The 72089-nt window shown below is 36.9% G+C and overlaps 3 protein-coding genes, 2 long non-coding RNA genes and 1 pseudogene across 8 annotated transcripts; 3 read left to right on the top strand and 3 right to left on the bottom strand.

Moving 5' to 3' along the window:
• The first annotated feature begins 18460 nt into the window (after nucleotides 1–18460).
• On the top strand, nucleotides 18461–22036 carry LOC147504822 (uncharacterized). Of its 2 annotated transcripts, XR_015220463.1 has the most exons (5): nucleotides 18461–18567; nucleotides 18642–18775; nucleotides 18893–19012; nucleotides 21079–21258; nucleotides 21994–22036. It is a non-coding gene; the product is annotated as an uncharacterized LOC147504822 (long non-coding RNA). The 2 variants fall into 2 exon arrangements; XR_015220464.1 differs by lacking the exon at nucleotides 18893–19012.
• Nucleotides 22037–26384: 4348 nt separating this feature from the next.
• Nucleotides 26385–36336, top strand: LOC147504820 (uncharacterized). Its single transcript, XR_015193140.1, has 3 exons — nucleotides 26385–26475; nucleotides 26591–26731; nucleotides 35822–36336. It is a non-coding gene; the product is annotated as an uncharacterized LOC147504820 (long non-coding RNA).
• On the bottom strand, nucleotides 29148–32184 carry LOC147504821 (F-box/kelch-repeat protein At1g22040-like; annotated as a pseudogene). Its single transcript, XR_015219738.1, has 5 exons — nucleotides 32121–32184; nucleotides 31774–32008; nucleotides 31537–31726; nucleotides 31394–31483; nucleotides 29148–31303 (listed from the first exon to the last, which is right to left on the bottom strand). The product of XR_015219738.1 is annotated as an F-box/kelch-repeat protein At1g22040-like (transcript).
• Nucleotides 36337–59310: 22974 nt separating the features above from the next.
• Nucleotides 59311–65178, top strand: LOC147504819 (uncharacterized). Of its 2 annotated transcripts, XM_086557541.1 has the most exons (6): nucleotides 59433–59448; nucleotides 60630–60730; nucleotides 61661–61958; nucleotides 62053–62175; nucleotides 62857–63147; nucleotides 64708–65178. In XM_086557541.1, the coding sequence occupies exons 3-6, from the start codon at nucleotides 61695–61697 to the stop codon at nucleotides 64909–64911; spliced, it is 882 nt and encodes a 293-aa protein (XP_086413667.1). In that variant the 5' UTR covers nucleotides 59433–59448; nucleotides 60630–60730; nucleotides 61661–61694; the 3' UTR covers nucleotides 64912–65178. The 2 variants fall into 2 exon arrangements, with proteins under 2 accessions (XP_086413668.1, XP_086413667.1); XM_086557542.1 differs by lacking the exon at nucleotides 60630–60730 and having other exon boundaries at nucleotides 59311–59448.
• A 3433-nt stretch (nucleotides 65179–68611) lies between these two features.
• LOC147504818 (uncharacterized) lies at nucleotides 68612–69322 on the bottom strand. Its single transcript, XM_086605372.1, has one exon. The coding sequence runs from the start codon at nucleotides 69320–69322 to the stop codon at nucleotides 68612–68614; it is 711 nt and encodes a 236-aa protein (XP_086461498.1).
• A 1794-nt stretch (nucleotides 69323–71116) lies between these two features.
• LOC147504817 (uncharacterized) lies at nucleotides 71117–71818 on the bottom strand. The gene has a single exon (XM_086605371.1). The coding sequence runs from the start codon at nucleotides 71816–71818 to the stop codon at nucleotides 71117–71119; it is 702 nt and encodes a 233-aa protein (XP_086461497.1).
• Nucleotides 71819–72089: the final 271 nt, after the last annotated feature.

Raw genomic sequence — 72089 nt, 5'->3', positions numbered from 1 at the left:
CATTAATAAAGGTTTGTTCCCTTAATTAATCTTTGATATCTAGACATCTCATTAGCGGGGAACGAGGATTAATTCCTTTAAAACTCAAGTTAATATGCATACAATAATTAAAACATCTATATATGAACATGCTTACAGTGAACTTTACATTGAAATGTACAAGCAGGGCCGTTTCTGGATCCTTTGGAGAGCGTCCCTAAATAGGTTCTCACCGGTATGTGTCGAAACACAAATTCACTCGTAATTTTTCCACTTGGGTTTTGCTAACTCCAGTGTGCAATGGACACACATTTCCTCTCATCTCAATGACAGTCAGAGGAGCCGAGGTCGATCAATCACGTATACTATTTATTATCACACCATCCTACTCCTGATTGAGCTAGAGGTTTTTATTAGATATTATGGGGCTTAGGTGGTAGTGTAGAAGAAAATGGAATAGAAAATAAAAAACGACAAGTATGAGAGAATAAGGCCTTCAAGATATTTACACTAGAGAAAATCCTTATTTTCTTTTCCTACTTCTCACATGGGTTTCCATATATACTTGGAACTTTTAAGCTTTTGGACTCCTTTTGATTTGATTTTTGGGAGTTTGATTTTTCTTTTGATTTTTTTTTTAAGCAAGTAATTGATTTTGATTTGGGACAAGTCTTTCTCTTTATTTTTCCACATTTCATCCTATTTCTCATATTTATCGTTTATGTGAGTTATTTTATTTGGGGTTTAATATATAGGTAAGAAATTTTTGGTGAAAGTGAAAGGTTTGATGAAAGGTTCAGTGGGGCGACTAGCGGTAAAATTTGTAATAGGTATGAATTTTTGGCTATGTCGATCCAAAGAAAGCCTAAATTCTCACCTAGGATTCGGATAATGATCAAGTAAGTAGATGCATGATTTTTTCTACTCGGAAAAACTACTCCTCTGTGTCATTACTCATAATTCACACATATCGAGGCTTTTTGGTTAGATTCTCACAGGATTGGTAATTTAAGTAAACTAATCGTAGGTTCCAGAAACTTACTGCTATATACATTCAATGATACTCAGTGCATGAATGCTCATGAAAAGATGTAAAAACTATTGCGTACGTATTATCTTCAGTTTCTTAAGAATAAATCCTAATTTGAATGTTAATATGAGATTTCTAGACAATTTTTCATCACAGAAAAGGAAACAAGACTTTGTTACAAAGTACATTTATTTAGAATAAAAACTATATACAACCCACAAGTTACCTAATTTTTGCTACAGGTTTAAAGCACCCCCAAACAAAATGATGTTTAATCTTCGAAGTATCAAGAGATGAAAAAGAAATTACCTGAGAACCATGAGCAAAATTAGGTTTGGACATCTGTAACAGAAAGTTATTATAACCAAATATATTATACAAAAAGGAAAAATGATAACACACCAAACACAACTATATACAGTTACATACATACACATTATCCTACTCCAATTTTTACCATCCCCTGAATTCTGATATTCTCTCATCAACATGGGTGAAATGCATTTCCTTAGCATCACGCCAATAGATAATGGTTTGCCAAATGGTGCTCCATTGTGGTGCCTCTTCATTTATATGTGCCAACATTTTTTTGTCGTCAGGCCAGGAAACAGCAGACGTACCTCAGGTCCCATGACGGTCTCCGTCATGCCCAAAATCTTAAAGAACGAATTATTCTGTTTGCAGGGCACATAGAATATACTTGAACCTAGTCGTTAAAAGTAGCAGAAAACTGTGGAAAATGTGTCCTCATAATTCGGCAAGCGGTTACAAGTAAAAGTAGATACTGATGCTGAAAAGTGCGAGCTCTTTTCAAATTGGTGATAACACATTTTATGATATCAAAAAATGTATGATCTTGGGCAAAAGCATTGAAGACGACTATACATACATTGTCATTGGCAGTAGGAAAATGTCAATCTCCCATGATATTTAGAAGTACAAACAACATCGCATTTTCCACGTTCATGGTCATGCTTGCTAGGGAAATGGTGGTCTCTGGCCATCTGCCAGGTGCAGCTCCTTCGTCTGTAAACGAACTAGTTTTCTATGGAGAATGTTGTCTAGATTGGCATACAAATTACAATGTAGTATGCAGAGACTTCTATGCATACTATTTGGGTATGTACAAAAGTCCATGCATTATCGTCCTTATCAATAATTAAATGTCGAAAACAGGCTTGTTTAATAGATGGACCATTCAATTTCAAAGTAAAGAGAGCCTACGCGCTACGACTGCACTGCCTACAACAACTGCCATGTTTTATTTTCCCGTTACATAATGTTGGTCAACTGCTCATGATTCATGAACAAGGGGGCTCTATCTTCGTTTAGAATTAAGTTCTTAATAGTGAAGGCAATGCGGAATTGCGGATTATACAATTTGATTATCATGGGTGTAAAGGGGTGTTTTGGTTTTCCTTTAGATATTGTGAAGAGAGGGGAATGGGTTGAGGTTTTCTGGGGAGACCGAGTTCGCTGATGAGCGAGCTGCCTACGTATCCTCTCCTGGTTTTTCTTTTTAGGGTAGAGAGGAATCAGGTCTCACGTAATTCAAGTAGGTGGTATTTATAGGCTTGTGGAAGTGTTAATCCTAGATACACGTGTGTCTCTTGCACACATGTAAGGTGGAGATTGTGAATGAGTGTTGGGCTGGTTTTAGTATAAGTCGTGTGTTGATTGGGAGTTGGCGTGGTATTCCCTATTTCCCGGTGGTTGGAAGTACAAGTAAGATTTTGGTAATGATTACCCCTGGTGGTGACTTTATCTGAGGCGTTCTGTCTCTGGCCGTTTGTTCATACTGAGACATCCTTGTTCGTACCACCTACATGAAAGGAGCTGCTCACAGATCGGTCTTGGAGGTCTATGTCTTGGGTTCACCTATGCTGCGCACGTATGTCTTCACAAGGGAGCTGCTCACAGATTGGTCTTGGAGGTCGATGTCCTGAGTTCGCTTATGATTCACGCATGCGTGATATTCCTTAATAAGGATATTACTCCCCCACACAGCCCCCTCTCAGTAGATTGTTTATGTCCCTGGAAACGATCTGCTGAGAGAAAAATGGAAGAACGTGTGGAGCATGAGCGAGTTGTGGTGGACGATCCGACTGGGATGCCGTAAATTTTGAATCATGTGGCATGTTGATTTGGCAGGAAAGGGAAGGTAGTCCATGATTGCACGCGACGTAATCGTGAAGATTGGTAAAAGAGCGTGTCGCATGCGTTATTCGGAACTCTTGAAAAGACAGGTCCTTGGAACACGTGTGCGGACTAAGGCATAGGCTGTAATCATAACTTATTGGTAACTGAATGGGCGGTTTGTACAAAATCAAATTTGGGACAATCAAAAAGGTATTTCCTGTTTCCTTCTCCGCAAAAACGCAAGATAGGGTTTCTCAAGTGAGTGCTTCTGCTGCTGTTACTTTTGCATTTTCAATTTGCTTTCCTCTCGTTCAAGTGCGATTTGTTAAGTAGGTGGGCCAGTGTTAGGTTGTAGGGTTTAAGCTTGAGTAATTGATAAAAAAAGAAATGTTATAATGTCTGATTCTGATGACACTCGATCGGAAGAGGTTCGTGAGGTTTCATTAAGTTGTGGAAAGTATGAGGATGATAATGAAGAATCGGTGAGTGTTGGCATTCAGACTGAGTTGGATAAGGAAGTTAGGGTATATGAGGGTAAGACTCGATCTGGGTCAGAAGGTGCCGTGGCCAGTACGTCAGGTCGAGGGGAGATGTCGTTATCAAGTGAAATGCCCCTTAGAGCGGTAGATCGTCGTGCTGTGAGCTCGTTCCCCGAACTGAGGGTAGCTTATGAGATCAACATTCCCGACCTGGAGATACACGAGCCACAGTTGAGTGAAAATGTACGTAGTGAAGAGTAAAACCCACCGAATGGGAGGGTAATCATCTGTGAGGGCCAACTGAGAGCGCATATGCAAATACCGTTCTCAAAACTGGTGTGTGACTTCTTGGCTCATTGTTGGAAGTCTCCTTGTCAATTCGTTGGTAACACCTGGCAATTGTTTAAGGTGTTTGACCTGTTGAATGCGAGTGGGGAATACGACATAGGGGTATCCGACATAGTTGAGCATTATGTTATGAGGTGATCTAGTAATTTGAACTTTAGCTTGCAAACGATGACGACGCTGCTTCGGCTGCGGATCGGCGGTGTAAGCAACAAGGCCTCGACAAAGAGGTCGTTCTTTGCTAGTTGGCAACCATCGCGGCTAACGGATGTAGGTTGCAAACTAGGATTTGTAACATATCCGGTGGGTAGGAATATTTTTCTTTTGTCGTTTTACTTAACGATTGACAGTTATTCTAACAGGCCCATGTTTTTGCTTTGTCTGTAGATTTTTCTGTGAAGACGCGAACTGATCGTGGGGAGATAGAGAGGTTCGCGCGACTGACTCGAGCAGAAAAACAAGCAAAGTTGCCCGAGGTTGCTCATTTCTTTGTGGAAAGGGGTAGGCCTATGATCCGGGAAAAAAGAAAAGCTCAAAAAGACCGAGCTCGAGGTCAGACAAGGCGAGAGGTGATGGAGACGCGTACGAGTGATTTGGTAACGCGGGAAGATAGGAATCGGGATCATGGCGGCACGAGACGACCTGCTAGAGGTGGTGCCTCAGGGGCTGCTGGGTCAAGCTCCCGACCTAAAGGGGGGTCGATCGATGCTCCTGTAGAGTTGGAGACGGTGGTCTTCAACCCTCGTGCAAGGAGCAGGTCGGAGAAGAGACGACATGACGCCTCTGAGCAAGACATTGCCCGAGTTGCCAAAGTAGTGCGGCACGCTCTTGGGGAAAGCTCCAGTGCCGGGGGCGGTTCTGATGGTGGTCCGGCCGGTGCTTCTGATTGCTTTCGAGTCGGAGTAGGTCATGGAGGTCATGGACTTGGCCACTTTTGGGGGGGGGGGGTCTAGTCCGTCTCGATGGGGGCGTGAACCCAGTCCGCTGGCGAAAGCGAAGGCTCCCCGCAAAGTGAGTGGAAAAGCTGTTGTGGTTACTGATGACCTAGAGGCACAGTTTGTGTATCTGGACGACAATGGGGCGCAACGAACTGTGAAGCAAAGTGATTGTAGCTTTAGGTCGAGTAAGGTATCGGCCTGTCTGTTAGAACAGATAGCTCTGGACGACAACCGTAAGGAGCTGGATGAGAGAGGGTTGACTGATAACCTGAAGCGAATGGAAGTTGCGCATTGTCTGGTACGTGGGTTTGTCTTCTTTTGAGGTAATTGTTCACCTACGCACGCTGTTGTGACTTGGTTATTAATCATATGTGTGTAATTGCAGCTGGAAAGTGGGTTTCAGAAGTTGAAGGAGATTGCTCAGTTCGCGGAGGCAGATAGAGAAGCTGTGGTGAAGCTGTCTGACGAGCTGAAAAATGTTCAGGAGGCCGCGAAGATGGAGCGTGAGGAGCTGGAAGACCTGAAGAAAGCACATCAAGCTCTGAGTCTGGCCAAGATGCTGAAAGATACCGGGCGTAAGAGCCGAGGCAAAAAGCTGTGGAGTGAAGAGAATGTTCCGCAATGATCGTGGAAATTGGTAGGCTGAACGAGTATACCTTACACTACAAGAAGGTTGCTCAGGACGCTACCAAGGCCTATAACGTTTTGGATGTTGATTTTGTTGAATTGGAAGCAAACTATAACGCTTTGAAGGAGGAACATGCACGCTGTACATCTCGCACCGTGGTGGAACAGGTGCAGGGAGATGTCGGTAGTGTGCTCGCTTCTTCAGTGATCATTCCAGAAGCCGTGGTACCGCGAGCTGATTGTTGCGTCTGATGTGCTCATGAGTTTGAACTTTGATGGAGTGTCTGTTGTGGTGGATGGGAGAGATGCTGAAATTGATGAATCGCTCATGCCTGGAGAATTAACTGTTGTGCCTAGAGAGGGCGAGCTGTAAATTTGTTTTGTTATGTTGTCAGCTTATAAGCTGTGATACAATAGAGCTGGTTTCCTAGGGTAACCTGGGCAGTTCGTCTTCTTGTGTTTATGTGCTATTACTGTGAACGAGCTGGTACCCCGTACTGGTTTGGGGTAACCATGTGATAACGAATATTGTTTAGCCGGGTTGGATTTCTTGAGTAGTCTCAGCAACTCGGCTGGAACGAATGGTAGTTTAGGTCTGTTAGAACAGGTCGTTGTATGCTTATATGCCATGTTTATTGTTTGTTTCTCAACTGTGTGTGTGTCGCTTACTTGATTATGTTTACGAATGATGAGACTGCTATAACTATGCATGGCGGTTGTGCTGCGGTGATAACTGCCCTACAGATGATCGGTAAGCTTGCATGAGCGTCCTGTCGTTAACTGCCCTGTTTGGTGTCGTGCGTAATAATGCCATCAGATCGCTGAACTCTTGCACCTGGAGCAGGATGAATTGTGTTGTGTTCAGTGTCGCGAACGACAGTAATCCCTCATGTGTGTGACACGTGTAGGAAATCGAGCGGTTCAGGGAACATAATGATGGTGGGCAGATGGCGTTTGGCGTCTCAAGGTAATTATGTAGCGCTTAGGGAAAAGACGTTACCTATTAAATAAACTGTTCGCAGAATACCAAAAGGCATTTGCTTGGCTTCTTGTCTTAGCTCTTCTCTGCCCTATCGCTCTGCCCTATCGCTGTGCACTACCTTCCTCGCTGCTTCTACAGGTACGTTGATTTTCATTTGTGAGTGCTACTCCGTTGAGAAGGATTTGGTGTATAACTGTAACTCACGCAATAGTATCTCTGTTCATAGGTTTGAACATGGCAAGGTGTCGCCCATATGTGAGAGGAGAAGGGAGTATGAGGGAGATGTCGCCACTGATCATGGAGGAGATGGAATTCGATCCTCATGTGCATGGTGATCGCGGTAAGAGGAAGGCTGCTGCTGTAGGAACCAAGGGTCACAAACGGTCTAGGAGAGCTGGTCGTCTGGCTGGCGGCATTGTGTTTAGGTCGCCACAGCGGGTAGGCGAGAGTGCTCGTCATGCTGCAGAGCGTAGCGACCTGGGGCAAGGTCGCCAAGTCGCTGGTGAGAGTTCGTCCCCGCGATGTGGGGATGTGGGGAGCGAATTCTACTACATGGGGAAGACGGGGAAGAAGCGTATGGTGAAACGCTCGAACTGTAGCTTCCACTCGGCACCCATAGCGACTAGCATTCTGAAGGGGATCGTGTTGGATGGTGACAAGGCAGAGATGAAAGATGAGGACATGGAGACACTGTTGGGGACGATGGACATGGCTCCTTGTTTGGTGAGTTTAGGACACGCTAAGTTGTTATATCTGTTTCCAGGGGAGTCTGGTTCTTTAACTTCGTTCTTGCAATTTCTTGTAGGGTATGATAAATTGAAAGATGTTGTGCAAAACACCGAGATTGATGATAACCCTCACGTCGAGCTGGGGTGTATACGAGCTGCGTGGGGGGCTGACAAGAGGAAGCTAGAAGTGATGACCACCAAGTACCAGAATGTTGCTGCCGAGAATGCTGCATTAGTGACTGATATGACTGAGCTAGAAAGGGAATTAGCTGAAGTGACTGCTTATGCTAAAAAATGCCAAAAGGTGGCGTGCAAAGCACAGGAGGCGTATACCAAAGCCTATGTCGTATATGCTGCTCTGGAAGAGAAGTATGACACCCTGAAGAAAGCGACTGAAGGCGAGGAACATGGGCAAGGTATGCACGTGATGCTAAGATCTGCGCGGCACACTGCTTCTACCAGCGCGGCACCAGAAGATAAGCATATCTTGACTGATATTTGATGATGCGATCTACCTTAGTCCATTTTAGCAAAATATTGTAAGTGTTGTTTACGTTCTCCTCTCTTATATGAGAGTTAACAATAGAGCTGTGTCTTCAGGCTTGCCTAAGCAGTTCGCCATTTTGGTACAGAGAACTGGTTTCCACGGAAGTGGTAGTTCGATACTTGGTTAACTTTGTAATAGACACCGATCTGGATTTTCTGGGTAATCCCAGCAGATTGGTGGATGTAATTGTTGTGGCTGTTGGTCAAGTATTGCTACTGGTTGTGCTCAGAATGCATGTTTCTGCTTAATTGTTTATAGCTAGCATCCTGCTTATTATGCTTGTGGCTTGAAATAACTGAGGAGCTTGAGAGTTAGGTTAGAGACATGATTTGCATGTGATTGGCGTTTTCTTCCTTGCTTATCATGTTATAAGAGAAGAAACATTAGGAGTATGCTAGATAATATAAGTTTAGAATTAAGAGTTCTCCACTAAGTGCATTGCGCTGAGCTTAGAAGTAAGACTCAAAGGAATGCTCTGTTCAGGCAGAGCGTGTGGGCTTATATAAGCGTGACGCTCATGGAGAACGCTCTCGTATGGTCGACGCTAGGAGTATAGGGTCGTCGATTTAACGAGGCTCGGGTTATAGAGCTGCGAGCTCCAGAGAGTCGTCGCTCCGAGAGAGCGTTCTCGTTTGGTCGATCCTAGAAATATAGGTCCTCGAAGTGACAAGAATTGGAGAGGCTATGGAGCCTGTAAGCTCCAGAAAGCTGTCTGCTCACGGAGAGCGTTCTCGTTTGGTCGATCCTAGAAATATAGGTCCTCGACGTGACAAGAATTGGAGAGGCTATGGAGCATGTAAGCTCCAGAGAGCTGTCTGCTCACGGAGAGCGTTCTCGTTTGTGAGAGCGTATGGCTCGCTGAGCGTGTTGGATCAGGTAAGTATACTGGTCGTGCTTTTGATGCGAACTGTATGACTTTTGGATGCAAGTAAATGGAATACCTTGTACTAGGTAACATAAGAAATTTAACCTTGAACTTACAGTTCTTGAAAAACGGAATATATAACAACAATGGTTTTATTGATAAAATCTTTTTAGCAGATAAGTATTCCAAGGGCGAGGTAACAATTTCCCTCTTGAGTTTTTATCCAGTATGCTCCGTTGCCTACAACGCGTTCTACCATGTATGGGCCTTCCTATGTAGGGGCTAATTTGGAGTCGTCTTGCGTCTTTTTTAGCACTAGATCACCAGGTTGGAAAGATCGAGGATGCACTCGTTTATTGTAGGAGTTATTCAGAGTTTGCTGATAAGATGCGACTCTGATGGCGGCTAAGTCACGCCGTTCTTCAAGCAAATCGACCTCTCGTGCTAAAACAGAATCATTGTCTCCCGTCTCGATGAGCTCGGACCGAGTCGTAGTGACTGTCAGCTCGGTGGGAATGACAGCTTCTGTACCATAACACAAGGAGAATGGAGATTCCTGTATTGGACCGAGCTGTGGTGCGATGAGCCCACAAGATGTTCTCCAACTGGTTCGGCCATTGGCTCTTGTTCTTTTCAATCTTTTTCTTCAAATTTTCTAAGATGGCCTTGTTGCTGGCTTTTGCTTGACCATTACTCTGAGCGTATTGTGGAGTAGAAAATGCATGAATTATCTTCCACTTGGCTAGAAATTCTTTAACTGTTCTGCCTTTGAATTAGGGTCCATTGTCCATCACTAGTGTATGTGGCAAACCAAATCTGGTGATGATGTGAGTCCAGATGAAGTTTCTGACATGTGATTCTTTGACATGTGCTAAAGGAATGGCCTCGACCCACTTAGTGAAATAGTCGGTTGCAACTAAGACAAAGTGAAAACCAGTCCTTTTCTGTGGGACGAATGGTCCCATGATGTCCATACCCCACATGTGAAATGGCCATGGGCTCGCTATATTGATCAGCTCGTGAGCGGGCTGGATGATGTTGTGGCCGAATGTTTGACATTTTACGCACTTGAGGGCGTATGCTTTGGCATCGATCTGCATACGGGGCCAAAAGTATCCTTGGGAAATTGCCTTGTGGGCTAAAGAGTGACCTCCGGCATGGTTTCTGCATTCTCCTTCATGGATTTCCGCAAATATCAATTGGCCCTGCTCTGGAGTAATGCATCGCAAGTGTGGTCCACTAGCAGATTTCTTGAATAACTTATTATGCAATAAGCAATAACGACGTGCTTGATATGGGATTTGTCTTGCTTTGGCATGTTCTGTAGGGAGCGTGCCATGGTGGATGTAGTCCATGATGGGCTGCATCCGTGTTTGGCTCAACTGGTCTTCAGAGAGAGGGAACAGATCGGTTATAACTAAGGCATGCTCGACCTGATACGCAGGTCGGTTGACCACTTCAATGAGGACTGTCTTGGAACGCAACTCGGTGTTTGAGTGGCTAAATAAGCTAAACTGTCTGCGTGACGGTTCTCATCACGCAAAAAATGATGTATGGTAGCTTTCTTAAAAGAAGGCAATAAATGATGAACGACCTGAAGATATTTCGAAAGGTTACCTTCATGGGTAGTGTACTCTTTTGCAATCTGGCGAACGACCAGTTGCGAGTCACTAAAGACTTGAAGTTCTTGCACACCGAGCTGTAGCGCCATACGAAGTCCCATGATCAACGCTTCGTACTCCGCTTCATTGTTGGAAGATGCGAAGTCGAGTCGAACTGACTTTTCGATCATAGCTCCATCGGGTGACACTAAGACGACCCCGATGGCACTCCCTCCAGGGTTGTTAGAGTCATCTACAAAGAGAGACCAGATTGATTTGGTACATTCCTTTGTGTCAGCGAGCTCTATTTCTGGTTCCCAATGTGGGTCATCGACAGGGAAATCTGCTAGGAAATCGGCGACGACCTGACCTTTCTGAGAAGTGCGAGGTACAAACTCCATGTGGTGTTCGCCGAGCTCTTCGGCCCATACTGCCATACGAGTAGTCTTGTTTTCTTTGTGGAAGATCTTCTTCAAGGGGAGGTCGGTCAGTACTTTGATCGGATGTGCTTGAAAATACGGCCTGAATTTTCTTGCCGAATACAACAAAGCCAGTACGGCTCTTTCAAGGAAAGAATAATTTCTTTCAGCTGGCGTGAGCGTCTTACTTGTAAAGTAGATCGGTTTTTCTGAGTTGTTCTCCTCTTTGAAGAGAACTGAGCTGATGGCGAAGTCTGATACTGCCAGATATAGCCCCAGTGTCTCTCCATCTATTGGTTTGGCTAAGACGGGAGGCGTGGTGAGGTATTCTTTGAGAGTGGCGAATGCTTGGTGGCATTGATCGTTCCATGAGAACTGCTCGCCTTTTTTGGGGAGTTGTAGGAATGGGCGACACTTGTCTGACGCCCTGGATATGAATCGGTTGAGTGCAGCGACCATGCCTGACAACTTCTATATCTGCTTCTTTGTCTGTGGATCAGGCATGTCTAAGAACGTTTGGATTTGGTCTGGATTTGCTTCGATCCCTCGATGTGACACCTGATATCCTAGAAACTTTTCGGAGGACACTCCAAAGAGGCATTTCTCTGGGTTCAACTGCATTCGAGTGCGGCGCAATCTGGAGAATGCTTGGTCAAGGTGACTGAGGTGGTCGCCTGCTTTCTTGCTTTTGAGGACCATGTCATCTATGTAAACCTCCATGGTCTCTCCTAACATGTCCTGGAACATGTCAGTTACCAGACGCTGATATGTCGCTGCAGCGTTCTTAAGGCCGAACGGGAGGACGTTGTAGCAATAAATTTCTTGCTCGGTAATGAACGAGGTCTTCTCTTGATCTGCCTCAGCGAGTGGGATTTGGTTGTATCCGCTGTACGCGTCCATGAAGGAAAGAAGTTCATGCCCACAGGTTTGGTTGACAAGTCGGTCAATGCGAGGTAGGGGAAAACTATCTTTCGGTGTCTCTTGATTGACATTCGTGAAATCGACGCATATGCGAACTGTTCCATTCTTTTTGGGGACCGCGACAATGTTGGCGATCCAATCTGGATAGTCCATCTTTCTGATGAAACCGACTTGCTTGAGTTTGTCGACCTCGTCAATAATGGCTTTCTGAAATCGCAGGGATAACCGGCAAGGTCGCTGACGAACTGGTCTAGCATTGGGATTTACATTTAATCTATGACATGCTATGTTAGGATCTATTCCGAGCACATCGATATACGACCAGGCGAAAATATCTTTGTTCATAGCCAAAAAGTTTACAAGTTAGGCCTTGAGTGTGGGGTCAAGGTTAGCCCCTACATATACGAACTTGGGATCATCATCAGTTCCTAGGTTCACCCGCTCTCTGTCTGCATGTTGAGGTTTGGCCTTTGGCGCTGATACTTCCTCAGATGGTGATACTTTATCGATCTGAGGGAGAGTGAAATTGGCCGCAGGAACTGAAGCGATATCTGTGGCGACGACCACAGGGGCTGGAATGGCTGCTGTGGTCATGACAATAGAGTCTGGGGTGACCTCCGGAATTGATAGTTGTTGTGCGACACATGGCAACGCCACTGTTGGGATGCTAACTGGTGGGGCAACAACAGTGGAGGTGACTTCTGGGGTCTTGACTACTGTCTTGATAACAACTGACACGACTTCTGGGATCCGTCCTGGTGGATCAACAATGGTTGGGCTGACTTCTGGAGTTGAAACAGACGACTGAATCTTCTTGCTGGATCCCCCAGCGTGCTGTTTGGATGCGTTGGCTCTGACCTCGGCAATCAGGTCTTTGGCCATTGTATAACTGGTAGGTTCGTTGCTTGTGTGGATTGGTCCACTATTCGTCCTACTTGCTGACAGGATTTGGTTACAATGATACGCTTCCAGTTGATTGCTTCGCAGCTCCATCATTCCTCTGGGGCTTGGGAAACGGAGAACTTGATGCAATGTTGACGGTACAGCTTGCATTTGGTGAATCCATCGTCGACCGAGTATGGCATTATAGGACGACTTGATGTCCAGAACGCTGAAGCGGGTATTGCAGCTGACTTTGTCCTCTTTAGACCCTACTGATACTGGGAGTATGATGTCACCGATAGGGTCGGCCCTAGAGCCATTGAACCCATAAAGGGGAGCAATCGGATCTATAAGAACTGACTTGGGTAAACTCATTTCTTGGACGGTGTGATAGAATAAAATGTCGCACGAACTCCCCGGGTCGATTAGGACGCGCTTTACTGTTGAGTCACTAATCTTGACATGGATGACCAGTGCTTTGTTGTGAGGAAGGCAGACCTTGTTGAGGTCGGCCGGCCGCGGAAAATGATATCTCCCCGAATTGCGACTGACTGAGTTCGCGGAGCGTGTCTTTGCTTGGGAAGTAAAATGATATCAAGAGCCGACCACGACGTCTTTTTCTCTCTGGATGAGGTGACGAAATCATCGGGGAAGATAATCATGTGAATGGTTCTAGCATTGTCACGATCTGAGGAGTGTTGTCTTCACTAGTGGCGAGAACGGTCTCTGGGACGTCCTCTGCTGTGAGGGCGAGCTTGAAACTCTTGGTGGTTATGGCGAGGTGGAGATCGACTGCGTACTCGGCGAGCCATGAGTTTATGGCGCAAATCACCGTCAGGAATATTGGTGTACTGTTTAATATGACCAGCTTCCACGAGGTCTTGGAGATAGTGCTTAAGCCCCCAGCACGCATTGGTTTCATGGCATTTTGCTTTGTGGAATGCACAGTATGGCTTGGCAGGTCGATCTATTGGCTGCCTCGCATCTGGTCGGAAGTATGAGGCTCGCTGGATCTTGTCCAGTATGTAACTGGGGGAGCGTGTCAAGACAGCGAACTCTCGGCTGTTGTCTGACGGGTACATGCCTTTGGTGCCAGGGACCTGGATCGCTTTTTGGCACGCGGGGTATGATCAGAGATCGCTGCCACCTCTTGGTCCTCGGCTAAACCACTGGACTTCAAACTTTCTTGCAACTTGATATATTTGTCGACCCGAGCATACAATTCGGATAGCATTTCTGGGCGCTCTTTCATCAGTGATCTGGAGAGGTCGGTATTACGCACTCGACAGGCGTTAGAAAATGCCAATGTGGCAAAAGACTCTTTCAGTCCGCTTTCCATACATAACAGTTCAGCCTTGAACCGTCCTAAGAATTGGCGAATGGTTTCATATTCCCTGAACGAGAGCTGGAACAGCGAATCAAGATTCGCCTTCTTTCGTTTGTTATGCACGTATTGGCTAGCAAACAGATCAGTAAGCTATTCAAAAGTTTTAATAGAATCAGGTTCAAGAGAGAAGAACCAATCAAGTGCGCCATCCTTGAGACTGGCTGGAAATAGTCGACAGTGAAGATGATCAAACTCAGGAGAACTGTAGAGGGCCAGACTTTGAATGTATGGAGCCACATGCTGACCGGGGCATGTGCTGCCATCATACATTGGGAAACGTGGCTGGATAAAATTTTGAGGAAAGGGTTTATTGAGAACCTCAGCACTGAACGGAGACGCGCGGTATGTCTTGAGCATCTTTTGAACAATCTAGGTCGCATCCTTTCTGACTGCACTCTGGCCTATCTGGTGTGATAATTCGTTAATCTGTTGATTAACCTCGTTGATGCCGTTCTCAGCAACGTTACCGACTGGTTGCTGTTGGTAAGCGTCTACTTGTGCTCGTAAAGCAGCATTTTCTGTTAAACCCAGCTGGTCTGCGGGTTTTGAACTTAAGCTTCGAGGCTGACCATGCTTCGTGGGCTTGAGAATTGTAGGTTTTTGAGTTGGGTTAAGGTGATTTCTCAAGTAATCGAAACCATAGACGGCACCAATGTAAAAGGGTGTTTTGGTTTTCCTTTAGATATTGTGAAGAGAGGGGAATGGGTTGAGGTTTTCTGGAGAGACCGAGTTTGCTGATGAGCGAGCTGCCTACATATCCTCTCCTGGTTTTTCTTTTTAGGGTAGAGAGGAATCAGGTCTCACGTAGTTCAAGTAGGTGGTATTTATAGGCTTGTGGAAGTGTTAATCCTAGAGACACACGTGTAAGGTGGAGATTGTGAATGAGTGTTGGGCTGGTTTTAGTATAAGTCGTGTGCTGATTGGGAGTTGGCGCGGTAGTCCTTATTTCCCGGTGGTTCGAAGTACAAGTAAGATTTTGGTAATGATTACCCCTGGTGGTGACTTTATATGAGGCGTTCGCCTCCTCGGCCGTTTGTTAAATCTTGAGATATCCTTGTTCGTACCACCTACATGAAAGGAGCTGCTCACAGATCGGTCTTGGAGGTCGATGTCTTGGGTTCGCCTATGCTGCGCACGTATGCCTTCACAAGGGAGCTGCTCACAGATCGGTCTTGGAGGTCGATGTCCTGAGTTCGCTTATGCTTCACGCGTGCGTGATATTCCTTAATGAGGATATTACTCCCCTACAATGGGTACATCAGTACATGGTCTCGGGTCTTCATTCTTCAACTATCCGTCTTCCATGAATATCGGTTCATGCTGCTCCTTCCATTTGATATCTTTGATCTCAGTGACTGACAAGACAGTTTTCACAAAAAGATCCATTCAGAGCTTACCGAAAACAGTTGCATATATAAACGTTTTCACCTACGTTAGTAATTAACAGATATCCAAATCCCATAATAAGAATCACAAGGTATATAATTATAGAAAAAGAGAGAACTACCGCATTATTCATCTACGAATGAACGAGAACAGAGCAAATCGAAAAATCATTGTGTCAAGATTAAGATACTCAACCAATTCAAAAGAAAATCTGAACCAAATAGCTAGCATAAACATTAATCCCAAACATACACTGTCAAAAAAAGTTTATGTGAAGCTATAACTTAAATAAACCATGGGCAGTGTGACCGTTTCAGGCATCTAACTAAAACACAACCCACCATGCCTCCACCTAAGAAGCAACCTTCTGTTTCTTGTTGGGATCGCAATATATAGACACCAGCAACACAAGCACAACCTCTTTCCCTGGGCGCAAGTGTAGAGATCGCTAGATTCTTACTGACAGTTGAATTGATAGATTTGTTAATATTATATTGGTTTGCTAACTATTTTTCATTTTCAGGCCAGTATCTTAACACTAAATGCCTTCTTCTTTTTCCTTAAAAAAGGGGGCAATTTTCTCATATCAATTGACGTTTGTGCTGTAGTAGTTTGGTATCTTTTTCCATTATATTATTGTGTTATTTCCTGACCGTTTTGTGAAAGACTGACTAGAACATTCTATTTTGACTCAGGCAAATTGCATTGACTCCACTGTTCCTGCTCCGCTTGTGTTCATGCGTGAACTGGATAAATTACTGGTAGAGCAGTTTAAGCCTAAAGTGACGTCTGAAAACTAATTCTGAACACAAGATTTAACTATCTTTTGAACATCAGAACTAGAGAAGAAGTAGACATGGACTTCTGTCGGATATTCAAACATAGTCTGCAATGATGCATGTCCAAGATTTAGTTACAAATAGGCTTAAGAAAGCTGTGGCCAATGGTACTAACTACTAAGAACAATATATTCACGACTGAAGAGGCCAAGTTTTGAAAAAATACTCAAGGCCCGTTGCCAATTTCCCAGCAACTAAAGGGCATCATTCCTTTCTGTGATAACAGATGGAGCAATCACATAAATCACCCGCCTCCACTATACACACCATGACATCAACAACCACAAAGCCTTCAGTCGCACAAAAATAATGTCCATACAAGTTTTTATAACATTACATATAAGAATCAATAGATCTATATATGGACAAACGTTTCATTCTCCAACATCGACTTGGTTGGATTACAAGTAACAACGTTAACAAAAAGTGGAAACAAGACAACTTTTTTATTAGAAAACATCTATAAACAACCTTTAGGCCATATAGAAACCAAAAATTTCAATTCGACAAAACAAAATACCCCATTTGTTCAAAAGTTACAATAAAATGGACTGAATAATTATGCTGCACGGCAGAAGAAGCTAATAACCATATTAGTACAAAAAGCTAACACGTGGTTAATTAAAGAACAACTAGAACGCCCAAGTAAGGAAAGAGATATGTATACCTGATCGATCAGGTTGAGCAACATCACAATAAATAACATCAACCACGTCAGCCAATGTCTGGTACGTACTTTGAAGGATGTCTAGCATCTTCAATAATTGGAATGATATTGGTACGCTTCTTTGTATTAGAATATTCAACGCTTCGTTCCAGAAGAAGAGCATCTTCTTTACCTGTAACAATAAACGTACACCATATGGTTCAACTTCAACAACAACCTTACTTCCACCACGTCCTGCATGAAAAACAAATGCATGAGATAGTTTTTATTCTCAAATGAGACGTTATAATAATAATAAAAAAACTAGCCATGCAGCCCGACCTGTGGTCGGGCCTGCTATTTTTCAAATCTATTAAGTGGGTCTGTTATTCAATTTTAATTTAACTTTAACGGGCTGGTCGTTTTTCATTTTGGGCTTTAGGCCTTAGTCCAATTTTTTTTTTTTTATGTTATTACGGTTATTACCAATCTTACATCTGTAAGAGAAGATACAGATAAGATAACACGTGTCCACATTTTGGACAAATGTGATAAGATAGCACGTGTCCACATTTTGGACAAATGTGATAAGATAGCAATGTTTTGAGTAAAACACCTTTAGTTACTCTTATCCCCCATTTTTTATCTCTTTAATGGTGGTTGAACTATTGGAATTTGGAAATCGATGATGAAAGTTTAACTTTGAAGAACCATATCTCGCGTTGTTGATGTTAATCCATGTTTGTTACTACTTGATCTAGGGTGGTTTTAATATTGTTGTTGTTGTGAGTTTGATTGGTGATTAATTAAGAAAGAGTAGTTATGGAAGACGAGAGCATTCGAATCAGAAAATCCTTTCTGCACCATTACTCAAATGACCCCGTATAATGCGTGAACCTTTCATTACGGTGAGCTCCTATGTATTACAAAAATTACCAAATCTTTGGTATATGTGAGAGTTATAAAATCGGACTTCGAAGTTCAACAGTTTTCTCCCACCTTTTCCCTCTATGAAGTCCAGGGAGTATATATATTATAAGTGAATTTTGATTTGAGGCTCTCTCCTTTATATTTCTCCTTCATAGCAAATCTTGAATAAGATTTCAATATGATGTGTTTCTTTCTTCTTATTTCTGCAGAGTAAAAAAGTTCAAATTTCAATCGAACAATCAAAGCCGCAACTTTGGTTGTCTGTCGTAAAACAAAGAATTACAAAATGAAGATACTTGGAATGAAAAGAAGTTTAATTATTTGATCCGAAAGAAAAGATTGGACTCAAAGCAGGATAGGAAATGAAGTTGATTTGTCGAAGTCGATTGTGAAACTTTTATGTTTCATTGTCTTTTTAGGAAAGGAGAGGAAAATAAAGATCTTTTGGAAAGGAAAGAAGATTATTTAATTCCATGGAAAAGAATGGATTTGAACAAATTGGAAACGGCGAGATTCACTTTGTAGCTGATAAGAAGATTAATTTACCGAGTTTTGGTTGTCTTAGCATCAGTGACCCTATCATATCTACTTCCCCGGAGTTCACATTTGATTGGATTGATAATGAAAACTGGAATATGACCAGCATTTCCGGCAATGACCAAGAAGGGGCCCTTGGCTTTTGTTGTCATGGTCAAACCATGTCTTTAATTAGGCCTCATCCATTTGAGAAGTCGAAATATCATTGGAGTCATCTTCATCATTTCTCTACTCGGTGTTCTACGGTCGAGGAAAATGACATTATAATATCTGAAACAGCTGAGGATGAGTCACATTGTATCAATCAAGAACCTAGTGGAAAAGAATCATCAATTGTTGTGAAACTACAAAATGATGCCTGTAAGTACTATAATTTTTTCTTCATTTCAGCCATGAGCCTTATCGTGCTTGTATTAAGTTGTTGCGTCTTATAGGTTCTGCATTCAGGAGGACTGTGCCAACTCGGGAGATGGAAAGATCAATTATAGCAGCTAGGTTCTCCACATACAACAATCCCGTTTGCGTTGATACTATGAGACCCTCATATGTGCTTGGGAAGTTTAAACTGGTAAGCCCTTGGTCTCCAAACTACAGAAATTTTAACAAAGTTACACTGTGATTTCAATATGAACAAACCACCAATTCGTCAAATAGCTTAATATATGAAACTACTACTTGTTTTCAGACAGGGAAGGGGTAGAACATGAGCCCATTCAGAAAACAGATGGGGCATTGAATGGAAATGTTACTTCTTCTGGTGACTCAACCTCGCACTTCAGTTTATCCGTTAAATCATCTTCCATAGGTATGCCAGTGTGACATAGAGCCATGACTCTGAAGAATATAGTTATGTCAAATATATGGGATCTGTTTATCCATTTTTCTTTTAGGTATTGTTTTAGAAGTTGAGTGAAACACAAATTGCTAAGGGTTATCTAAAAGGAATTACAGTACAAAATAGCAAAATGAAAATTTGATAGGTTTTCTTTTAGGTATTGTTTTAGAATTTGAGTGTAACACAAATTGTTAAGAGTTATCTAACAAATTGTTAAGAGTTATCTAGTTTTTGAATTAATAATTGGTAGTGAACGTATTTGTTGTTGAAAAGTTTGTTATTGGATAAGTTGGAGTGTTACAAATAAATTAGTGTTAAAGGGAAATAAGCAAACACATTTGAAAATTTAATCAAATTTGATTGGACAAATAAATGAAAATTACTCTTAAAATAATTTGAGTAAACAAATGAACTAACAACTTATTCTAAAATCATTGAATTGAATGAATTGTCTCTTCAAATAACTATTAAACTAACAAATAAATGAAAATTACTCTTAAAATAATTTGAGTAAACAAACGAACTAACAACTTATTCTGTAATCATAGTAAACATCGATGATTTGTCTGATTTATTCATCGACGTTGTCGATTATGCATATCGGATTGTCAATACAAAATTTAATCAAACTTGATTGGACAAATAAATGAAAATTACTCTTAAAATAATTTGAGTAAACAAATGAACTAACAACTTATTCTAAAATCATTGAATTGAATGAATTGTCTATTCAAATAACTATTAAACGAACAAATAAATGAAAATTACTCTTAAAATAATTTGAGTAAACAAACGAACTAACAACTTATTCTGTAATCATAGTAAACATAGATGATTTGTCTGATTTATTCATCGACGTTGTCGATTATGCATATCGGATTGTCAATACTACCATATGGCATTGCTAATTTTCTTTCCAAACTCTTTTTTGTTTCAATCAAACTACATATTATTTTTTCTTGATCTTTATTAATCCCAATGTAGTGTTGTAGAAGATCAAAATTGCTGTCATATATCTGTAATTTGTTGTAGACATCTTGTAAGTACTTTATTGCATGTTTTGCTGCTAACTGTTTTGAATCAATCCTCGTGCATTTTCTTTCTCCGAGAATTTTTGAGTATAACTTTTGTATGTAGTGATCTCAATTTCGACCCATGCTTCAAATTGATTGTTTTCATTAAGCTTTACTCCATAGACTGCTTCAAGTGTGTTAATTTTCTTGAGTGTTCTTTTCAGTACACTTTTGAATGAAATTGGAACAATTGTCATTGTCTGCAAAACAAATCAATTTGTAATTTAAATAAATGTAACAATACAATTGTTTTTTGAAAAGCCTAAGAAAAAAATAAGAGAATTTATAGGTGGTAAGTAGAAGAGATGATATTTTTTTTCTTTGGCTAAAGCAGGAAAAAAACTGAAAGAAGATATATGTGTGAAGTAAAAGATACGACCTTTTTTCTTTGGCTTGAAAGTAGAGATTGATGAGCAAAATTTTATAAATATAATTCTGTATTTATAGGATTTCTTTTAGATGTTGACTTAAACTGAAATTGTTTAGTTATTGTTTTGGTAGTTATCTAGGACTTGCTTTTTATGTATTTGATGTGGAAAAGAAGTTGTAAACAATTATCTAGTTATTTGGGCCCATTTTTAGTTGAATTTGAATGGTTTTGGATCATTGTTATTGTTATTGGACTTTATAATTTTTTTTTTCTATTTGAATCTGCCCCCACATGTGCGTAAGGTATAAATAAGATATTTTCCAGAATATGGAGTTATGTTCTAGGAGGTGTGAACGGCTATATGAAAATGTAAGACATATTGCATATCAGACATCGTTTGTTCCAGCCGTAATCTTGAATCTGAGAATATCGTACTGTTAATTCCCCCCTGTATGACCAAGTTTTGTATATTATAATGAAGCAGTATGCACACTAAATATAGTAAGCATTTGTAAGAGGTGCAATTTCGTAGTCACCTTGATTTTCTCGCATTAGAGTTCTCAGGTTATGTCTCATTTAACTCATCCATGCAGATGGTAAGTGTGACGGGGATGGTTTGTCCGAGGATGATCAAGACAATAGTGGGGGAGAAACTGAACTTCCTGAAATTGATCCAGGTGCTGAAGACAGAGAACTAAAGAATCACCTCTTGAAGAAATATAGTGGTTACCTGGGCAGCCTCAAGCAAGAACTTTCAAAGAAAAAGAAGAAAGGTAAATTGCCAAAGGAAGGCAGGCAAAAGTTACTCACCTCCATCTTTGTCCCCCTTCATAGTATGTCAATGTCTTGTTTAGTTGTTTGTAGAAAATTGCTATTTCGAGCCAATATAGGTAGAAATCTGAATCGCCTTTCGCCTATATACAAAACCAATTCTCCAAATCATTCACAGAGTGTACCGAAAGTCATTGTTCATCCTCGTTCACAGTTTCTTACCTTGAAAAGTCATGTGGTCTCTCAATCGGGCGACTCTTAAAGTCGCTAAAAAGTTCACTTTGAGAGCACAACTAATCGACTCGGTTTTGAAGCTCTTCCAAAAATATGAATTTACCAATACTCAAATCACAATTATGATCGATTAGATTCCCCGTGGTTCATTTTGTCCGATCCGGACCAAACCCTTGAACCTAAACTTCAATATCTCAAAACAGCTTGGTTTTTCCGACACCGACATATGTCAATTCGTTTACAAAATGCTCTAACCTTTTACATTCCGGTTTAGAATACACGATCATCCGTGTTTCCAACCGCCAAGACGTTTCATCGCCAAGAGAAGGGAATGTCGTTTCAAAGAATAATCAAAGGGGGTAGTGTTGCGTTTCTTCGTTTGGATCCTCAGAAACATTTGGAGCCCAAAGTTGAGAAATTGAGTTGGAAATTCTTAAATCTAAGGATTCATTAACTATAGCTCTTTTATGTTGTAACATATTATATTCTGGTCATTGAAACAGGAGACAGAGAAGGTTGCTTTATCGAATCAACCTGGTTTGGATCGAGAAAATGATAAATAACCGGTGCATAAACCAAAGGAGACGACATTGGAAACCTTCAGAGGATATGCAGTTTGTAGTGATGGATGGGCTTCATGCCCAAAATGCAGCTGTATACATGGAAGGCCACTTTATGGCAGATGGTAATTATAGGTTGGGACCATGATGCTACACGCAAGTGGGAAATGGAAGACCTGGTATCTTTTGGTTGTGCGCTTCTTCAACTACTACTAATAATAACAATAACAATATTAGTCTTCCACCCCTTTCACAATCACCACTTCCAACAAGGTTACTCTTCGCTTCCTTCACCACCTCCATCAATTTCTTTCGCCGGATTTTGATTCGGGTGAGTTGGGTTCGGTATGAATGGTGATGAACCAGCTCATACCTTGAAAAGGCCCAGATTAGTTTGGACACCTACCTTCATAAAAGGTTTATTGATCGTAGCTCATTTGGGAATTAAGAATGCGGTGCCGAAAACTATAATGCAGTTGATGAGTGTAGATGGGTTGACTCGAGAAAATGTTGCTAGTCATCTTCAAAAATATAGGCTTTATTTGAAGAGAATGTGGTCTTCTTTCTTCGGTGGTGGTAATGGTAATGGTGGAGGTGCTATATCTGGCTGGCGATCTTTGCGACCGATCATTTGTTTGCTAGCTACGGGCCGCTCATCATTTTTTGCATCCGTAGGCCTAATTCGATCAAAGATTTCATGCCCTTTTGTTATTCATGGGTGCATTGCAAAGATCATCATAAACCAATGGGATATTTCTTTGTGGTGGTGGCTTCAGCCAGCCGATTATCATCGAGGCAAGTTGGGCAATTTGGGTCTCCACCTAGTGGGCAATTTGAGAATGGTTTTACCTCGACCGCCGCAGCCTATGCATAGGATTGCGGTGCTCGTTCTGCTCATCCTCCGAAGTTATGTGGAGGATTTGGATTTGCCAATTGGAGGAGGAGGAGGTGGTGGTGGTGGTGGTGGTGGTGGTGGTGGAGGAGGGAGGAAGGTTCCGACTTTTTCCCATCGGGGACGATTGAATTGGGTAATCGCTGCATTTTCTTACATGTTTTGTAGTCCTTGTTGTGCTCTTATGCATTTCTTGTTTGCTAGATATTTGACGCCGTTTGGAGTCGTGTTCCTTTTGTTGTGTTTTAGGATTCCGTTTGTTGTGTTTTAGGATTCGAGGTATTATTGTTGTTGTTCCTGTTGATGTCCTTGTATCGTTGTTATTACTGTTTATGTCGGTAGTGTTACTGGGGGTTGGTCTCATGTTTGATAGTACTCTTTGGTGTCCCGGGTTTTCATCTTGAGTAGTTAGGAGTGTCAGTGAAAGTCTGTGCCACTCTTTGCTTCTGGTGACTGATATTGGTCGTGATGTTACCTATGGTGAAAGTAGTGGTTCTAGACCTTGTAAGGATCAGATGTGGTGGAGGTATTTCTTGGTTCGTCGAGATATAGGAGGGTCTTTTTCAGAGTTTGGTAGTGCCAGAGTGGAATCCAGTTCCTTGCAGAACTCCTTGCTATTGGAGTGATGTTGCTCTTTAGTGCTGATAATAGTGGCGGGAACAATGATCCTTTCATTAAGCTTTTGGAAGGGTAGAAGGTGAATGTGAGTTTTCCTTTCTTTTCGACTTCATAATGGTTTTAATAGCGGCACCATTTCCATTTCTGGACTACATAGAGGCATAGAGCTCGTTAATGTAAAGAAGAGGAACTTACATCGTGATATTGTTTCTACTTGAAATTTGTAAATTGTGTTATTTAGATTTCGCGGAGAGGGATGGTGGAAGTGGCCAATAGTAGGGGTGATTGTCAATAACTTGTTGGAACTTAAATGTATTTCTATACTTTAAGAATCTTTGAGATGTCCGAAACTTGTTCGAGTGGATCGTTTATTCCTTACTTCCATCAATAACTCTTGTTTATTATCTATCAATCCCTCTTATGTGAATTAAATCATTTTCTTATTTATCATCCATGAATAAGAATCTTTGAGATGTACCAAAACTTGTTAATCCTTACTGCATCTATAACTCTTGTTTATTATCGACAATTCTTCTTATGAGTTATGTGAACTAAACCTTTGTCTTATTTGTCTTCATGAATTTGGGATGAGATTTTTACTTGATTGATCATATATCGATTATCTTGCTTGTTGTGTGTGTTTTGTGTTTGTGAAATCCACAACTTAAAGTCATGATTGGCTATATCTTTTATTATTTCCGCCGGGCACATAGCATAACTAACGTGACCCGGCTCTTTTCTATCTCTTAGCATTGCGGTCCATCTTTTCTAGTCACAATTGGCTGCTATATACATCTTCAATTTTGGTCCGAACTAAATCCGTTAATCCTACAGATTTCTTAGTATTTTGATGTTCCTTAGTACTACTTGATCCATATGTTTGATACCAAAGCAAACATTCTCTTCCAATTGGTGATGTTGTGTTAAGGGGCAGGGCATGGAATTGAAGTATTTGATTTTACTTTTTGAAGCATCTAGGACTCTGATTTTGGGACCATACGTTTAATTGCGTTACTTCCTAAAGTGAATTCAAATTCGAAGTTTACACAAAGGGCTCATCTGTTTTGGGTGTCTTCTGAATATTTCAAGTCAGGAAGCCTTAGCAGTGAAGAATTGGAGGTGGGTCTGCTCAAAGTCCTGATTGACCAAGTGCCCTGTAAGTTTGGTCCTGAACCTTATTTGACTTCTGCAAGTGGATGATCTGTCCCAAGATTCTTCGCATCCTTCCCTGCGAGGGCTTCTTTCCACGCATATGGGATTCCATAGCGTGATCAAGGTCGGCCATAGCCTATAGGTTCTCTATTTCTTGGTCTAGGCTCATTCCTGGTATGCCCACTATATTCCAATTCCTCAAGTCAGTACTACCTCATTTCTTTGTTAATTGAATGTATTTTGAACTTTGCTTGTTTGCAATATCCTTTGCTTGTTTGCAATATCATTGTTTCCCTTTGTATCAGATAAAGAGTCCACAACTATGAAAGTATTAGTGAAATAACAATGATAGGCTTTCATTCATGCCATTTGTGTATGAAAACTTCTCTTCTTTCCCGATTGATCCTACAGGAATTGAACCTCATGTTACGAAAGTTCATGTAATTATTCCATCACTTGCACAGTAATGACGATTGTCGGTTCAAGGGGTAGTCTAAATGTCTTCTCCTTTATTGTTGGTTCTATTGCAGTGAGGATTTCACCGCATATCCGATGTATGTTTCAAAGAATTTGGAGACAGAGTAAACACTTGGATGACTTTCAATGAACCGAACATATGGACAATCGGTGGAAATAGTGTCGGCATGATGCCACCAGGCCATTTGCTTTACCCATTTGGTGTTAATTGTACAAAAAGAGACTCAATGAGAACCGTACATTGGTGCTCACATTATCTTCTCGATGTGCAGCAGCAGCAGATGCATTTATCTGAGAACAACGCATCGAAGTTTTACTTCTCTCTCCTTCATCCTCTTGTACATCCTTGGACCATGAGAATTACTAAGAATAGTGATTTTGGTGACTCTGCTATTGAAGTAAGAAAGTTGGCATTAACAAATTATGCTTCATTTGTAGGAAAAGCAAAGAGGCCAGATAGGAATAACACTTCTAGGATTTTGGTTTGAGCCTATGACTAATTCACCACGGGACATCGCTGCCATAAAAGAACACTTGATTTTCTCGTTGCTTGGTAAGGGAGATATGCATGAACATAAGCAGTTGAGATTAGTCCTTATTATTATTTTCATCTCTCCCTCAATATTAAACCAATCTCCTTACAGTTTGTAAGAAATGATAACCTTATATCTTCTTAATCATTTTACCAGGTTTCTGGAACCGCTTGTATATGGGAGATACCCTGCTGTTATGAGGAAGATTATTGGATCTCGGTTGCCATATTTTAAAGAAAATGAACAGGGGCAGATAAAGGGATCCTTTGCCATATTTTAAAGAAAATGAACAGGAGCAGATAAAGGGATCCTTTGATTTCATTGGTTTAAATCATTATTGTGGATTTTACGTTCAGGACGTTCCTAAATCCTTGGATAAGTATGGCAGGGATTACTTTAGAGACATGTCTGCTAAATCAGCATGTAAGTGAATCTATCAGTTACCATTTATTAAAAAGAAAAAGAATATCAATGCTGATGCTTTTGGAGCAAAAAAAAATCAAGTGCATTGAAGTACATTGTCTCATCATAGTCATATAGGAACTTGATTTGGTGATTGTCAAATCATGTCCACTTTATCAATCTTTGGCATTCATGCTTATGATGCGCGATTCTGGATGGGCTTCAACTAAGGCTAATGAAGGTTGGGCTCGACATGAAACGATGGAATGATTGTAGGATGGGGACTACGAAGATTGCTGGACTACGTCAAAGTAAACTACAACAATCCTACCACTTTTATCCATGAGAATGGTACATTAGTACACTTTTCCCTTCACAATTTTTAAACCTAGAAATTTTGAGCTTCATCAACCATTACTTCATTCTTAATCTTAGTTCCCTTGTGTTTCACCTTACAACAAAGCAGGATATCCAATGAATGTGGATGACTCGTCTAGTACTGCTTCACGCAATGACACTGAAAGAATTGAGTACTTAAAGATATACATCGAAAATTTGCTTCTATCAGTAAGATATTTTTCATCATTCTCTATGATTAAATTCTCAGGTTAGTCTGCTAAACTACTTATTTTTCTTATTTCTCTAATTGTTACTTTTTTTTTTTTTTTTCGATTCTTCTATTCTATATATTTTTTACTCATTTTTTAATGTAATTAGCAACTAACTAAACCACTAATTGAAGTTCCTATATTCAAAGATACACATACTGATATTGGTTTAAAAAATAAACTATCTTCAATATTAAAATTGACGAACTATATCTGCCTTCAATCAAACTTAAATGGTATAATAGAATTGAGTAACTTAACCAAAGTACATTAAATGATAAAATGCTTGAAATGATATGAATCAAAAACAATATAATCAAAAAAGAAATTGGTCCAAAACTTAGTATTCAAGCACAATCCAAAATAAATAAAAAAAAAAATCTAACAATCAAATATACTAATCCATTGTTTCTGGACTTCCTAATTAATGCAGCTGCTGAGTATCACTCCTCAAGCTCATCTTTCTGAAACAATTAAATCAGAAAATAAATTATTTAACTGTAAATGGATTATAGCACTATAATGAAATAAATTCAATCATGAACTTTGTTTACCTTAAATTTCAAGCTTTTGCAAGCTTTTTTTTATTTTGGTGTTTCTTCTGGAGGTTCTGTTTTAATGGTCTTTTTAGTCTTCCATTCCTAAATGTTGCACAAAATATTGTTAATTTTTTTGGGTAATTTTAATGAAAGTTAGAAATTAACTTTTCTAATGAATGGATTTACCTTTTTTATTGAATCAGTTGGTGTGAATTGATCTGAATTTGATTCCTGCATTAATAGATGTAAAACCCAAAAAATTTAAAAAGTGGTATAATAATTGTTTTGTGTATGATATGGTAGTTAAGTTGAATAATACCTTTTCCGTGAGATCTATAATATGTGATGGTGTCATAGTAGTTTTTCGAGGGGTTGATAGCTCCAAAGATGTTTGGCTTGATTCTCGATTTGTTAAATAAATAAAAGAAATGAAACAACATATAATAATAAAATAGCATGTATCAGATGATATTAAACAAACATTATAAATAGGTTTACATACTTCTTCTTCTTGATCAATGCTTTCAGGAACGACATATAAAATAGTGAATGCCTTTGTGCTGTAGTTGTTGTTGTTGTTGTTTGATTCCTTTATACGGAAAACAAACTCCTTCCCGACAGGACTTTGCAATATTTGATTCACCATATCTTTGTCATCCTTTACAAAGTAAAAGTAAAAGATAATTTTTCTTTGAAATTGACTTTAGTATAATTGGTTGAATAAGAAATACAATACCTCTTCTCCAATTTTGTAGAGTTCATTTTCTGAATATTTGAGCATTATGTTTGCTATATTTCCAAATGCAACTGCATTGACAAATGTTGATTTGTCTGAAATCACAATGTTGACCTTGTACCTGTTGTGTGAATGTATTAAATTAATGTATATATATAAGAAAAAAACAATTTAAATGATACCTTTTGAGAATTTCTGGAAATTTTTTGCATCTTTTGCACCAAAATTTATTGTTGATTTCATCGAGTCCACTGACACATTTTTTGCACGCTTTGTAGTACCACAGTGATTTGACGTTGTCATTATAGACTCTTGAAACCATTGCTTTGCACATGTATGATTTCTCCTGTTGACAAATAAAATTAATTCATTTAGATTGTTTTCTAATTTCATTTTTTAAGTAAAATAGGTAGTTCTTACCTTTACAGTGTTATCCAAATCCATTATTTCTGCCAAGGTTTGAAACTCATCTTCTTTTTTTATTTGGATTGAATTTATATTTCCTTCATGCACTTCTGCTGCTTCCGTCTTGATTTCAGGGGCTCTGCATGTTAAATGATTAAAATAAGGTGTAAACGTTGTTGTCTATCTATACATTAAAAAAAAAAAAACTTAAATAAATCTTACCTTTCTATAATGGATTCCACTTCTGGAATTTCAAGATTTGTATATATCTTGGTAGCGAATGTTGACTGGAGATAATAACCTGGCCAGGTTTAAATATTAGCTGGTATTGTAACTTATTTTGATAAACAAAACCAAAATAATTTATATGTATAAAGAAGTAATTACTCTTAAATCTTTTAACAGAAGTGGACGTCACTATCAAGACATATACTTTGTCTGGTGAACGGTCAAAATCATGTGGAATTTGATCCATAGTACGGCCCCACAAAGTAATTTTCATTGTTCTATATCTGCATTTAAGACAGAAAAATTCATTTAACACAAAAAAATGAGTCAATGGGTATTAAAGTTTTTCATATAGAAGATTTAATTCAAAAATATTCATACCTCTCATCTGCAAGTATAATGTCACGCCTTTGTCTTGTAATACCGCCTCTGATAATTGACGTTTCTTTTGGTTTGACATTGAGTAGCATTCCGACAACAGCTGCAATATAACAAAATAAGTTATTGTTTGTTTTGTTATTTTAACAAAAAAATAACATTTATTTTCACAGTTTGGAAGTATACCTGTGAGTACCATATTGTCTTCTCTTAAATGAATGTCTTCGAAAGGTGTGAATAAGAACATGTTTCTTGGTATTTGAACACCTTGCTTGTTGGTTTCCTTGATTATTGTTTTATCATTGAACTCAAGTTTGAAGTCATGATTTGCAGTACGAAAACCTCTGTCACTTTTAATAACTGTGAAATTTTCCAAAACTATTACCATGTCTTCTTCAATATGGTTATTGAATGTTTTTGTTAAGTTTAACGGATACATGGCTTGGATTTCATGTCCCTGTGATATTAAATGGTAATTAGCATTATTAATTTTCTTTTATTGAAGAGTGTTTGAATCACATGAAGAAAGTAAATAGCTTACTTGTTCATCTATCAATAGAACATCTTTACTTTTGATAGCAAGATTTGATGCATAAAGATCGTCCCACTTACGTACGACTCTGACTTGTAGCTTCCATGGAGTATCTGAATTTGTGCTGTTGATGTTGCTTATTGCATGATATTTGTTAGTCATGTTGTTAAGCTGCAAAAAAATATGTGAAGAAAAGAAATATAATTCTTAAATTTGTTTTTTATGAAAAGGTGAATTAAAAAATAAGTAAAAGTTGCAAAATTTTACCTTGATAGCAGTAAAGGTCGATGGAGCCTAGGTTTTTACAATCATATGGATATTTATAACTTTAACATATGAGTAGAATTTGACTTTTAGGTGAATTCTTTTTATGGGAGTCCTTGTTTGTCAAAATTCTTGTTAAGATAGAAATTAAGAGTTTTTGATCGACTTTTAAGTATACTTAATATATCCGGAACTTAAGTTTTGTTTACAGTTTGTAGGTTATGAAACTTCTTTTTCTAGAGTCTTTGTTTGATGAAATTCTGCCTATATTAGTATATTTTGTTTTGCCGAACTAAAGTTTTGTTTAGAATTGAAGTTTAGGTAACTTCTTTTTTTTGGAGTCCTTGTTTGGTGAAATTCCGCATTTATTAGCATTTTTTTTTTGGATCTATTATGGATCTAATGTAGTATTTGTTTTAAAATTACTATTCATGTGGAAAAAGCCCAAGACATGCCGAACTTTAAATATGGCTGTTATTGACTCGTAATTGAATTTGATTAGTGAACAAAAATATTAAGTTATTAATTTCTCTATGTTTGGACATTGTACTTTGGATTACTTCAGTCTTGTTAGGACATAATTTTTCATAAAATTATACATAAAGAATTTTACTTGAACTTGAACAAATATACCCATAACAAATCATTCTAAATACTAACTGATCCAATGCATATAGTTCCTCCTCTACTACAACACTCAATTTAGTGCCTGCCTGCCTTGCAGGCCAACCATCTCCCATGCCACTTGGCATCTCTAACCGTGTATTAGATTCAGGTTCATAAACCTCACCTCCAACATCAACAAAAAAGGGCCAGGAGTATAGGCTCTGCGGCACACACAACAGTGGCTATAGGTTTGAACATGTCAGCTAAGAAGGCAGTTGGTAACAGTTGAGCTTTAGAGAACGGCATGCTAGGTACTTCGGACCATAACCTTGTACAGGGATCATACACTTCAGCCGATTGGAGAGGAGTCAATCCACCTCGTCCCTACTAACCCCTCCAACAACATACAACTTATTTTTTAATACACCGGTTTTACAAGAGGGCCCTACCTATAGACATGGATTCAACCTCACTCCACATGTTTAGAATTGGATTGAAACACCAAACACATTTCATAGTGAAGCTGGAGAAGCCTCCCAACACATAAAGGCCACCATCAAAAGACCGCGATGGCACAACCATTAATATCAGAACCGATCCAAAGGATCTCTCCGCCCAAGCCGGTTCCTTTTAACATCTGCAACCCTGCCTAATAGCTTCCTAGGCTCCTCTCCCTTAGCTGCTGAGGGGCACTCGGGTGGCAACCGTTGCCACTTTTGGACAAAGGATCAAAAGTATGCCACAGAAGTTTATCCTCTTCAACCTTAGTCAGTATATAAAGCCATTCTTCTGTAATCCCAAGCTCTTTTCTCAAATCAAAGAGCTCAGTACCTGTAACAACATTTTTCGTTATCAGGGAGATTGGGTCCACAAATAACACACACTATACATAAAAACTTAAAAAACCCATCATAAATCCTTACCCTCTGGCCTTAAGCTCAGCCAATTGCCTTGAAAGATCATCTTCATCAACCTTCTCATTACTCTTAGACTCCGCCGCAATAGCATGACTCGCAGCTTGAGAAAGCCCAACAGAAACTTCCAGCCCATAATCATCCACCACCTGTTGCATCAAACTATTAATAAATGTCTACACTCACTTAACAGATACGCCACTTCCAGATAGGTACTACTTTCAGCCAACTCCTCAATAGGGTATCCCCTATATCTAAGTATTCCTTCATCTCCATCAATATAACAAATTGTTGATTTCATCGGGTGCGGTGTTAAAATACCCGGATCATAACTCTTAAGCCCTTTATCATATTTCCCGCCAGTTATCGTACCACAATACATACAATTAAAACTATATGATATAAAACATGTAAAAATTTAATCTTTAAGTTTCATCACCTTTTTAAAATCAGTAGCTTTGATAGTCCCATCTTGTAAACATCAACTTGATACTTTTTCCCAGTCCTTTCATCAATAATAGTCAATGCCCCTTTAAGATTTCCAGGTGGTGGAATAAGATCTTGAGCTAAAACACATGATGGTTCAATTGATGATGATGATTGTAAATTATCTGAAGTAGTAATTAAATGGGATGCTAGTACTGCTAATCTTCCTCTTGCTACAATTGATGCATCTATTTTATAAAATGTACACCACGTGAAAAGAAAAGAACTAATCAGTATCACCATACACAAAATTTAAAAAAAAAAATAATAATAATCAAACCAAATTACCTCAATTAATACCTCTATAACTATCAACAACAATAGACTCAGGCAGATGACAAACACGTGACTGGTAAGTAGGCATGAGTGTATGACCCTCAAGACACAAATGTATCATACCAAGACACTTTCTCTTTTCATTACAAAATGTGATTATGTGATCATGATTAATAACTAATCATGTAATCATACTACAAATGATACTTTTTATTATATACCGAAAAAGTGTTTAATATAATTTTCAAGTAAAAACAGTTTTATGTAGTTAAACTAATTTCAAGGGTACTCTCGAACCTACCTAACAGCATTTGGGTTTGTTTAACGGCTAAAGCGCTTCACATATTGCACCAAAAACCTACATAAAAAGATTAGAGCATTTAATTACATAAACAGATGCAAAAAACAGTTGATTACATGTATGTAGTACCAAAATGGTGATGTCACATTCAGGAATTTAGTAGGCAAAAAATATTCTACAGATTGAAAATGTCTAATGCATAGAAGAGAAAACCTAAACCAATAGTTCCTGAAAAGTCTGTTTGAAATTAAAGCAAGGAATCATTCAACTGCTTTATAGATGCTAAATTCTAAGGGTCTCCTGATGATTTAACCAGATGCATCACGTCGTGAGTAGGTGAAATATCTGAAAAATAATGTATGCATGTAAGTTTACATTAGTTTTAAGCTTTGCTTTGAATTAGTTTTGCTCATGCATTGCATGTAAAGGCCAGCTTTGCTACTCGCCATATTTTCAACACTCCTGAGCGGCTGAGCCTCTACCAGGCATGTAATTGTTTACAAACAATAAAAAAAAATAATAATAGAAGTTTTTTATTTTTTTTATTCTTACCTTTTGACGAAGCTTCATTGTGGCAAATTGTTGAATACTTCATAATAGACAATATTTTTTGTATGCTGCTTCAAATTATCTTCTCTGTCATCGATTAGAATTTTCAGACCATCACGTGAAGTTACACATGATACCGCAACATATAGTTGCCCATGGGAGAAAACAGTGTTTCTAAGATAAACTCCAACATTTTTCAGCCATTCGTCCTTGGCTTTTGTTTATCGTCATTGAATAGCTTAAGTTTTATTGGGTAATCGTCTTCGTTTCAAGATGAAAGGCCACTTTGTGTTTTCAGACAAAAGTCTATCCGATGGATAGTGAGTCACATCTCCTTTATTGCTTCCAAGAATAATTTCAGCTTCCAAAGCAAATTTTGACAAATCAGTCACTATAAGTCTCGTACCATTGCAAAGACCTTTGCTCTAGTTTATGTTTCTAAGAAGCATTATAGGTGCTCCTCGTTTTAGCTGAACCAAATGATTAGCCATTCCTGGGAGCTGGAGAGTGTTGAGGAATTCTGTAGGATACAAAATATCTTGATTTGCAACCTTATTATCCGAAAGTGGACTTAATGTGTCTGCACTTGAGTAACTAACCAATTCTCCCGGAACTAAAGATAGAACATGAGAGTTTATTTCATCTGCTGATTCATTTGTAGGTGTTAGAATGCACCTATCTCTGAGATACTCGGCATCATCATATTTTTGTAAAAGATCTCGCGGTACACCGTCTTCATTAATGTTTTCTATCCCATCACCTTCTGATTGAATAAGAATGTCTTCTGGGATTTTAATCCAAGTAGGCTCTTCTCCCTCACATAGTGATCTTCTTGGAATTGTACCTTCACCAATAGATAATATCCATTTGTTGAAATCTACATCCGATTGTCCGTGATTTCTCGTTATGCAACCGCGATGTTAACCGGCCAAACTAAAACACCTCTAGGTAACGCCATAAGTAGGATCTGTTTATGGATGCAGAAACAATTGCTTCTCTTGAACCCTTTTCGATAACTGGTAATATTTGTCTAAAATCACCACCAAAAAGAATAGTTTTTCCTCCAAATGGTTTGTCCTTGAGCTTTATATCACTTTCTGACATGATATCTCTAAAATCTGTTGTCAATGGCCTCAAGTCTGTCTTTTTACTCATAGGTGCTTAGGTCCCAAATAATTAAATCGGGTTGCTACAATCGATCCGCCAAGTGAGTTCCTTTTCTAATGTTGCAAGTTTTAGACTTATCTTTCTCTATTGGAATTTTGAATCTCGAGTGAGTCAGACGACCACATGATGAGCACCACATACATAGCAAATATTAAAAAAACGTAGTAATGATAATAATAACAATATTAACATTTATAATAAAGACAATACTATATTTTTTAAACACCGGTAAAAGAAGCGATGATATGCCCGATGATGCAACCGCAAGTACTATTTTTCTCGTGGATCGTGAACCTTGCAATGATCAGATTCCATAGATATGTTTTCCCCGTACCTCCACTTCCATATACAAAGTATAACTTCCCTTTACCACTTTCAACAGCAGCAATGACAGAGTCAAACACCTATCTTTGTTCAACATTCAATCCAATGTGCAATTCTTCATATTCTGTATATGTAAAAATGTCTGATAAGTCGTCTCATCTCCAAGATTGAACAGATAATTACGTAGAGAGAATCATAGGCTTTACATAATCAATATATTTTTTAGAGGGTTAAGTTTTTGAAATTTGAAATTTATTGATCAATTTATTGTTAGTAAAACACTTTAAAATTACAATTAACCAAAAAAATATAAATGTTAAATCTGTTTACCTTTTTATTGAGACTCGAGTACCGTTCTTTATTCTCCTTGATCATGAGTTTGGTATTGTCTAAAATAATACTTCTAATATCTATACTGGATATTCCTCGACGTGGTTCAATTCTTCTAACCTAAACTTTAAAAAGTTAGTGATATATAACATATAAAAATCATATTAAATAAAAAAACTTGACTTTGTTTGTTGTTTGATATTCCAGTCTTTTCAATGAATTTTGATAGTCATCCTTTAAAACTTATGATTTCAGACGCACCTTCCACACTAACTACATCATATCATTTCTCACCCTGACGCTTGCATTGTACATTCTGTTATGTATTGAACTTTGTAAATAGGTTGATCCAGATTTAGCTTTTTAATTATTTATTGCAACATAGGTTTGAATGACACTTCAATCCCTCCTGAATATTGCTCTGTTCTCATCTCCATAGTGATCCTTTTATGTGTTTTTGTATAAGATAGCCAAGAAAAAAATGTTATGTTCACATTGTAGTAAGTAGAAGATTATTTTTTTAATTGAAGACAATGTGATGGTTGTGGAAATGGATTTTGGGCAATCTAGAGGGAGTATAAAGAGCAGGAATAGCTATTTAACCAACGATCATGTTGAAAGGGCAGATCAAAGATATTCACCACATTATTATGCAGAACTAAAGCAAAATTGTCTCTGCCACATGTTATTAGCAAAGATGAGCCCTAATGCCTGCAGTAGAAATTTTGCTTATTACTCAGTGAGTACAGAACAGAGCAGCTCCTGTCACAACTTAAGTGTGTCAAAACTTGATCCAAGTTTATTAAATATTTTTCAATTTTGGTCAAAGCTATTGTAATAAGGATGCTTTCTAACTTATCCGGAAAATAAACATTATTTTGATATTGAAATTATATATCTAAAGCTACATGATGTTTTGTACTCATGTAAAATATCAGAACAAACCTTAATTCCACAAAATATAATTTTTATTTCCTACCCTGTGTTTTCCTCCTCTATTTACATCCAAAAAATTTAATATGGATATGTTATCTTTCCTTGGCATTGTTATCAGGCACATTGCAGCTGAGTGTTCCACCAAGTCATTGTGCTGGAATTGTTGTTAGCCTTGCCACATGGGCAGTGACTTCCAAAATGGGGTGACGTAGTAATGGTAGATCTTTTTGGTCGTGCTGGACACTTGGAAAAAGCCTTAAACCTTGCAGCGACGATGCCTATTGAGGCGTGTGTGGAGCACTGTTTGGTGTTTGTCAGATCCATGGAAATCCTGATTATAGAAAAAGGAGTTAGAAAGAAACCTGGCTGCAGCTTGATGGAAGCAGAGGATTGGATTATACATGAGTTATTTGCTGGTGACATTACGCACCCAAAGTCAAAAGAGATCAAGGAAGCACTGGAGGAACTTTTTCAAACATCATTTGGACTATTTAGTACGACTGCTGGAATCCCCATTAGGATTGTAAAGAAACTCATAATTGATTGTGCTCTTGTGGTAATTTGTGGTGATTTAGGAGAGTTTATATAATGGAATTGCAAAACTTCCCCGATAATACTAAAAAAATCTAGACATCTAAGAATGTTGCTGACTGCCTAATTCTTTTTCAGAGACTACCAATGGTGTTTTTTTTTTAAAGTTCATCCGGTATTTGGCATTAGAATCTTGAAGGAGGACCTCATTATCTCATTAATATTTGGAAGACAATCATCCAAGATTTACATTGTTGAATGTTCAGTGCATCCACTTATTTACAATTACTCACTTCTTTTAGAAGGTCAGCAAACGAAACAATGCTATGATACGAATACTTACTCCAAAGGTGACAAATGACTTATATTTTTTTCGATATCGAACACAATATAACTTGAAATAGTCGAATTTGAAAAGCGAGTGTGCTAATATTATAAATTTAAACTAAAAATTAACGGACTCAATTGTTACAAACTTTCATAAATAAAAAGCGTTAAACCTCGGCCATTAAAAAAATACTATGTGACCAACATAATAAAGTTTTGGTATTAAAGTACTAATCCTCATGGTTTTATTTTCTTTATTATGGAACTCTACATGCCTTTCATTCCTTTAATTTTTCTTCGAGATAATATATTTTATCTTTGTTGTGTTTATCATCAACCAAACAATCTAGCATAATATTTTTGAGGATATCGAGTTGATTCTGTTTCTCTTCAACTTCTATTCTTTTCTTCATAAGTTTTTTGAAATTGAAGTCTTCAATTTCCATATCACGTTCATCCTTTATAAACTCAGATACGTTGAAAAGTCTGCTGAATTCTCTGCTTTTGCAAATGAGAATATGTTGGGCTTCCATCAATTTCTTTAACTATGACGTCTTCTTTGTTAAAGAATAAGTCTTTTGGTACCTTTAATGTCACAGTGCTTTTGAATCGTCCGGCTCTCTAATTACGTGTTGTGTAGATTTGGATCTTGTTGAATGTTAAGTCCCGCTTCTAGAATTTCCTTTAGCATTTTTTTTTACATAAGCTGTAATTTTCATACGCCATTATCTGCAATATACATAATAAAATGAAGTCAATAAATAATTGTAAATAATAGAGAAGAGGAAGAAAGTAGGCTATCTGGTTTTTGGATATGTGTAGTTAAATTGTTTTTTTTAGGTTAATAGATTATGTTTTACTAAGTGATTGGAAGTTCACTTTTTGTAGGTTTTTAGTTTGTATATCTCTTAAATTTTGATATTTTGGAACATCGAGGTTCTCCTTTTTCGCAACCTCCACTTTATTAGGAGCATGGATTATGACACGTGTCGAGTATTTTGAAATTTGGTTTTTGAGTTTTATGGTGTGTGCACGTGCAAAACGTGTGAGGGGTAATTGTTGCATTTTGAAAGGGCATAACACCAGACACACCACAATAGATGGTCAAACTTGGTAAATGAATCGTTAACTAACGATAGGGTTACCTAAAGCTAAGAAACGTAAAACTTTGGGTCCAATGCAAATACCCATATTATTGGGACGATCTAAAGCTAAAACACCTTATTTTAAATTAGATATATATTTTTTAATTAGGTATAAGCTATTGGGTTTAGAAACCCATAAGTATACTATTACTGTTGGGCCTGGGCCGAACAAATTGCGGGTATTGAATCTAAAATTCAATTCAAATTTGAATTGATATCTTTTTTTCCCACGCAACTTCCTTTCAACTAATTTTTTTTTTTCCGATAAACTCCTTTCAAGATATCTACAAAAACAGTCAAGTCTCTTTTCTTGTCCTTTTATATAGAAGTTCTTTGTAGTCTTGATTGTGTAATCCTACCTAGTTGCTAGGTCAAGTAAGAGGTATATTTACAGAGTAGAAAAGACTCTTAAGTATTTATTTGATCTCATATAAATTCATGTGATGTTGTAGTGGTATTTGATTTATTGAGTTTTAATTGTGCTTTATGTTGCGTTATGTCTATTTCTATTTAGCAAGGAAGGCCTGACTGGGTTGGTCGAATACAATGAGAAGAAAATGTTTGAGATCAAACTCAAGGAAATGAAATCTACATTGACCACCCAGATAGCAAAGGAGACTGACATATCTGAAGTCATTGACACTATGAAGCAACGTGTTAAGGATGCTAAAAGCCACCGACGTTGAGGTCGTACGCATTCTATGGGATGTAATTATGGATGTTGTTCAGTGGTCAGGGAAAAATCAGTAGCAAAATGCCAATGCTGCATTGCGCCAGGTTTGTGCTTTACCATTTCATTAGTTTTTCTGAGAGGTGGTAAAAAGCTAATGAAACCATTTGTGAGGTGTCAGTTTCGAATGTTACCTATTTTTATTTTTTTTTGCTGATGATATAACTATGCGAGCTGTTTCCATTTTCTGTGTTGTGATTCCTCTGAGTATTGTTTGAACTGTGTAGCTCGATCTATACTTGAGAGAGTGAGTGTGTTCCTTTACAAATTTACCTAGCAGTGTTCGAAGAGAGTTCTTGCTTTCTGTTGAGAAAGGGTTGCCGTTAGGGAGTGGTTTGGGTTCGAGTGTGGTGAGTCTTTGCCGTTGTACCGGTATGATTGATCAATGAGATTTTTGGTGGGAGAGTTTTTGGAAGGAGAGTGGTTTGGGGTCGAGTGTGGCGAGTGTTGTTGCTGCAGCTGTAGCCATTAATGAGATTTTTGGTGGAAGAGTGGTTTGGGGTTTAGTGGGGTGAGTCTTTCTGCCGCTATACCAGAAATGCGGAATGAGATTTTGGTTGTAGAGTGGTTTGGGGTCGAAGTGTTGCGAGTCTTTGCTGCTGCAGCAGTATGTAGTTGTTAATGAGATTTTTGGTGGGAGGTTAAACTGTTCTCGATCTTGTTCATGGTGGGTTGGATTAGGCGAAGGTTTGGGGTTATCATGCGGATAATGTTTGCATTTTTAATTCCATTATCTGTAAAACTGTCATGCTACCAATACATACATAAAACTGGCAATTATGTATCTATGATTGTAAAGACCGACTTAGGTGGTCATACATATGGGGGTAGGCTAACACGGGATGAGCAAAAGGTTTTGTTTCAGATGACCTTAGGTGGATTCAAGCCAAAACAGGTTCTTAATGTCATCAAAAGAAAATTCTGAACGACTCTGTATATGTCCTAAAATAAATATTTCATTAAGTTATGATGAACTATAGATAATTCAAATTGAAAAAACAAAAATATAAATTTGATGGATCATCCAATATATAATTCAGCTTGAAAAACACTACGTTAATCCTCATCCAAATCTGATGAATTATTTGGGATGCTTAGGTAGTTCATATCCCAATTTGGTCCTCCTATAAGCAATGCTTCATTTATTGACTTCAAATAGGCATTTTCTTTTCTCAAGTTTTCAATATCTTGATGAAGTTGTTTTTCTCTAGTATTTGCTTCATGCAGCTCTTCACGTTTAGTAATGACTTCTTTGTGGTTGACGTCTAAAACCTCAAATTTGTATATCTGTTGTAGAAAGCGGATAGCGTTTCCTGCCGCCGCATTTTCTGAGTCCACTTTCTTAGTTTGATACGTCCCCGGAAATGATTGGCTTATAGGATAATTTGGATTTTTGAAGATTTCTCTCATTATCGGCAAATCTATTATGACATCTGCAGCGTATCGGTTGTTTTCAATCTTTGATATGTAAACTGGTTCTCCCTGAATTTTTTCCTTGATTAGAATTTCTCTCAACGCTGTCTTGAGTGAAATTTTGTGTTTGGTTTCATACTCCATGAGCTGCATTTTAAAAATTACATTAGTTTATATAGTATACATGTTTTGTAGGCTTTGTAGGAGGATACCAAATGTGTGTCAAAGTGGGCTATAGTGAATAAGTGCAGGTATATATATACAACTAAACTTGGTTCCAGCATTACATAATTTTGATATAAAAACATGCATTTTCTTATACTCTAGTTACATATATATACTATACCGTACCTTATACACACACACCTTTCCCCTTTAAAATAAATTTTTAATCATATAGATGATTTGAAAGTTGATATGTTCTCCTTTGGTCTGCTCTTATATTTCATATAATTTCATCAATAATTGTCGTGTTGTCTCTCCTAATAATTTCATCAATAATAGCTTCAACTCGAGACTTGTCTCTCCCACAGTCCCACTAATTTCACAATATTGAGAAGAATTATAAAGAGGAGGGGTAAGAGGGGTTCCAAGAACAGTTAATAGTGAGTGGTTGTTACACTAATACAGGTCTTAAGTTCAATATAGTTCAATATAATTTTGAATTAAAAGACGGTAATATCTCATGTGTTTAAACTTTAATATTATCATCAGTTGAATCATAAAAGAGAAATCAACAAAATTATTAAATAAGATACTGGAAAAGAAATTGTTTACCTTATCCATTTTTGTTAACTCTTTTTGAAGCCTTGATTGAATATCTTCTATTGCATGCAATGAAAAAAAAAAAAAAAAAAACTCAGTTATATATGTAAAACTAATGTAAATCAGACTAAAAGAAAAAACTGAAAGTTTACCTTTGTTTTTTGTTTTTTGTTAGTAGGATCATGAGTTTTTTTTATATATATAGGTTTGTTTAGGTTTTATTATGTCATTAGAAGTTTAGTATTAATAGGATTCTTATTAGATATGTTTGTTTAGGAAGTTAAGTATAAATAGGATTCTTTTGTTAGAAGAAGTCGTTATGTAGGATTATTACAACTTGTTAACTATATATTATAACTTGGGTGCGTAAATTTGTAGCAGACGCCTGCTGGGCAGTCAGGGTCTGGAAGTCCTAGGTCTCTGTTTGAAGATCAAGTGATTGTTACTTTCACTTTAATTACCTTTTTAGCTTGTCGTTCTGTGTGAACGGAAGTCCTAAATTTATTTTCTTAGGCACTTGTTGTCCTTGTACATGATATGGGTCCAAACTGGGAGCTTGTCAGTGATGCCATCAGCAGTACTCTGCAATATTGCACACTTTTCAAACTTCTCAGGATGCTCCAATGGATATTGCAGTCTCTTTAAGTTCCCTCTTAACGTTCCCAATTTCCGCTGTATCCTTGTAGGTTACGTTAGGCACTTCAACAACCGCCTCTCGCGTGCAGAGAAGCGAGAGGGATTGATGGTTCCAAGGGCGGTTGTAAAGTGCTGATTTGTAATGACCATAGAATTAAGTATCTCGACATCTATAGATTCATCTTCCAAATCAATATCCTTAATACCAAGTGTAGTAAATGCTTCATGCTTCAAGACTATATCTCTTTGAAACTCCTGAATAATAAAAAAAAAACATCCAAGTGATCCATAAATTGTGTAGAAGAAATATGTTTATATATGTATTACTACCTTGCCTGATCGAGTTGACCTGTAGAGTTTTTCAATTTGTTGATGTCTTTGAAGCTCGACCTCATCAATGACCACCACGTCTGAATGTTCGTATCCAGTCCCACTAAACTGCTTTATTACCTCATGTTGTTGTTTCGCGACTTGTTCTTTGAACTTGTTTGCTTGTTTTCTAAATGCGTCCATTTCAAATTTTTCTAAATGCGTATCCTTGTAGGTTACGTTAGGCACTTCAACAACCGCCTCACAAGCAGAAAGCAGAGAGGGAGTGAGAAATTTCAAGTGAGAACTTTCGTCTTGACACAATCCAGTCTCAATTTGAGGCATATGAGACTGCAAATAATTTTTTTTGCTAAAGTGGTAATTGAAAACTATAAAGCAGGGGACATTGTTTGGTGCCATGATTACCATCTCATGTTTCTTCCTGAATACCTGAAGAAGCACAACAGTGAAATGAAAGTTGGTTGGTTTCTTCACACTTCGTTTCCTTCTTGAAGTCTATATAATACAAGATCGAAAAGAGCTGCTTTATGCTGTTCTCCACGCTGATTTGGTTGGGTAAGTCATGATTTTTTTTTCACACGAACTTCAAAGTTTGTTAAACCTTGTTTGTACTATTTAATTTAATGTACCCTGTTTGGTATATTCAACGACAATGCTCTAATTTTGATTAGAAATGCCTTTGCATGGATAAACTTTTTGTTCCAAGTGAGAAGTGTCCACTTGGCATAGATATGTGCATATATAGCAGATTGCATCTCATTTTATGTGTTCATATATAGATATAATATGTAAAATCTCTATAAACTTTATAGAGATAATTTGTCCCCATATCCAAAGTTGTATCCTTAAATAACTATTGAAAAGTTCAGTATATTAAACTATGCAATGCTTGGTTTTCTAATATATAGTTATATTGGCAGAAGGCCCTTAACGTAGAGTTCCTTGCTCTAATTTTCACTGCATCTCATGCTTCCATTTAGATCTATTCTTCATAATGTGAGTTCTGTGGATGAATGTGTTACTCTATCTAGTTTCCTTATACTCAAGCTTGTAGGGCATCAATGATTCTAACTCATAAATATTATTCCAGCTTCGGACATATGATTATGGAAGACACTTTGTAAGTGCTTGTAATCGTATTCTTGGGCTTGAAGGCACACCGAAGGAGTAGACGATTGTGGGAAACCCGACTTCGGGTGGCAGCAGTGAAGTTCAGTATACATCTTTCCTCGATTGTTTATGATTCTTATGATCAAATTTCTTTTTAATAGCCGTTCTACTTATAAAAGAACTAACATGTTTCAAGAATTTCAAATGGTATATGGAATATCTACTTATTTATTCCCAGCTCTTATTTTCCTTGGTTGTTTTGCTTTTGTTCTTCGGGTTTCTGTTGGGATAGATCCCGATCGATTCATTAAACGTATTGAACTTCCGAGGAGGTCCAAAAGCGATCGATTGTCCGATAAGTGAACTTTCTCGCGTAAAAGCTAGGGATTTCACTCTCAATGTATTGTAGTATAAATAGAAAATATATGTCTGCTAATAATAATTTATTACTCAGTCAAGTTTCTGTTTTGCACATTTGATAAGATTATCAAACTCGTAAGAAACATCATCAAATTTTCTGTCAGTTCGCTCATTGTATTAGTATCTCGACATCTATAGATTCATCTTCCAAATCAATATCCTTAATACCAAGTGTAGTAAATGCTTTAGTAGCTCGCACTATATCTCTTTGAAACTCCTGAATAATAAAAAAAAAACATCCAAGTGATCCATAAATTGTGTAGAAGAAATATGTTTATATATGTATTACTACCTTGCCTGATCGAGTTGACCTCTAGAGTTTTTCAATTTGTTGATGTCTTTGAAGCTCGACCTCATCAATGACCACCACGTCTGAATGTTCGTATCCAGTCCCACTAAACTGCTTTATTACCTCTTGTTGTTGTTTCGCGACTTGTTCTTTTTGCTTGTTTTCTAAATGCGTCCATTTCAAATTTTTCTAAATGCGTGTCCTTGTAGGTTACGTTAGGCACTTCAACAACCGTCTCGCGCAGAGCAGAGGGAGTGAGAAATTTCAAGTGAGAACTTTCGTCTTGACACAATCCAGTCTCAATTTGAGGCATATGAGACTGCAAATAAATTTTTTGCTAAAGTGGTAATTGAAAACTATAAAGCAGGGGACATTGTTTGGTGCCATGATTACCATCTCATGTTTCTTCCTGAATACCTGAAGAAGCACAACAGTGAAATGAAAGTTGGTTGGTTTCTTCACACTTCGTTTCCTTCTTCAGAAGTCTATATAATACTTACGATCGAAAAGAGCTGCTTTATGCTGTTCTCCACGCTGATTTGGTTGGGTAAGTCATGATTTTTTTTTTCACACGAACTTCAAAGTTTGTTAAACCTTGTTTGTACTGTTTAATTTAATGTACCCTGTTTGGTATATTCAACGACAATGCTCTAATTTTGATTAGAAATGCCTTTGCATGGATAAACTTTTTGTTCCAAGTGAGAAGTGTCCACTTGGCATAGATATGGGCATATATAGCAGATGGCATCTCATTTTATGTGTTCATATATAGATATAATATTTAAAATATCTATAAACTTTATAGAGATAATTTGTCCCCATATCCAAAGTTGTATCCTTAAATAGCTACTGAAAAGTTCAGTATATTAAACTATGCAATGCTTGGTTTTCTAATATATAGTTATATTGGCAGAAGGCCCTTAACGTAGAGTTCCTTGCTCTAATTTTCACTGCATCTCATGCTTCCATTTAGATCTATTCTTCATAATGTGAGTTCTGTGGATGAATGTGTTACTCTATCTAGTTTCCTTATACTCAAGCTTGTAGGGCATCAATGATTCTAACTCATAAATATTATTCCAGCTTCGGACATATGATTATGCAAGACACTTTGTAAGTGCTTGTAATCGTATTCTTGGGCTTGAAGGCACACCTGAAGGAGTAGACGATTGTGGGAAACCGGCTTCGGGTGGCAGCAAGAAGTTCGGTATACATCTTTCCTCGATTGTTTATGATTCTTATGATCAAATTTCTTTTTAATAGCCGTTCTACTTATAAAAGAACTAACATGTTTCAAGAATTTCAAATGGTATATGGAATATCTACTTATTTATTACCAGCTCTTATTTTCCTTGGTTGTTTTGCTTTTGTTCTTCGGTTTCTGTTGGGATAGATCCCGATCGATCGATTCAAAGCGTATTGCACTTCCAGGAGGTCCAAAAGCGCATCGATTGTCCGATAAGTGAACTTTTCGCGAAAAGCTGGGATTTCACTCTCAATGTATGGTAGTATAAATAGAAAATATATGTCTGCTAATAATAATTTATTACTCAGTCAAGTTTCTGTTTTGCACATTTGATAAGATTATCAAACTCGTAAGAAACATCATCAAATTTTCTGTCAGTTTGCTCATTGTATAAGTATCTCGACATCTATAGATTCATCTTCCAAATCAATATCCTTAATACCAAGTGTATCTATAGATTCTAGTACATATGAATCAGTTTGAACTTCTAAAAGTTAGGCAAGAAAACAATATAAAAAAAAAAGTTAATACGGAATATGTAATAAAATATACCTGACATGCTGCTCTGAAAGTTGGATAAACTTTTCCATTAATAGTTTTAATATCTTCATAAGACAAAAGACCTTTGACGATATTCAGCAACAGCCGCAGATAAAATCTCTCTCCTGAAGTAGGATGTGCATAGTAGACACGTCCAATTTTCTTTCCATTTTTTCTTGGCTTCCACTTTCTTTCCTTCTTATCCCATACAAATTTAGTAGGAAAATCGACATACGTAAGACCCCTAGCTAATTCTGGATACTCAATATTTGCTTTAAACCACTCTGTGAACTTGGTTTTTGATGAAGATTTCCTGTTTACTACATCTCTTGCATCATCTTTCTCACTATAATAAACCAAATGCTCACCTTCAAGATGGAATGGTAACCTTTCAACGCCTGGTCTTCTGTACTGAATATCAAATTTCAATAGTCTCCAAACCGCCGGAAGCGGATAAGAATCGGCAGCCTAAGAAATTTGCAACTTCATCAACGTCCTTTACTATTTGATGAGTACTATCTTTGTCTATAACCATGTTTTCAACAATAATTGCAGTATCTCTGTCCCTTCCCTTGTTAATGTATTTGAAAGGGTATTTGATTGATCTTCCTTTGTTGCAGTGTTCCACATTAATATGAGCTTGGTACTTAACTATCAAATCAACATTGTGTGGAACAACCCATCTGTTATCAACTTCTATATTCTTCTTCATTCCCTTTCGATTGTTATTTTAGCCTCTGTAAAGAACTGTGGAAGTCATTGTCGCCAATAGTTGTTTCTTCACTAAACGGTCTTGGATAGAACTTAGTACACTTTTTCTCATTCATGCAAGGGGAATCTAAGTTTTCTATTCCACATGGCCCATGTATCATGAATTCTAACACTGAATCATAGGCAATTTTGTCACCAATTGGGTCAGGTAACTCTGCTGATATGAGCTTGTTTATTAGTGAAGGAGTAGTAGGCTTCGAAGCGTTGTCCAGAAAAAGTAAAATGTGAGCGTGCGGTAAACCTCTCTTTTGGAATTCAATAGTGTATAATGCTGCAAAACATTAACAAAACCCGTATTTATTAATATTTTCATAAAATATTATGAATTTTTAAATTAATTAAAACAGTATTGTATATAGGTTACCTGCCCAAGCCTTCCCAAATTTCTTGCGCTTTTGTAAATCAGTCATCAGTTCGTGCAATTTCATCTCAAAAACTCTTGCAACAATATCGGGAAAGTCTTCTGGTTTATAACTAGGAGCTATCATGTCAATACATCTCTGGATTTCTGGCCATTTAGGGTTGCATGTAAAAGTAATGAAGAGATCTGGGGAACCTGTGTGCTTGCATATTGCAATGGCATCTTGATAGTTCTGTACCATGTACCGCTGGACCACTGCGGAAAGATGAAGGAAGAACTAACCGTTTGCCTATGATACCAGGGCCTCGTGTCACCAAAGAACAACCTGCATCTACTAATCCTTGATACAATTTCGCCCCGAATCGTTTGTTGATTATTTCAACCCAATCCATTCTATTTTGTTCAACACCGTGTATAAGCATCTACACAAAGTTTCTTTGTCTCAATTTTTTCCCCTAACTATAGTCCGCCTTCATTTGAAGTTGTAATCTAAAAGCATAGAATTCTCTCATGCTAATATTTTTTTTTTTTTCCAACATCTTTGTATTGTTTCTATATGGAATGTCAAGTCTCAGATCCATCTTGACAATGATGGGGAACAAAAGTGGATCTTGATTGCCATGAAACTTGGAAGCAATTCGTTGATTCTCTTCAAGCCAAATCCTTTCTTGTCCACAATAACATCTCTGTGCTCGTTAAATTCATCACCATTGCCAATGATTAGACCAGCTATCTCTTTTGATGATGGCAAATTATAAAGTCTTCCATCTTTCTGTCTTCTATTAATCAATTGTATGCTGATGTCGGCCACATGATATTCTTTAAATCTATCCCTTGCCATTCTATAAGTCTTGGTGAGTTCGTTGGTAACATTCAACATATTTATCAATCCTTCAACAATGCTAGAATCTAAAGCATATTTTGGATTCCTCTTAACAATTTTCTTACTAAGAGAGTTCAACCTGTGGGTGACTTCATTTTCAGTATCATGTATGTACAACTGTGCAAACTTTGGACGTACTCCTTCAGCTGGAAGCAATGTTCCAATTTTGTGGTGATTTTGCCCTTTTATTTTATAAACAAAGGGTGCCTTTCCATCATTAATCGAGCTCGAACTTGTCCACCGGTAGATGTGAACGCTTGAACATTGAGTTGTAAATGCCGATGTTTTCCATGTAATTTAACGATTTTGACCCTCCATTGCAATCCAAAAGATTCTTCAAAAATTCTCGAGTATCTTTTAGAAGAGGCAATTGAACCTTTCCATTCTCGACAACATATTGAGAATTTAGGATTAATAGGTTTTTGCTCTTATCATTCCTTTCTTCGCATTGCGGATAATAGCTCCTCAAGATGAGAACATATGGATGTTGGACATCCAAAATCCAAAGGCTCAAAACAACTTCCTGCAAGGCAAAAAGTTAATAAAAATTAAATAATTTAATTATAATAAGAATATAAAACATTACTATAAGAAAATTACTTTTATGTGAGACATCTATTCCACATGAAATGGAAACTTGGGTTTCATTGTCCACTTCAATGTCGGAATCTGATCCACTCATTTGTGATAGGTAATCATCATCACTTTCATCGTCAATGTAATTATCGTTTCCAATGCTCTTCAAATTCAGCATCTCTTTTCGTTTAGCTCTATTTATTTTAGCTTCTTCTTCACTTGTTCTGGGCATAGATACTGTTTAAAAAATAATAATATGTCATTTAATAAAGTATTTGATGCTATAAGAACAATAAATTGAATACATAAGAACAAAATATTTACCAAAACGTTTCATTCTACTAAGACGAGTAGATTTATAACTTCTCTTATGTGTTTTCCTCCTCTGTTTTCTTTTGATTGGGGTAGACTTTGTAGTTGTTGTTTTTCTAACTGATACTTGATGCTAACCTGCAATTTAAGAGTAACATTAGTATGATAAATATATAAAGTACTTGTCAGAATCGTTGTAAGTTAAGACATACTTTCTTGTGAAGGAACAATGTCACCAGAAGTTTCTTCCATATTATTAGGCTTGGTCTTCTTTGGAGAAATTTGAATCTCTACTTGAATTTCATCCGAATCATTCTCTGCATTAATCAGTGCTTTTCTTTTCAACTTAGCACGCATGTTGCGAAACCAAGTAACTATGTTTTTTTTCTGAAACATTACCGTGTTGATTTAGTTCAGCTTTCAAATTGTTAATTATCTCTTTATTTGGACTTCCATTGAATTGATCAAATACTTGATGTAGTTTTTCAAGTTGGATTGTTGTTGGTGTCCATCGCTTTCTGCTGGATAAATTCTCATCAACCGAAATCATGTAGAATGAAATATCTTTGGAAGCCCTGGAAAGAAAAGGAGTCAGTTAAAGTAGAGAATCAAACAAATATATGAATTTAGTGATATTTCTTGTGCACGTGGTAGTGTTACATTTACTTTTTATCACTAAAGCTAATAACCCCGTTCAATGCTTATACATGGTTCTTGAACCATTTCTTTGTGAAGGTTAATGTAAATTCGTGATCCGCTAATTTGGTATGCTTACTTTTTGGTTTGGGATCAAAGATGGTTAACCACTTATCCAGACAGTTTAGAGTTTAAATTGATTAGCACAGCGCCACAGCAACAATAAGAATATATGCCTATCCACGCTGGATTCATCTATTATCTCGTCTTCTAAACATCAAACAGAGTAAAACTTAGAGGTGTATGGTGTCCCCATACTTACCAACCATGTTGTATGTGGCTTAGACAACGGGACAATGTCTGAAGAGTAAGGCATAGCAAAAAAAAGGGAAATTCTCATAACCTGCTTTATGAATTGATTGTATTCAAAAAGAAAAGAACCCGTTATGATACATACATACATACCATGTTACAAACTTCCACTACATGTCTACATATATATATTTAAGATTGTTAAGAACATGTCAACTCAACAGGACAATACTTCTTTGGGAAACTGTTATCTTGGCAAGAGAGAGATGACGACAATGGACAGTAGTCGTAGTAGTCTTTCCGGCCTGCCTCCTTCATTCTAGAAGCAGTAGCCGCTTGAAAGAGTTTGACTACGGTCCCTGACCTGCTTCCCAAAAAAAGGGGACGCTTTTGTCGACCAAAACACACTAAAGTATTCAAAACAAAGAAAACAAGAGATCCAAAACCTCAATCGTTTGTTTCCGTGTCCTACGGAACTATATTAAATCAGAGATGTAGGAAGGCAATTAAGAAGAGAAAGTTCTTCAATTTGAATTGCTACATGAATATTCTACTTTACCCTTGCAAAAATAACTTTGATTAAGTGTGTTTGTATTTCTTATGTACCAAAAAATATATACTAACAGTAAAAAAATACTAACCTTTAGTGGAAAGAATTTGGAGTCCTTTGAAAGATGTGTACCAGGGAAAAACCTTCAGTCCAGGAAAAAAAAACAAACTTGCAGTAGAAGGATGATGGTGTGTGCTTCGTGAATATTGATGTGTTTTCTTACGATTTCTTTCTCTATATTGGCGTATGGTTTCAATAGGTTATTGTTGAATGCTTCATGAATATTGATGTCTTTATATAGATTTTAATATGACAGCAGTTGTATAGCATAAGAATTATGTTGTTGATCCATTAACTAATTCGTATCCATATCTATTAACTAATCCATATCCATATCCATATCCATATCCATATCCAATAACTAATACATATCAATTAACTAATCCATTAATGGCAACTATAGACAATTGTATTAAACGTATATTCCGATTATGTTTGTGCATCTCGTTTCATTTGTTTTGTAAAAAGAACGGGAGGTTTACTTAGTTTACTAATCCATTAATGGCAACTATAGACAATTGTATTACACGTATATTTCGATTATGTTTGTGCATCTCGTTTCATTTGTTTTGTAAAAAGAACGGCAGGTTTACTTAGTTTAGTTACTTGATTATGATTATCAAAATAACTTACATATATCCAATGCAATTTGTTAGTTTAACAATATGCAATAATCAAGTTTTGAAAATGTAAATTCGTGATCCGCTAATTTGGTATGCTTACTTTTTGGTTTGGGATCAAAGATGGTTAACCACTTATCCAGACAGTTTAAAGTTTAAATTGATTAGCACAGCGCCAGCGCCACAGAACAATAAGAATATATGCCTACCCACTCTGGATTCATCTGTTATCTCGTCTTCTAAACATCAAACAGAGTAAAACTTAGAGGTGTATGGTGTCCCCATACTTACCAACCATGTTGTATGTGGCTTAGACAACGGGACAATGTCTGAAGAGTAAGGCATAGCAAAAAAAAGGGAAATTCTCATAACCTCGCTTTTATGAATTGATTGTATTCAAAAAGAAAAGAACCCGTTATGATACATACATACGTACCATGTTACAAACTTCCACTACATGTCTACATATATATATTTAAGATTGTTAAGAACATGTCAACTCAACAGGACAATACTTCTTTGGGAAACTATTATCTTTAAATATATTTGCCTACTACCTACTATAGAAGCACCCTGTTCCGACTTCTTCATTCAATATTATTGAAAACCAAATATAGCTTAAAAGCCTTCACCTTTTAGACCTTATATCTTGAGTTTGCTGTAAGACTGGCTCTAAGAATGGTTCAGAATTTGGCTAAGAATCACCGCTAGCATCCGAAGTTCTCTATTAGATGATTGATTGATCGTAAAAGCTATTGCTACCGAGAGGAACAATAGTGGTCTTGACAAATGCTATAAAATATAGAAAAGAATAAAAACAAATTTACATTAAACTAAGGGAAACGTCTAAGTTAACATCAAAACAATGCAAATTAAAATCTATATGCATGGGGGAAAAAGGTGCAACTACATCCTGGTCTAACATTTCCACTGCCGTTCCCAGGCTTTGCATTGCCATCAACTCCTACGGCCAATGTACCAGTCGGCTCTATCCCAGCATCTGTACCTTCAAGTGTGCCTCCATCCACCTTAGGACCTTTACAAACACCTTTTTTGATGATCCAATAATAAGTCGAAAACACAATAAAGAAACTCAGAATTCACTGTTTGTTGCGATGCTATATTCAAAGGGAAATGCAGATGCTCCTCTCTCAGCTCCAGCAGGGTTTATGCTTATACCGATCATCCGGTCCGCTATCTCCAATGCGTGTAGACCACTCATTCAGTGGCCTTCCTCCTACAGTATGATGAACTGAATCACCTACTTCATCACTCCCTTTCGGACCTCGTCCGGACTTATTCTCATAACCAAAACTATTCTGCCTCTTTACATCTGCAGACCTTCCTTGTAGGACGTCATTCGCAGCTTCATCATCCCAAGTCGAAACAACTGGTTTATAGTTATACCTCTGATCACCCCATCCATTACCCGGACACGGCGGATCCGTCTAGTGAACTTCCTTCTACATTACCGCGTGTGGTGACGGGTTCTTCGTCACCCCATTTTGGACCTCCCCATGATTTATTCTCATCACCCAAAATTATGGCCCTGGTCTGCAGACCTTCCTTCGGGTTTATCAAGAACTTCACCTTCATGAGAAAAAACCCGCAACTTATCCCCTTACGGCAATTTCGGAAGCAAAAATTTACAAAGAGTGATGTTGTTCTTTGGGTGGGTCGCGCCTATGGTCACGCCCCGAGTATACATCTAGTGTCCCTCTCATGGATCCTTTCACCTATTCCACGGCCATCAGCTATAGAATCATCATGGATGTATGTGCATGATGAGCCCCGTGACATTTGCCTCTCAAAAAACTTACACACCGATAAGAAGATCTATTGTTCCTTTGGGACTCTTGTTCGTGAGAAAGCTTATCTCTTGAGTAATCCCGCTCTACATTATTAAGATGCCCATACGATCCTCCCTCTCATGTCTACTTCCCCAAGATTCTCATGGGACGCCACTGGATTCCTTTACGCCCCCGATTCATTGTTCTCTTGATGAAGAAACCTTGAACTCTGCCTGCTTTGCATCTCCCCATCTGCAAAATCATTGCATTGGGGAGCTGAAACCCCCGATCCACCTCGATTCTATTATCCCATTCATTGTAGCCACGCTTAAGACCATATGGTGGACTTACGCTTCTACTCAGTAAACCATGTGGTGGAGTTATGCTTCTACTCCTAAAATCATGTTAGGGCTTCGCTTCTACTCCTACATATCATATCAAACCAGTCTTCTCCTTTGGCACCTAATCAAGCGGTTGGGCCAATAGGGCCAACACCTTACCGATCAATAGTGGGGTCCGCTCTAGTTCCTTCACAACAACTGGGTGATTTCACTTTTCAACCTCTTGGGTCGCAGTAGCAGTTTTCGGAGCAGTTACGGAGCCGAAAGTGAACAACTGTTAAAAGGTTCATCAATGCAACTAAATAGAACAAAGCAGCCTCGCCGGGACAATCTTATCGGCCGACTATGCAGAATTGAGAACAACAAATTTTGTCATGCAAGGGTTTCAAGGTACTTTCACCGAGGATGAAAATGAAAACAAACCGAAGATCATTAAACTCGGTATCACTAAGAGTATTATCCTTATCATGATCACATAGATTAAATATCCGTTTTAACGCTCTCTCACATCTAGGCTTCAATTTTCTGTTTCTTCTTATCAAATAACGGTGACGTCGAACAAAGACCGCAACATTAGCATAATAAAATACTTTCGAAACTTGTAAATTAACAACACATCATTCAAACTGCCCAACTACTAAAAAAAAACTACATTGTCAACAACATAACCCTTTGAAAAAGATTCGTGCGAACATTCATTACCGCCTCAATCTCGGGATACTCTTGCATCAACAACAACAACTTCTCCTATCTACCCGTAGTATCCTCAACCTCATCCAACTTACATCCAACAACAATCACTGGCACCTTCACCTACACATCAAAACATAATTACAACAAATACCCTTCTCTAAAACAAAAACACATTATTAATAAATAAAACATTACCTGTAATTGCCTAAGCAATGGAAGCCAAAAAGAAGACAAACTCTCTAAAAAAAGAGGTTGGTCACATGCATATGTCAAAACAATAGCATCAGCAGATTTCAACTCATTGTGAAGTGAAACTTGGTTTTCTGAATTTGAGGGGTTGTCAATGACAATAAAAGGGACTTGACCAAGTCACCTGATTTTGTTATCTGGATTGACATTAAGGATAACATGTCGTCTTGATGCCACTTCTAACTATCGGTTAATTAGGTTAATGTGACGTACATCACAAAAAAGTGACCGAGATATTGAAACCATTGTGGACATGCTGGTGGGTTATGTTTATGAAAGCTCGATTGATAAACAATGTTTACTAAAAACGTTAATGAGGAAACTATACATCTCGAGACCGATCAAGTCGAAATTGAACTCTAATACATACTACTATTTCATGTTTTAGTCCAATAAAAAAAACACAATCCAATAAATTAAGTGGAAAGAATTCGGATATCAGAATTCCAATAAATTTGAATGCCAATTTCTAGACTATAATCTCAGAGATAGAGAGAACAAAACCGAGACAAAACCAAACTACAATTCAAGTGAGAACAGAGAAATAACATTAAATTCCACTTCTACATCAAGTAGCTTGCAGATAATAAGTTGGCAAACAGAGTTGGGAGAACTAAAGATAAGTTGAAATGCACTAACCAAGAACCCCTTGTTCACTTGAGCAGCCTTCTCAATATCAATTTCTTTTGCTCCATGCAACATTGCAACCTCGAGTAGCCAGCACTAATATTTATCAGCATTAGCTTGGTTAATTTGGTTAATTCTTAATCTGGAGACTCAAAGAATTAAAAGGCGAAAGTTTTGGGGTTTTGGAAGTTGGATTTTGGGGTTTTCGGAGTGGATGGCGTAAAATTGAATCGTGGGTTTTTCCAGATATCTATCGCCCAGTTTTTTTTAAAGTTTGGGGTTAGACAAAAAAAAAGTTTCTCCCTATTTGATCGTAATTAGTTTTGCCCACGTGGACACTCTCAAAACTCTCTCAATTGAGAAGGGGAGAGCTATAATATATATATAGAGATGATTGGAAAATAGAGTAAACACTAGATTTTGGACCCGGGCATACGCCCGGGATCTATTAAATATTTTGTGTGCTGAAAAGGCTTTATAAAATGTCTCACACAAATTTTCGAATCGAGAATATATTTTTATTGAAAATAAATCGAAATATGTTAATGAAAATGGCGATTATGGTGCATAAGTACTTAGAAATTAAGAGATCAAATTGAGATAACATCTTCACTTTATGGTTTAGGATATTAATCCATAATTTTCAAATAAAATTATCTTAAACTTCGATCTAGCTTGTATAATAGTGTTTTAGATTTATGGTGATTTAGCACAAAATTTTGAATCAAAATATATTTTTATTGAAAATAAACGAAATATGTTAATGAGCAATGATTATGGTGCATAAGTACTTGGAAACTAAGGGATCAAATTGAGATAGCCGAGCAGCAATTATGGTGTATAAGTACTTGGAAACTAAGGGATCAAATTGAGATAGCCTCTTCACTTTGTGGTTTAGGATATTAATCCGTAATTTTCAAATAGAATTATCTTAAACTTGATCTAGCTTGTATAATAGTTTTATTAGATTTATGGTGATTTAATGGTAAATCATCACCGCTCAGCTTACGTACTAATGTGTACAAATTACTAAAATAGATTGATTGTTTCCATATCCTCAAAGAATACACCACTCTCACTTGAAAAGATTTATCACATGAGCGTGTCCCAACTTAACGGGTGCCGTTATATTAAATTATTCTAAAAAATATTAGCAACTATGCATAGCTATGAGATATGAAAATTATATTAATTACTCAATTAAATTTCTTGCACCATTCTCTATAAAAAGGAAGCATCAAACTTTGATAAAACTCATCGACTTCTTTTTCATTGTTAGTTTTAACAATAGAAGTTTGATTGAAGTTTTTTGAGAATGTCCAATTTGGTGAAGATAATATTTAAGCTACTTGAATAGCAAGGCATTCCCAATCACAATAAAAGAAGTATGATAAACATTACTTAAAATGCAAAACTATATTTGTCGAGACATTTATTCCCCCTACATATAATACAAATATATTTTAGGGTTATTAGTTGAATGCATTTGCATCAAGTTTATGATTTTTCATTAATTATTCTTTGAGGTTAGTTTAATGTAGTACGTTGCATCCAGTTTCCAAATTCTCATTAATTATTCTTTGAGGTTAGTTCAATGCAGTTGCATCAAGTTTCCGATTTCCCATCAATTATTATTTAAGGTTAGTTCAGTGCAATTGCATCCATTTTATGATATCACGTTACTTATTCATTAAGGTTAATTCAGTACAGTTGCATCCAGTTTTTTATGTTTCGTTAATTAGTATTTGAGATTAGTTTATTGAATTTGCATCCAGGTTCTAATATCTCGTTAATTACTCTTTGAGGCTAGTTCAATACATCTGCATCCAATTTCTGATTTCCTGTTAATTGTTTTTCTAGGTTAGTTCGATAGTTTACAATTTCTATATAGTTTGCATACATGTAAGAGTTTGTTTTTTTAAACTCACTTTCATTTTGGGTTTCTAATTACTTGTAATTACTCATATGAGAAGGCTAAAAAAACCAACATTTATGCTTTTAGGTCAGTGCGATGCAGTTACATTCGACTTTCGATTTTCAGTTAACTATTTTTTGAGGATATTTCAATGTATTTGCATCCAATTTCTGATTTCCCATTAGTTTATATCTTATTTTAGTTTAATGCAATTGCATCTAGTTTTTGGTTTTTTGTTAATTATTCTTTGAGGTTAGTTCAATGCAGTTGCATCCAATTTCCGAATTTATGTTAATTGTTATTTGAGGTTAGTTCAATACATTTGTATCAAGTTTTCGATTTCCGTTAATTATTTTTGAGGTTAGTTCAATGCAGTTACATCACATTTATAATTTCCGATAATTATTCATTTAGGTTAGTTCAAGGTGTAGTTTCATCCATTTTTCAATGTTTCATTAATTAGTCTTTGAGATTAGTTCATTGCATTTGGATCTAGTTTTCGATTTTCCGTTAATAACTCTTTAAGGTTAGTTCAATACATATGCATCTAGTCTCCGATTATTTATGCTTTTTGAAGTTAGTCCGATGCAATTATATCCGGTTTGAAAAAACACATTAATTATTTTTGAGATTATTTCAATGCATTTGCATTTAGTTTCGATTTCCCACCAATTATTCTATGAGGTTAGTTTAATGCAGGTTGCATTCGGTTTTTTATTTTATGTTAATTATTTTTGAGTTTAGTTCAATGTATTTGCATTAGGTTCCAATTTCTGCCTATTAATTATTATCCGAGGTTTGTTTGATGTATTTGCATACCGTTTCCGATTTCCCATTAAATATTTTTCAAGGATTTGTATACAATTTCTAATTTCCCTTTAGTTATTATCGACGTTAGTTTAATGCAATTGCACCAGTTTTTCAATTTCTAGTTAATTACTTTTTAGTTTAGTTTATTGCATTTGCATAAAGTTTCCAATTTTCCGTTAATTACTCTTTTGAGCTCGGTTATGCATTTGAATCCAATTTCCAATTCGATTTCCTTTTAATTATCCAATGTGGTGTATAATACCAACTTCTTGATCCATCGTAGTGTCTTTGCAAACATGACATAAAAAGTCAATTATGTTTGATTTACTATGTGTGATCATTGAAGATTACCAGGTTCCGATTTCCCATTAATTATTCTTTAAATTATGCATGACTTACTATGTAGAATCTTCAAAGATTATCTATGACTTAACGGGTGTTGTTATATTAATTATTTTGAAAAATATTTGTAAATATACAAAACTTTTATATATTAATATTATATTGATCACTCAACCAAATTTCTTATAACGTGAAAAAACCTTATTATCCATTAAAAAAAAATAACTCATGTATTTTTTTAATAAAACCCTTCAACTTCATTTTGTTGTTTAATAATAGAAGTTTGATTGAAGTTTTGTGAGATTGCCTAATAAGGTGAAGTTCATATATATAAGCTACTTGAATAGCAAAGAGTTCCCAATCATACTGGGAAGAGATAAGATAAACATCATTTTAAATGCAAAATTATACTTAGAAACATTCCCACAATATATAACCCAACTATGTTTTGAGGTTAGTTTAATGTATTTGCATCCGGTTTTCGATTTTTCAGTTATTTATATTTTGAGGTTAGTTCAATCTGGTTGCATCCATTTCCAATTCCGTTATTTATTTTTTTTGAGATCGAGTTCAATGCGGTTGCATCCGGTTCGATTTCTTGTTAATTATTCTTTTGATTAGTTCAATACATTTGCATCTAATTTCCAATTCCTACATTAATTATTATTTTGAGGTCAGTTCAATACATTTGCATCCAGTTTTCGATTTCCCATTAATTATTCTACGTGAGATTAGTTTAATGCATTTGCATCGGTTTGATTTTCGTTTATTATTTGATAAAGTTACATTTGCATCTAGTTTCCGATTTCTCATTAATTATTGTTTGAGATTAGTTCAATGAATTTGCATCCAGTTTCCTATTTACCATTAATTATTTCTTGAGGTTAGTTCAATGCATTTGCATCCGGTTTATTTTTTTGAGATTATCTCGATTCCATCCTAAACCAATTTCCCATTAATTATTTTTTAATATTAGTTCCATTGATTTGCATCATGTTTCCAATTAATAATTAATTTTTTCTTTGATGTTAATTCAATGCAATTGCATCCAGTTTTCGATTTTCTATTAATTTAATCTTTGAGGGTTAGCTCAATGCATTTTGCATCCAGATTTCGATTTTGCCGACAATTATTTTTTATGTTAGTTTGATGTATTTGCATCCAAGTTTTGATTTTCCGTTAATTATTCTTTGAGGTTAGTTTAATACAGTTGTATCCATATATATTCCAATTTTCTATTAATTACTTTTTTAAGATTAGTTTAATGTTTGCATTTGGTTTCGATTTTCCGTTAAATACTATTTGAGGTTAGTTCGATACATTTGCATCCAGTTTTGGGTTCCCCATTAATTGTTTTTTACGTTAGTTAGTTTCATTCAAGATTATATATATTTTAAAATATTTTCATTATTTTTTTTTTTTTTTTTTTTTTTTTTTTTTTTTTAAATTTTCTATTATATATTTTGTGATGTTATTTTTTTGTATAATTGTTTTTAACTATGTTTTGAGGCCATGTTAAGGATATATTCGAAATAAGTCGGTGTTTTATCATAGACACTAAAATTGTATGATTTGTAGTAAGGAATTAGTTTATACAAATTACATATTTTTTAGCAATTTTTTTTATTTGATCAAATATATAAGAATTGGAACACTAAAAGTGTTTGATTCGTAATAGAAAATTACTTTTTACAAATCACCTATTTTTTTAGCAATTTTTAAAAATATTTGTCATTATTGCTTTGCCGTTATTTTTTTTTCATTTTATATTATATATTTTGTGATGTTATTTTTTGTATAATTGTTTTTAACTATGTTTTGAGGGGTTAAGAATATATTTGAAATAAGTCGGTGTTTTATCATAGACACTAAAATTGTATGATTTGTAATAAGGAATTTTACAAATTACCTATTTTTTTATTTGATCAAATATATAAGAATTGGAACACTTAAAGTGTTTGATTCATAATAGGAAATTACCTTTTACAAATCACCTATTTTTAAGCAATTTTTTTTATTTGATCAAAAGAATTGGAAATACACTCAAACTCAAATATAATAATTAAATACACTCAAACTCTCCTAAGAGGGTTCTATGTATGTGAGATTGAAGAGATTTTATTAAAAGACTATCTTTTCGTATTAACATGGTAAAAAAAAAACTAACTCTCTCATATTAGAGGCCACATGGAAAAGAAAAGCCGATTGTAAGCCTGCTTTTAAGTATATAGATAGTAGATACGGTAAAGAAGGATCGACGATGTTTCCGATATATATCGTTATATATCGGAGATATTTTGACTGGGTCAGCCAAAGGAGACTAAAAAGAAAATAACTTTGCATCTTGTTTGACTCGAACAACTATAAAAACACAGCAACGTCCACAGCAGCCACACTTAAAACTAGTCATATTTTGTAAGTTGGTCTTCTTCTTTTCTTGAATATTTTTTTTCATTTTCTTATAAACGAATTCCATATTGTGTTTTTGTTTAGAATTTATATGTTTATAGGGTGTTGTGATCATTTGTTGAAGTGAAATTTTACTTCTGGATTAATGCTAATTTTGTACTAGAAACAAGTATTGGGAGTGTGTTGATGCAGTGATATTGTAGAAACTGGATATAAGAAATAATTTCCATTTAATTTTTCAAGGTGAAAAAGAAAAGTGAAAAGGGGGGGAGAGAGAAGTGAAAATTTGTTTTGGTGATGATGGGAAAGTGAAGAGTGGGTACTAGTATCTCCAGACATTGCTGTGACTTGTGGGTTGCAATACAAGAGATACAGAAGCTCAAGTACTCTATTATAACCAAGAATAAGGGAGATGGAAATTGAATAGGAGTAGGAGATGCTTTAGAGACATAGAGTAACGGTTATTTATGATGTGGATTGACCAACTTTTCCACACGTATAAATCTCAAATATTTTCATTATACTTTTGATACACCATGTTTTGTTGTTTGTACTTGTTTTACATCGTTCAAGCGTGTACTGAGCATCATGCCTCAGCCCCTCAGGTGAGATACTGTCCTGTGGTGCACTTGATGTGCCTTTGAACAAGTATTAAGAATCTTAAATCCTAAGAGCGAACTGCTTCCTTGGATGTCTTAAGAGTTTGATGTAGTTTTGTTTAAAGTTAAGGCTATACTTCTTAAAACCCTCATTTATTTTTTCTTATAGATATCTTGCATGGAACCTATTAGTATTAGTATTTTTTATCATCCCCTTGTTTCTGTCCATTATTTTCTGGACAGCAGGCATATAAATTTCTTCTGAATATTCAGAATCTAGATTTTCCCTGTTGATTTTGATATGCTTATGGTTATAACAGCATTTTGTTTTAACTATTTATTTATTATTTCCCATTTTACCAAAGGAGTGCGTGAATAAGATATATTTGCTTATGTGTGCTTGTATTCTGCTAGCTTTCTGGTTTTCCTTACACACATACATGGAAGCTGTAAATCAAGGAGTCCACTGTTTTCACAGATTTGTTACCAAGTCTCATGATTTTCTAAAATCTAGGATTCTACTTGGTTTCAGATAATTTAGTTTGGACTAGAATGACAAAGGTTGTTCATTGTCTTTTTGTCTCACAGTTAAGGCATGTCTTAGTTGCCAAAATCTTCTATAAAGGTGGTGCACCCGCTTCAGGAACTCGCTTCTGTGCTTGCAAACCTCACTCCCAACTGGCCTTACTGTATGTCCTCATTTCCATCTAACTTATAAGCCCATGGATATTGAGGTTTCACATGCAGTACTTCCTGGTACTGTATTTGAAGCAGTTCTTAGGATTCCTCATAGCATCCATCTAAAACAAGTTCTTTAATGGTAATTTGTTAAGAATTAAGCTAATGACCCGGTTGTTTTTATTATCGGATTAGAAAACTATAGTTATATATTTGTGACTTAAGGATAAGGAAAACCTACCTTAATTCAATCTTGTGTTTTTTATAAAGATTGATGCAACTAATTAAGATTTGAAAAGTCAAATGTCTCATTTCCTGTCTCTAAGAGTCTAAGTACGGAAGATAGAAGTTTGTTTTGTTAAAATACAGAAGAAAGTGATGAAGAAGAAATGAAAAGACACGAGAGAGAATCATAATTTCATTCTAGTTATATTTATTTAAGCTAAGATCTGTTTACCAGTTTTACCTGAAATGCTATAGTTGATGAATAAATAAATGTTGCTGAAGTAAAAAATTTAGATCTAATATCAAGTTATCATTGATTCCCATATTAGGTAAAATTGTATGGAGGAGCAGATTTAGCATAGTTAATTCCAGACATTAGATTTTATTGGGCTGATGGCGTGACACTGCTTTTTATTAGGTGCTTACTGCTTAGTAAAATATGTGCATGCCATTGCTTGTTGTTTTTGTCAGTAACAGAATCATTTGCTGTTGATGATGAATGTCTGTCACTCTGTCATATAGTTGGTTTGCTCCCTCTACTTGCAACATTCTTTTGAAGTTTCTACTCATTTTTTCTTTCTTTCCAATAGAATAGTTTAAGCGGTGAACCTTGGCATTGCTAGTTTTAACTCATTTTCCACTCCTTTTTTGTATATGCTTTGAGATGAATTTGACTTGAGTTTGTGATACTGAAGGAGCTTCACCCCCTTTTGCAGGTTCTACACCTGGATTCTCACAGACTAATCCGTAATGGATTTTAGTACCATGGATCGGGGACAAATCACTCTTCTAGGATCTGCATGCTCTGTGATGCTTACTATGCATTTTACAGTACAGCTACTATCACAACATCTCTTTTATTGGAAGAACCCAAAGGAACAGAAAGCAATAATAATTATCATGCTCATGGCTCCCGTATATGCAATTGTCTCCTTTGTTGGTTTGTCGGATTTTCAGGGGAGCAGGACTTTCTTCTTGTTTTTGGAATCAGTTAAGGAATGTTATGAGGCTTTGGTAAGTTTTCCTATTTAATCATGAACTGACTTAAATGGTGGATGAAATTGCTTTAAAGCGGCATTGCTTATTTCCCTTATAACATAACTTGCAGGTGATCGCCAAGTTCTTGGCTTTGTTGTATTCTTATTTGAACATATCAATTAGCAATGATGTTGTTCCAGATGGGGTCAAAGGAAGAGAGATTCATCATTCATTCCCTATGACTCTTTTCCAGGTGTGTTACTTGTCTTTCTTCTGGCTATAAATGGTAGGGTAGTTGTTCTACATGCTTTTATATATTGAAGATAAAACATGCAGTGGTGGAGCTATGAATTTTTGCTAAGGTGAGCAAGATAAAATAACAGCAATGGATCTATGATATTGGTAATGTTTTTGGTACACTTACATTCTCATGAGGATGATAATCTAAAATTGAGAATCACAACCCAAGATCTATGACTAGGTTTGACACAGTTACCTCTCTGTGACTGTGACTCTGCTTTGGTGTAGTTGAGCTTCATCGCTATCATTTTTTTATATATTTTTTTTCCGCGTGTGTATGTGTCCTAAGAGTTCTTTGATTAGGCAATGACTTTCTTTTGATCAAATGCTACTCTACAACTGGTACATTGATTACATCAAGCAATCAAAACCTCTACTCATATATTATACACTGTTCATCTACTGTTTATGTAAGTCGAAGTTTTGATAAATATGTTGACTCAAAATTCATGTTGTTTGGTAAATTTGTACTCCATTGATGAGATTGATTAAGAGTACTTCACTATAGATAAATAATATGCAATGGACAAACCTCAAGTTGTCACACAGTTTTCTAGACTACCTTGAATAAAGCTATGCATGACGTTCTGAACCCTGCCAGAAGACAATAAATGTATGCTTTTACAAACTGCAGCCTCACACTGTCCGTCTTGACCGTTCAACATTGAAACTTCTCAAGTACTGGACATGGCAGTTCGTCGTCATCCGCCCTTTCTGCTCTGTCCTTATGATATCACTTCAACTTCTTGGAATGTACCAGAGTTGGATAAGCTGGACATTCACAATCATACTCAACCTTTCCGTTTCACTTGCTCTGTATTCACTTGTGCTCTTCTACCATGCATTTGCAAAAGAGTTGGAACCGCACAAGCCATTGTCAAAGTTTTTGTGCATCAAAGGAATTGTCTTCTTTTGCTTTTGGCAGGTACGTTTCTGTTAATTGCAACTCAGTTTAGTTTTGGTTGTAGTTTGAGTACAAGCTGAGTTTCTAAAGTGATGATGAAGACAAAGTTATCATTTTAAGTATGGTCAGGAATGTAAGCTAGGCCATGCAGGAGTGGAAAGCATTGTCACTTGAGTCCAAATGTCCAACACAGTATTCTTTTACCAGTTAAAAAAGACAAAACAGTGTGATGAGGAGGTCACAGTACAACCTATCCTACAAGCAGTTTTCATCAAAATACCACCATCATTACTGCTTCCCAGTTGCAGCACTTGCACATAACGTGATTAAATCTAATATGCTTCAAACTTCAAAGCACCAAACACAAAAACCCAATTCCCAACCATAGTCTTGATGTTGCATATTATGCCATCGAAGGATTCTTGCCTATCTTCAAAAATCCTCCTGTTTCTCTTCAATTAACTCCCCCAGCAAATGACATGAAAGAGAACACCCCACATTAGGCGACCAGATGGAAAGTCTAGAACACTACCAACTTTTGAGAATGTTCACCTAAGTATCTGCTATAGCCACCTGAAAATGACAGGAACTATCACCAAATTTCGTATGTAAAAGAGAAATTCTTAAAGAGACATTAGACAGCTTCCTCAGCCTGGCCACACGTGACATTAGGCGACCAGATGGAAAGTCTAGAACACTACCAACTTTTGAGAATGTTCACCTAAGTATCTGCTATAGCCACCTGAAAATGACAGGAACTATCACCAAATTTCGTATGTAAAAGAGAAATTCTTAAAGAGACATTAGACAGCTTCCTCAGCCTGGCCACACGTGACGTTATAATGCCTTTGTTTTTTGCCTCTTTTCTTCAGATTATTGGTAGTTGAAGTCCTACTCGAAATCAATGGCCAAAGGGAAAAAGCATATTTGAAAGGAACCATAGGATTCCACTCCTGCTTGTATGAAAATAAGGAATGCAATTCGGAGTTTGGAAATTCTCTTACCTAAACCTTCATACATGGATGTGGAGGTCAATGACGAGTCTCAGCCACACCAATGCCTCCTGTCAGGATTATATCATTGGTCCTTAGACCACTAATCAACTCAATAAGGAAGCTGTTTGTTGTATTTTTCTTTCAAAAAGTCCTCTTTAAAGTTCAAATCCCACTTGCGATTACCATCCCTCAATAGTCAACACAATATGCTGTTGAACCATTCCATTCTTATTCCTAGCAGTAGCATACATCTCATTGAAAGCTGCTTTAAGAGGTCTATCCAAACACCATTTACCATCCCAAAAGAGAACCTTAGACCAAATACCAACTTTGTATTAGATATCTTATTTGAAATTTTGGATTCCTGAGATAGGTTCTGTGACATTTATAGACCCATAATTTGGACTAAGGAGAATGTATAGTCTTTCAATGGTTGTTAGGTGTCCCAATTAATTCTGTAAAAGAATGCTCGCGTATCAATCTGCATGTAACTGCACATAGGGAGAGTGATTGTTTCCTGTCCCACAACTCAATGTTCTTTGAAAATGAAATATCATTTGTCTAACTATCTTACAAATGTTTTCAGGGGATTGTTTTGGATGTCTTAGTGGATATGGGCGTCATCCGTTCTCATCATTTCTGGTTAGACGTAGAACACGTTGAAGAGGCCTATCAAAATGTTTTGGTATGTTTCGAAATGGTTGTCTTTTCTGTTCTCCAGCAATATGCATTTCATGTTGCACCTTACATGGGAGACGCAGCTGCAAAGTTGGGCCAGAAGAATAAGTAACACCAACAAACCAAATGAGGGGTGGCCATTGACACACATGTATAGCAGATATGCTGCTTGTAGCAAGCATATATATTACCAACTTCCTCCACCTAATGATGAGTAGTGTTTTTACTTTTTACGACTATCAAAGTTCTATCTTAGCACTTGTACCATCAAATTTTTTTTGTCTGTTGAAGCTTATGGATAGAAGGGTACAGAGATTTCTTCATAGTATGATAACGTTTTTAGCTTCATCGTTGTTTTATGAGAAGAAGCATTATTATTTGAATTGTTGTTCTGAGTTGTCTTGCGAACAAACAAAAAATATTTATCTATTTAGTGAATCTTTTGTAACCATGTAGAGGTATTAATAAATTGGTTCTGTGTTATTTTTGTAATCGTGTCTTCCCATCCGTTAATTGTTTTGTGTTTTAAACCAAAAGTGGGTCTGGACTTTTCATGAAATTCTCTCTTCCACCATAAAACCATAAACCCTTTTTTAAACACTAATGGAAGAGCAACCCCTGAAGATGCCGAAGAAAATGTAATGCATTATGACCCCATTCAAGAAGAAAATATGAACAAGGTGACCCCATCTGATGTAGAACAAGTTCAAATGAAGAAAATAGAGGAATGGATGATGATGCATTTAATAAGAATAAGGTAAATCTAAATTAAACGTAATTATGAATGTAATTATACATGTAATAATTATGCATTTAGAAAATTATTGATTTACAATTGATTATACTGTAATGGCATGTAGTAATTATATGTAATAATTTTGATTAGGAATTATTAATGTGTGCGGTGATTATACATGTAATAATTATGCAACAATTTTGATTTCCTGATTTACATGTAATAATTATGCATGTAATAATTATATGTAATAATTATGTGATAGGTTTGTATTTCACACCAAACGGATAGGTCCAAAACGATAAATGTTTGGGATTTGAATTTGGAGAAAAGCGATTTATCTCCATTTGAACGGTGTGGCCATTGGCGTTTGAAGTTAAAAATTATTTGGACTAGGTCCAAAACGGTGTGGCATGTCGTTTTGAAACTAAAACTTGGAAAAATATGACTTGCTTTTTTGGCATTTTGGCCGGATTTTTCAAGCGGTGTGGCCATGTCGTTAATAATTAGTCTGATGGACCGTTTGAGCTAATCCAAATGCCATATGATTTTGGCAAAAAAATTCTCGCTTTTTTTGGCAATAGCCCACCGTTTGGACTTAGTCTCGAGCGGTGTGGCCATGTCGTTTTGAAACTAGTACTTGGAAAAATATTTTTTTTTTATTTTTTCCCAAATTTCATAGTCCATCAAAGATAGAGAATACATGATCTTATGCAAGGATTGATCAACATAGAGGGGTGTCATTGATTGGCTTATATCGGCAAAATGATCATTGGTGTAATCTTTATATATATTTATTGTATTTGTTTTGGAAAATTTATTTAATTCTAGAAATGAAAAGATCTAAGAATGCTTTTTTTCGATGGTATATTTTTTTATATTCAGTTGACATATTGTATCCGAAAAAGACTAGAGATATGAACGAGAGATGTAGCATTTTGAAACCCAACATAAAATGTTGGCTTTTTAAAGGTGAGACCGGGTAGATTGAATATAGCCATGAATGCTATAGAGGCAAAAAACCAAGGTTATAGAATTTGTTGTGTTTTGAAGCTTCTCTATGCGGGTAGCTTTTGGCAATCGTTTCTTTCTTTTGTGGGTCTTTGCATTACTGAATGCACCTCATGCTTTATATCACACGAGTTCTTTTTTTCCATTGCATACCTAGCATGCTTATGTATTACAATTTCAGTTAGACCTTCCTTAATCTCCATATTGGAGTTTATCCGCCAAATCCATTCGCGGTTTCATTTCGATGATTAATAGCATTGGCGTCCAACGGATACAAATCGGTAGAAGGTTCAATCTGTAAGCAAAATATTTTATTTAGTATGGATGGTAGTTTAATTGAGTCACCAACTTTCCTTTGAATGAGTTCAAATTTTTTGAAATGATGGGGTCATCGAGCAAAATAGTATTTGTCTTTTATGTATGCTAATTCACAATCAATCACTAAATATTCATGGAGATAATTGACTCCCATCATATGTGCTTCTTCCGAAGTACTAACAAAAGAACTCGCATGAGGATCGTTGATTAGTTGGATGATTGGATCTTGGTTGTTCGGGATGCACATTAATCAAATCACATCTACCTTTACGAGTTGTTTAAATTTTAAAATATGTGTGTCAGAGAAAGCGAGTGTGTGTGAAAGAAAGAGGATATTTGTGGCTAAGTTGTAGAAGGGATGATTATGAGTATTTGTGGGTTTTGGTCAAATGGCAAATCGAGGGTTTGAGCCAGAAATCGTGAAATGGAAATCGAGTGTGTGTGGGTTTGTCGGGTTGCCGGTTTGCGGTTTATTGGTATTTGGTTGGGGGTGTATGATTTATGGCGACCGCAATGGCCCAAAGTGCCTTAACACAAATTGGGGTCTGGCAGTAATAGGACCCTTAATAAATTGGTTCTGTGTTATTTTTGTAATCGTGTCTTCCCATCCGTTAATTGGGCTTTATGAACCGGGTCTGGACGTCATGAAACAGTTTTTCGGGGCAGTCTCTACACCAATTAGCATGTGAGGTCTTCTGGATAGCAAATAGTTGTATGTCCACAAAATTATTCTCATGTCATGAACTGAAGTCTTTAGATTTTTGGTTGTCACTGATGGAGTGCATATGCCATATGATTGGTTAATGCCAATATCAATCAACAATTTTATTTCCTATTTCATATTCAATGAATAGTATAGTGCTAAGTAGGGTTGTATCCACATAGACTAATTTAATTTATATTATATTTAAAATGATTTTTATTTTTTTTTTTCCGATAAAAAACAGCTTTCATTCATACTTAAACTTTAAAGAGAGGTGTTACAGAATCATGCAACCAACAAGGCGGGGGGCTAATCCCTGCATACTTGTTGGCCCATTTAGCTAACTGATTTGCTTATGTATTACAATTTCTAGTTAGCCAAAAGAATTTAAAATCTAAGGAGGGGTTAGTCTCATGGTACTCTTAGAACATCTAGCTTCTTTGTAGCTATCTTCTGAGTCTCTTGTCATAGTGTTTTCTCCTGCTGCAAGATTGTTCATAAGACTTTGATTGTCTCCCAATATCACTACCTGCGGGACCTGGAGTTTCTTTGTCACTATAATTGCAAGTTCAACACCTTTGCATTTTGCTTCCATGGCATTTTGGCTTTTGAACAAAGCTGCTCTACCATCCTTCCATCTTTAATGAAAGTGCTTTGCAGCTCTTTTCCTGTGGTCTTCTCATATCCATCATCACAATATATCTTATACCAGTTCTTATACTGCACTTGTTCAGCTAAAGTGAATGTGATCATAACATTTGTCCTATGAGAGGCATTATTGGGCTTGAAAGCTTCCATGATTTGCTCTGTATGAGTATATACATGATTGTAGAGGTCCTGTGGTTTAGCTTCCTTTTTTTCAAACTTTACCCTGTTTCTATAATTCCAGATTTTCGACAATAGACAAATAGCATAGGTCTTTGCATATCTGCCTTCAGAGTCATTCTTCTGCAAACCCCATCCAAGCAAAGTGTTCAGGGCAGTTCTGACATCTTTATCTTCATTCTGCATTGTTCTCTGGCCAAGAATAGATCCCATCCATAATCATCTGGACCACTCACAACCTAAGAAGCAATGATAATCTGTTTCTATCTCTTTTATGCAGAAAGCACAACTCACATCTCCTAGGAATTTTCTTCTTAACAACACATCTCCAGTAGCTAAACCACCCATATAAAGCTTCCATAAAAATAGTTGGGTACTAGCATCTATTTCGAGATTCCAGATTATTTGTATACTTCTGTTATTACTTTTCGAGCATTCTCCTTTCTCTGTTTCTCTTGAAAGCATCTTATAAGCTGATTTTAATGTAAGCATCCCTTTGTTTTCTCTCCACCAAATAATCTTGTCTTGATTGCTTGGCATTACTGATTTGAGGCTGATGCACTCCATGATTGGTTTGGGAAACAACTCTCCCAACCTTTTTTGATTCCATTCAGTAGTGTCATTTACTACTAAATCCTTCACATATCCACTCCTTTCCACTGTTGTAAAAGAAAAATTGTCAGTGACATAGTCTGACAGATGAAATGGTTTGTCATTGAGTAACAACCAAGGTTCAGTGAATGTTTTTATGCTACTGCCATTACCAAGTGACCACATAAGGCCCCCTCTTACTACATCCAAACTCTTCTTGACACCTTTCCAGAAATATGACTTAGATTCATTCTTCTGTACTATTTCTTGAGTAAAGCAATCCCATTTGTATAAGCTGCTGAAAGTTCTTGCCCATATAGAGTCAGCATCTTGTATCATTCTCTAGTTATGCTTTGCAAGCATTGCCGTGTTCATGTCCCTTGCTCTTCTGAAGCCTAGACCTCCATTAATCTTTGCTCTACACAGTTTTTCCCAACTAAGAGTATGCCATGCATTTGATTTATCCATGCCATTCCACCAAAAGTCCCTGTGTATTTGGTCCAACTTCTCACAAGTACTTACTAGTAGAGGATAGACACCACTGGCATATATTGGTACTGCATGGCCCACAGCTTTGAGAAGAGTGGTTCTGCTTGCTTGTGAGAGAATCTTGGCCTTCCAACCTGTAACTTTCTTTTGCATAATGTCCACAAGATATTCAAAATCCTCCCCTTTCTTCTTACTGAGTAATATTGGCACCCCCAAGTATTTTTCCTTCTCCGTGAACTTTCTGACTCTCCATTTCTTGATCAGTATTTTCTGGTGCCTATGGTGTACATTTTGACTAAAATAAGCACTGGATTTGTGCCAGTTAACTTCCTGGCCTGTGGCATTGCAATACTTCTCTAGTAACTTCTTCATGTTGCTAGCTTCTTCAAAACTAGCTTTACTGAATACAATCAAATCATCTGCATATAGTAAGTGACTGATTGAAGGTGATCTTTTCCTTATCTTGATGCCACTCAGCTTCTTTTCCTCTTCCGCCTTACCCAAGAGTCTTGACAAAGCTTCTGTGACAAGTATGAATAAGTATGGTGACAAGGGGTCTCCTTGCCTGAGACCCCTTTGTGGAAAAATATGACTCAAGGGAGAGCCATTTAGAAGCACTCTATAGGATACCGTCTCTAGGCATTTGTTGATCATTGATATCCATTTGTTGCTGAAACCAAGTTTTTCTAGTACTTGGTATAAAAATTTCCACTCCACCCTATCGAAAGCCTTTTTCATATCCAATTTGAGGGCTAGCCATCCTTGTCTCCTCTTTTTCATCATTCTTATGTGATGGAAGATCTCACTTGCCAATCCTATATTGTCACCAATGAATCTTCCCTTGACAAAAGCTCCTTGAAATGGGAATATTATTTTATGCAAGTGGGTTTTTAGTCTATTTGCAAGAAGTTTTGAGATGATTTTGTAGGTGAAGTTGCATAGGCTTATGGGTCGGAATTTTGAGATATGGTCTGGGCAAGGAATTTTGGGAATTGAGGTGATAAAAGTTTCATTTAAATCAGGAGGTAACATATTATAAGTGAAGAAATCCTTAACTGTATTGGTGATAAGAGGTTCTACAACTTCCCAGCAACTTTGATAGAACACTCCTTGGAAACCATCTGGACCTGGTGCTTTAAGAGGGTGCAGTTTTTTGACAACATTCTATATCTCTATATCGGTAGGTACTTTTCCCAGGATATCATTCTCCCTTTTTGTTATAACTGGCTTGAAAAGTTCCAGAATTGTGTTATCTATTTCTGGACTATCAGTGCTGAATAAGTCTTTGAAAAAAGTATTAACCACTTCACTCACATCTTCTCTACCTTTCTTCCATATGCCGTCTTCATTCTTGAGTTTCTCTATCTTGTTTTTCCTTTTCCTATAGAGATATGAAAGTACCTCGTATTCCTTGCATAGTCCTTCACCTAGTTTTGCCCTGACTTCTGCCTCCACATGCTTGCTTCTCTTTCAAGTAACTCAACTAACTTTGTTTTTAAGCTTTGAATCATCTGATACTTCCTTTGATTCATGTCACTAGTCATTTGTTTCTCTAGCTACTTCTTAACATTCTAAATCTCAAGACCCACATTGCCAAACACTCTTATTCCACACTTTGAGTTTCTCCCTTGTAGCTTCTTGCTTCTACGTAACCAGTGTCATGCTATCATTTTCCTCTATGGAATTCCAGGCTTGTTCTATGACATTCTTGCAATTCTCATCTCTGAGCCACATTTCATAAAATCTGAAAGGCTTCTTTGGAGTAGGTTCAGCTTTATGTAAAGTAATAGATAGAACAAGATGATCTGAATTGACATTGGGTACAATGGTAACTTTGGCTTCAGGGAAAAGTTCTAGCCATGAGGGAGTTGCTAGAGCCCTATCTAATCTTTCTAAGATGTGACTTCCATAAGTTCTATTGTTACACCATGTAAATTTAGAACCTCTATAGCCTAAATCAATCAGACCAATACCATTTATGAAGTCGTTAAACTCTACCATGCTTCTACTTATAACTTTGTGACCACCGTCTTTTTCATCCAGACTTGTAATTGCATTGAAATCCCCAAAAAGAACCCAGGGATCTACTATGTGATGAGCTGCATTGGTTAAGTCATCCCATACTCTCTTTCTATTATGAGAAATAGGTTCTCCATAGACAAACGTAAAAATCGAGGATGAGAAACAACCAAAGTTTGTAACCCTACTGGTGACATAATTTTGAGTTGCTGCTAGAATGTTCACATTGCAATCTTCTTTCCATAGAACTGTAAGATCACCTTTTCTGCCATCTGTTGGTACTACATGGCTCCCTTGGTACTTTAATTGTTTTCTAATCATCTCCATTCTCTTTCCTGTTGCTTTCGCTTAAGATAAGCAAAGGATATCCGGATCTTCGGCACGGATGAGATCCTTTAAGATATGAACTAAAGAGGAGGTACCCATTCCCCAACAGTTCATGGCTATCATATCTGAGGAGGCCGCTGATGAGGGTCAGCAGCCGTGAGCCCATCCCTGTTGTGCTTCCTATTTTCAATCTTTTGAATTTCTAAGTCCTTACTTACTGTGTTGCTTTCTTCTGATGCTACTACTTTCTCTGCTTGTTCTGAATTATGAC

Source organism: Coptis chinensis, chromosome 4 (genome assembly GCF_015680905.1).
Source record: "Coptis chinensis isolate HL-2020 chromosome 4, ASM1568090v1, whole genome shotgun sequence".
NCBI classification, from domain to species: domain Eukaryota; kingdom Viridiplantae; phylum Streptophyta; class Magnoliopsida; order Ranunculales; family Ranunculaceae; genus Coptis; species Coptis chinensis.
Note: the sequence above shows the minus strand (reverse complement) of the source record. Positions and strands in the feature narration are given on the sequence as shown.

Excerpts from the sequence above, each read along its gene's own strand:
- LOC147504818 (XM_086605372.1), bottom strand. The coding sequence starts at position 69,322 with ATGATACAAGATGCTGACTCTATATGGGCAAGAACTTTCAGCAGCTTA.
- LOC147504819 (XM_086557542.1), top strand. The coding sequence starts at position 61,695 with ATGGATTTTAGTACCATGGATCGGGGACAAATCACTCTTCTAGGATCT. Across the intron at positions 61,959-62,052 it reads AGGAATGTTATGAGGCTTTG|GTGATCGCCAAGTTCTTGGC; the intron begins GTAAGTTTTCCT and ends CATAACTTGCAG. Across the intron at positions 62,176-62,856 it reads TCCCTATGACTCTTTTCCAG|CCTCACACTGTCCGTCTTGA; the intron begins GTGTGTTACTTG and ends TACAAACTGCAG.
- LOC147504817 (XM_086605371.1), bottom strand. The coding sequence starts at position 71,818 with ATGGAGATGATTAGAAAACAATTAAAGTACCAAGGGAGCCATGTAGTA.